Raw genomic sequence first — 72,089 nt, forward strand, 5'->3', positions numbered from 1 at the left:
ATGCAACAAATATGCATACACACACATGCACTAGTTCCTGTTTTAGGATTGCCATCACTCAAAAACAGCTTGAGGGTAAATATCAACAACAAACAAATGTCTGAATATCCTAACTTTCTATTTATAGTTGAGGACACATACAACTGCTTACATGTTGTGCATATGCAATATTTGCATACATGCATATTTATACTTCCCTATATTATCTTTGTACTAATGAGGGGAATATTGTATTTACTTTTCCATTTAATTCTTGACAGATCATTTGTTTCTGCCTACAGTATTCCTATTCTGTCTCCAGCCTACACTGTTGCGGCTGCTTAAGTAATAATAAGACGATTGAAAGAATCTTGAAAAAAGATAGGAAAGTTAGTGAAAAATTACTAATACACTGTTTTTACTAAAATCCTAAAAAAGAGCTTGACCTGAAAAAGAGTTTTTTCACAATTAAGCTAATGTCAACTTGCTATTTAAAATTGTAGTATGCTACTATGACAAAAAAATATCTTGTCAAAAAACCTGTGACATGTTTGCCTTAGGGTTGCCATAGATTGGAAATTACTTGAGGGCACACAGTAACAACAAACAAGTCTACAAACCTCCACCTCACAGTTCCCATCACCCATAACCATGTACAAACAGGGGCAAAGCAAGAGATAATGGAGGAAACACTCACTTGACACTGGTCATGTGACTAACCCCCTTCCTCACAACTCTGATTTCTTACATATAGATATAGATATTCAAAATCAAGGGCCAAAATTGAAATCTAAAACATTTTTAGTCACAAGTATTTTGGATGGGTAGGGAATCCACCTGTATTTAGCCTTACCTAAAGCACTGGGTGGGAAGGCAATAGCATGCTCTTCTCTGTTGTCCATGCCACTGTTTTCTTTCTTTCAGCCTCTATTTTCTATTATTCTTTTTTCTACTTTCAGTAAGTACATCTACTACTTGTGTAATCCTGCTTCACAGTGCAATCCTAGAGCTGAGTCAGAAGACATTCAAGCTCTACAAAGTTCATTCCAGCCAAGGCAGAATGTAGATGTTGGAAGGTACCCATTCATTCCTTCCCTTTTAATGAAAATATAAGAAATGTTATTCTTATATTCAATACATAAATCCCTTAATTGAAAAAGAGGGGCTCAGTGCTGTTTATACCAGGGCTACAACATATAGCCAAATTAGAGATGGTGTTAGCTGTTCAATTGTTATGAATGGCTTGTAGTCTATTTCAAGAACTTGTGGTACAGCAAGGGATCAAAGTTGGTTATCTACCATAATGGTAAGAGTAATGTGCCCCAGCCCCATGGCATACATTGTTGGACTCCTGATAACATAACCAATTATGAGAATACTGGAAGTTACAGTGCAATAAAGTTCTCAGATAAAAGCAATATAAGGACATGGTTTATGCTAGGAACATGCCACATCTATTTCAGATCCATATTTAGAAGTCATGGCTGTCCTGGGACAACCTGAGACAAATGTCTTTACAAATCCAGATTTTCAGATTTCAACATTCTTGACAGAAGCCTTTCACAGTTAAAGACAAAATGGGCAAAAGTACTCCTTCCCTTTTCTACACAATCATTCCTTCCTCTCTTTAAAGGGAGTTAAAATCAAATGAAAATGTACATTAAAACAACAGTATTGGAGACTAGTAAATGTATGATATATTATTTGTGCGGACAATGAACATTTCCAATTGAATCTGCTTATGCTTCCTGTTTCTTTTCCATAGGAACATAATACTATATTTTAGTCTGGTGTGCTTTTCATTGGGTTCATCACAATGACAATATGTGCTACTTATACCTCAAAATAATTACCTACAAAGTATATATCCTATAGTGTTACACTCATTGTAAAAGCATTGTTTCTACATATCTAATGAAACTGAAGAAAATAGTAGGATAAGAGATGCTGTAGACCAGAGAAGAGATGTGTGTCACACTGTCTTCTATGCATACTATTATTCTGAGCACAGAATAATATGCCATAGTTAATAGAATAGACTACTAAGAGATTCAGGATTTACATGTCAGCAGTCTTCTGTCTTTCATTGAAATATCTGGCCCATTTTCATTGATCAGAGTAACCAAGGCTGTTCTAGCACCAAAATCTGGCCTGAAATCCAACTGAAGTAGGTCAGTCTTGTCTAGGAACATTCAAAGCTCACCAGCCATCACACACTCAAGCATTTTGCCTCAAGGGTATATTTGTGATGGCGTTTTAGTTCTCACATATCTCTGGGTCCAGGGTGATCCCCTTCATGAGAGAACAAATTAAGTGACAAGCATCCCTCCCTGGTGTACCAGGTAATTGTGATACCATAACACTGCCACCCTGACTGCTGTCTGTTGTTCGCTTGTTACACAAAGATCATAGATTCATAGAGTTAGAAGAGACCTTGTGGGCCATGCAGTCCAATCCCCTAAGGCAGTGGTTCTCAACCTGTGGGTCCCCAGATGTTTTGGTCTTCAACTCCCAGAAATCCTAACAGCTGGTAAACTGGCTGGGATTTTGGGAGTTGTAGGCCAAAACACCTGGGGACCCACAGGTTGAGAACCACTGCCCTAAGATAACTAAATTGGAATATTATGCCTTGATTTCAAATGTGTATGAACACATACTAGGACAATGAACTCTCTTTCTAAGGAAAATTGAATAATAATATGAAAAAGAAATCCGTGCTGGTTATCAATGAGTGTTATTCCCATTAAACAAGAATGTAACTACCCAGAAAGCTGCCAACATAAAGAACTGAGCATCCTGAGATTTTTTGAGAGAGAGAGTTGTCATTCTGTTGACCTTGGTCAGCTGATGTTTAACAGGTAGTTGATGATTATGTGGACTGTGTCTAAATCAAGAAGCAGTTAAGAACAAAGCTCAGTCAGACAGCATCAGTCACCTAATAAGAGAGTAGACATGCACTGCGGTCAGTAAGTGGAAACTTTCAGCTTCCACTTCATTGGCCTTGCTTTTGCCCACATATGCAGTCCTGTAATTTCTTCATGAGTCAGTGAAAGCTGTATGATTACTGCTGAAAGTAAAAAAAAAATGTGACCAAATAATGCATTTCATCTGGCAATAGGCATCTCTGGATGTCATATGCTTAGCTTGTGAAGCAGAAAGCAAACAAACTTTCTGGAGAAAGGATTAGATGAAATGGTATTAAACTACATAGCACAATAGTTCATGTACAGTTTGTGACAATAGGGAAGCAGGAGGTTGGCTGCCACATATTTCAAACTGGCGAGATTGACTTTCCCTCCCCTAATATCCATTTCTGAGTGGTGTGTGTTACTCTGACTGTTTAGCTCATGGATTCAGAAGTGATCAGGATTACATATACTTCCTTTTAAGGATGAACAAACTTCCTGATAATAAAATACATAATCCTAATCAGGGAATCTCCTATGCAAGTGTTGATTGGACCAACTTATTTTGGGATGGGTTGCGACATATTCCAGAAGAAAAACTAATGATGACTACCCACAGCACTAGGCAGCTTCATATTGCCACCCTAGTTATGAGCTGTGAATTTTCCAAGGGTACAATACTCCCCCAGTTTGGTTTCCTTTAGAAAGATGCCTTCAAGGCTCAAGACATTTTGAAGCATTTGGGTTTATAGACCACTGTACAGGATAAGCAGGGGTGGAGTCATGACTAAACACTTTGCAGACAATAAAAGTAACTACACCTCATCATATCTCCAGAAGGCGGCAGCCAGCACCCAAAAGTGTTTTATTTTACAGTGTTCCAAAACACACCTCTTTCTGTCTATTAATGCCTAGGTTCAAACTGCAGTTTATCTTGTTTGTCTTCATGTCAAGTGATACAAAGGGCATTGTCCACAGCTAGAAGTCTGTGGAAGAAAGGCATGCTTCACATGTATTCCCCAGCCATTGACTAGACTTAAATAAGAATGATAAACTTAAAAATCCTGGACCATTAACATCCATTTTTCAAGAGATCACCCAAAATTGCTATTTCATGTCATTCACATAATCAGAGATAGTGGCAGCTTACCAGGATGGTGAGCTTAGGATGGTCGAGATCATGTATCCATATGTTACACAACTACAAGATACTCAAAAATCCATGGTCTCACAGCCATATTTCCAATTAGTGATGTAACTGCACTCTCCCACAGTTTAGCTGATTTGAAATACTTTTGAAATAATTTTAATAAAAACAACTTTACAGTTTCAGTCAAGGTTACCCTCTCCTCAAAACAAACAAACAGTGGAAGCAGAGGACAATCTCATTCCCAACCACTTCAGTACCCACATGCCAGTACAGAAGCAGATTGGACTCATCACATGAGGTATGTGATGAGACTGTGACCTAATCTGGAGTTTGTATTGTTGAAGGCTTTCATGGCTGGAATCACTGGGTTGTTGACTGCTCTGCCTCAAAGTTCTGTCATTGGAGTATACGTCCCCCCTTATGGGAAAGTTTGATTCCACAACTCCCGCTAAAATGAGCCCTCCTCCGTAAATTACTTGCTTCTCTCTTTTATCTCGCCCAAGTTTTTAATTAGTTTTAATCAGTTTGTCTTTTAATAATTACATGTATCCCGCTCATTATTACTGTGCCTGAGCATATTGTAATTTTTATATTGTTATTTATTTACTTTACTTATATACCGCTGTTCTCAGCCCGGGGGCGACTCACAGCGGTATTGTTATGTATTTATATGTTTTTATGTAACTATGATGTTATTGTTTATTGTTTGCATGTTTGGTTTGTGTTTTGGTTTTTCTTTATTGTAATTGTTATTTGGGCTTGGCCTCATGTAAAAATATATATAACAGTAAAATAACACTCAAACACAGGGGAACTCCAGACAGGAAACAATCATGGACAGCCAATCACCTCTCAACAAAGGATTCACCCAGGCACTAAAAGTGAAACCTAAAAACTACCATCCCATTCATTGCTAATCAGGTGGCCAATTGCAACATTCACACTTACCTCAAGCCGACAAGAGTTCTTTCTCCCACCCTGGACATTCCACAGATATATAAAGCTCATTTGCCTAGTTTCCAACAGACCTCACAACCTCTGAGGATGCCTGCCATAGATGCAGGCGAAACATCAGGAGACAATGCTTCTATAGCCAGAAAAACTTACAAAAACCCAGTAATCTGGGGTAATTGATAGGTTTTACCCATCAATTCCAAGAGAGAGGCTTATCATGGGAAGTTGGCAGATTGGCACTGGATGGCACTGGATGTCATGTGATAGGATCCTATTTCAATGCCAGTTTGCCACATTTCTGTGATAAAACCCAAGGTTAAGATTCTTGTTAGGGATGTTAATTAGATTGTCCTTCAGATATTGTTGAGCTATAATTCCAAGGATTCCTCAGCACTGGCTAGGCCTTATGGAAGCTGGAATCTAACAATAATTTCTAGCCATGTTTTAAGGCAAGCTCTATTAATAACTCAGTGTAGAGAGTTATGGTGGAAAATCCATAAAATATTTTAGGTAAAAGCTGGGTGGAGAAAACACTGTGGGTTTTAAGGGGCTATATGTGAAGAGGTGGCTGTGGTTTTCAATCTTGTTACAATGGGATCTCCACCTTTATGAAAGTTACCAGATCCCATTTCTATCCTAAACTATTTCTAAAATAAGTAAATTGCTCTGAGCTGATTTTCTGTAAAATGAATTGTGTTCCAAACAGTTTTCTGTGAACAATGAGCTCTTATCAACATAGTTTTAGAATGACTGCAAGGACAGCACTGATGAGCTGAAAATATGTTGATGTAATCTCTGTGGGAAACAAATTAGCAAGGTCAGCGCAGAGAAATGTACAGCCCCTTTGCGTGTTACAAAGTAGCAACATAATAGTAACCACCAGCAGTTTAGGACAATGTGATCCAAGAATTGGATAAGCCAAGTTATATTGGAAACATAGAAAAGTGATTTTTAAGAGACTTGAAAATCTCTTAGAAGTTCTTCACAAACTCTTAGGATTGAAATCCTATAGATATTCATTCCAAATTAAATACCAGTGAGTTTGATGGCAATGGGAAGAGAATTGCAGCCTATGTCACTGAAATGTATTTGTTAGCTTTCTCCCCATTCATAATCTTGATTGGCAAGCACAGTTGGTCCATTAAGCACAATGAGGCAGCTGCTGCTCTCTGCTCCTGCGGAGTCTCTGCAGCTGCCTCACCTCCCTCCCTTTTTCACCTCAATTCTTCTTCCCTGCTTCCCTTGCCTCATCTTGCGCTGTTGGTCTATATAACATAGCTTTGTGCCTTGCCCTCACACTTTCCTGCATCATCTTATGTTCCTCTCTTTATCTATAAAACAGTGATAACTGTACAAAAACAACTGAGGTCCCTTCCACACAGCCCTATATCCCAGAATATCAAGGCAGAAAATCCCACAATATCTGCTTTGAACTGGGTTATGTGTGTCACACTCAGATAATTTTCTGCCTTGATATTCTGGGATATAGGGCTGTGTGGACGGGCCCTGAGACTGCTTTCTATAGAAGGCAAGCAAACCAGGCAGGATAGGCATTGCCAGGCCCAGCCCCATCACAAGGGACAGAGCAAGATGGAGAAATGTTAGATGTCTATGGGTGACAGCGAGAAAAGACCCATAGCAAGAGAAACAGAGGTACTCTTGCTCCACAGGTGTCAATTTTTGCTCACTGCACTTTTTCAAATTCCCCGTGGTAAGCTATGGATGCGAGAGATGGACCATAAGGAAGGCTAAGCAAAGGAAGAACTGTGGTGCTGGAAGAAAATTCTGAGAGTGCCTTGGATTGCAAGATGATCAAACCAGTCCATACTCCAGGAAATAAAGCCCGGCTGCTCACTGGAGAGAAAGATATTAGAGACAAAGATTAAGTACTTTGCCCATATCATGAGAAGACAGGAAAACTTGGAGAAGACAATGATGCTGGGGAAAATGGAAGGAAAAAGGAAGATGGGCTGACCAAGGGCAAGATGGATGGATGGGATCCTTGAAGTGACTGGCCTGACTTTGAAGGAACTTGGGGTGGCCACGGCCAACAGGGAGCTCTGGCATGGGCTGGCACATGAGGTCACAAAGAGTCAGAAGCGAATGAACAAATAAACAACAACATTAGTGAGGTATTGGGAAGGATAGGGTTGTTTTGCGGTCATGAGTGACCTAACCTCTCCCACGAATTTAGGAAAAGAGTAAAAGGCTATCATCCCTCTATTTCTACCCCTTTCTCCACTACAATTGCTTCATTTGCACTATAATTGCTTCATTTTCCACCACATTTTGTTACATGTCTGCCTTCCATGTCATTTGCTGCTGCAAGAAAATAGCCCAGACTGACTATATTGAACATCACAATAGACTAGCAGCAATGATGTACTGCAGTGGTTCTCAACCTTCCTAATGCCGTGACCCCTTAATACAGTTCCTCATGTTGTGCTGACCCCCACCACAACATTATTTGTGTTGCTACTTCATAAATGTAATTTTGCTACTGTTATGAATCTTAATGTAAATATCTGATATGCAGGAACGATGTATTTTCCTTCACTGGACCAAATTTGGCACAAATACCCAATATGCCCAAATTTGAATACTGGTGGGATTGGGGGAGATCAATTTTGTCATTTGGGAGTTGTAATTGCTGGGATTTATAGTTCACCTACAATAAAAGAGCATTCTGAGGTCCACCAATTATGGCATTGACCCAAACGTGGCATACAGGACTCCCATGACCCACTGAAAATACTGGAAGGGTAAGTTTTGGAGTTGTAGTTCACTTACATCCAGAGAGCACTGTGGACTCAAACAATGATGGATCTGGACCAAACTTGGCACAAATACTCAGTATGTCCAAATGTGAACACTGGTGGAGTTTGGGGAAAATAGACCTTGACATTTGGAATTGTAGTTGCTGGGATTTAGAGTTAACCTACAATCAAAGAGCATACGGAACCCCACCAACAGTAGAATTGGACCAAACTTCCCACACAGAACCCCAATAACCAACAGAAAATACTGTGTTTTCTGATGGTCTTTGGAGACCCCTCTGACACCCCCTCGCGACCCACCCAGGGGTCTCGATCTCCAGGTTGAGAAACACTGATGTACTGGAACCTTTACAAGAATTATAGACTACCTTGCAATAAAACGTGGTATGAGCACAAACTGGAAAAGACAATGGAAAACAAAGAAGCAAAAATACTCTAGGATTTTTGAATCCAAACAGCTAAAAACCTGCCACATAACACACCAGATGCAACGGTCTTGGAAAATTAATATTATATTGATATTAATGAGATACCAGCATTATTTGGCAGAGAAGGCTAAAGGTCCTTCCACACAGCCATATAGCCGAGCATATCAAGGCAGATAATCCACAATATCTGGGTGTGGATTCAGATAATGCAGTTCAAAGCAGATATTGTGGGATTTTCTGCCTTGATATCCTGGATGGCTGTGTGGAGGGGCCCTAAGATTTGTTATTAAAACTATCTGAGGGCCCTTCCACACAGCCAGATAACCCTGAATATCAAGGCAGGAAATCCCACAATATCTGCTTTGAACTGGGTTATTTGAGTCCACACTCAGATAATGTGGGATTTTCTGCAGTGACATTCTGGGATATAGGGCTGTGTGGAAGGGCCCTGAGAAAGATGCACATCTGTAGAATTTGGCTCGACCCTACTTTAACTGGGCATTGTAGTTTAATGAAATACCAGGACTATTTGGCAGAGAAGGCTAAAGGTCCTTCCACAGGGGGCCCTCCCACACAGCCCTATATCCCAGAATATCAAGGCAGAAAATCCCAGATTATTTGAGTGTGGATTTAGATAACCTGTTCAAAGCAGATCTTGTGGAATTTTCTGCCGTGATATTCTGGGATATGGGGCTGTGTGGAAGGGCCCTCAGTCTACACTGCCAGTTAATCCAGTTCAATGTGGATTTTGTACAGCTGTGTGGTAAGGGCCTAAGGAATTGTCAAACTGGAACTCCCAGGATTCCATAGCATTGGGAGTGCATGTGCAAACGTTGGCCCTCCAAGTGTTTTGGACTTCAACTCACACAATTTCTTACAACACCCGGAGGGCCGAAGTTTGCCCATGCCTGATCTACAGAGAAGGGCCATGTACATGAATGTTGGTGTTCTGACACAAACTAGAGGGCTTCAGGTCAAGCAAGGGCGTCTTTCTCTTTGCCTGGCAACGATTGAATGCGATCTGGCTCCTCAGGAGGGATTCAAGGAGGCGCCTCCCCTCCCCATCGCTCTGTGTCTTCATCCAAAGTGCGGGCAGGCGCCAGGAAGGGCAGAGGCTTCTCCTCCGCAGCGCCACGTCCCATGTGCGGAGGGTTCGCGCATGCTCGCTGGCCGCCCGCTCGGACAGCTGCGCCGCACATGCGCAGTAGCAAAATGGACGCTTCTCCGATGCGGGGCTCATTTTGATCGCTGCCGAGCGAGCCGCCGCTGGTCTCCCCCCTCCCTTCCCTTCCCTTGGCTTTGGCCATGGCCCGCGGGAGGCTCCGGCGATAAGGAGGGGCCCGGGGCACCCGAGGTGGTCTCTCGTCTTGAGGTAAGTGGGGGGAGAGAGGGAATGGAGGGCTTCTCTGAGAGTGAGGGATTGGGGGGCTTCAGGGCTGTGAGGGAAGCCCTTTGGGGGGTCTGTGGGGGTTGCCAAGGCGACGCTTGGGAGCCCGACTGCGGCGGAGAAGGGCGCTCTTCCTGCCTGCCTGCCTTCCCTCCTGCCGCAGCCGCAGCCCCAGCGCCTCCTTTCAGCACCTCGGACAGCGCTCTGCAGCTCTCCTTGGCGGGATGGATGGGTGGCCCTTTTTCCCAGAACCAGAGCATCATAGAGTTGGAAGAGACACCACAAGGGCCTTCCAGACCAGGCAGGAAGGCACCACCAAAGCGGCCCTGACAGATGGCCACCCAGTCTCTACCTGACAACCTCCAGAGGAGGAGACTACATTGTCCTGCCATTGCCAAACACATCTACATAAGTTCTTCCTGATGTTTAGTTCATTCCAGAAAGACCCTATATTCCAGAATCTGATTCCAGGTTTTCTGCTATAAACTGGGTATATATGAGTCCACACTGCTGGATAATCTGGGATAAACAAAAAATCTGGTATCAGATCCTGGGATATAGGGCCTGTCTCCAAGGGTCCCAAGGCTGGCGGAGAAGGGATGGCAAGGGCTCTGCATACTGCTATTAGTGTGTATGTATATGTATGTCTCTGTGTGTGTGTGTGTGTATTTGTGTGTGAGAGAGAGGGAGGTCCAGGCTACTCCATCATCAAGTGAAAATGCTCTCTGCCTGCTTTGGGGCAGGAAAGAGGAGAATAGTTAGGACAGGTTGAGTCTGTCTTAAAGAATTTTAGGGCCCTTCCAAACAGGCCCTAAATCCCAGGATCTGATCCCAGGTTTCTGCTTTAAACTGGGTTATATGAGTCCACGCTGCCGGATAATCTGGGATAAACAAAAAAACTGGGATCAGATCCTGGGATATAGGGCCTGTCTGGAAGGGTCCCAAGGCTGGTGAAGAAGGGATGGCAAGGGATCTGCATACTGCTATTAGTGTGTATGTATATGTATATGTGTGAGGAAGGGAGGTCCATGCTACTGGAGTATCAAGTGAAAATGCTCTCTGCCTACATTGGGGCAGGAAAGAGGGGAATAGTTAGGGCAGGTTGAGTCTGTGTTATAGAATCTTAGGGCCCTTCCAAACAGGCCCTATATTCCAGGAACTGATCTCAGGTTTTCTGAGTCCACACTGCTAGATAATCTGGGATAAATAGCAACAATAATATTAATAATAATTATTTATTATCAGATCCTGGGCTATAGGGCCTGTCTGGAAGGGCCCCAAGGCTGGCGGCGAAGGGATGGCAAGGGCTCTGCATACTGCTATTAGTGTTTATGTATATGTATGTCTCTCTCTCTGTGTGTGTGTGTGTGTGTGTGAGGGAGGGAGGTCCACTCTACTGGAGCATCAAGTGAAAATGCTCTCTGCCTGCTTTGGGGCAGGAAAGAGGAGAATAGTTAGGACAGGTTGAATCTGTCTTAAATAATTTTAGGGCCCTTCCAAACCCTATATCCCAGGATCTGATCCCAGGTTTCTGCTTTAAACTGGGTTATATGAGTCCACGCTGCCAGATAATCTGGGATAAACAAAAAAACTGGGATCAGATCCTGGGATATAGGGCCTGTCTGGAAGGGTCCCAAGGCTGGTGAAGAAGGGATGGCAAGGGATCTGCATACTGCTATTAGTGTGTATGTATATGCATATGTGTGAGGAAGGGAGGTCCATGCTACTGGAGTATCAAGTGAAAATGCTCTCTGCCTACATTGGAGCAGGAAAGAGGAGAATAGTTAGGGGAGGTTGAGTCTGTGTTATAGAATCTTAGGGCCCTTCTAAACAGACCCTATATCCCAGGAACTGATCTCAGGTTTTCTGGGTCCAAACTTCCAGATAATCTGGGATAAACATAATAATACTTTATTTATATCCCACCCAATCTCCACAAGGGGACTCAGGGTGGTTTACAAGATTTCGGCAAACATTCAATGCCGTGAGAATCTGAACAAAATCAAAAATAACCCGTCTTCCAAAAACAAATCTATATATAATGTAAAATCATCATACGATTATCATATTGTACTATATTATTATACCACGTTATATATAATGCACTACCAGTACATTATACCATGAGTATCATATAATATGTTGTCCCATATTGTAAGTTGTAATATATAGAACACATTATATTACAACAATATTAATATTACATACAATATACCAGCACAGTTACATTACTAATAAGAAAACCTCAGATCAGATCCTGGGCTGTAGGGCCTGTCTGGAAAGGTCCCAAGGCTGGCGGAGAAGGGATGGCAAGGGTTCTGCACACTGCTATTAGTGTGTATGTATATGTATGTCTATGTGTGTGTGTGTGAGGGAGGTCCACTCTACTGGATCATCAAGTGAAAATGCTCTCTACCTGCTTCGGGGCAGGAAAGAGAATAGTTAGGGCAGGTTGAGTCTGTCTTATATAATCTTAGAGTAATTCCAGACAGGCCCTATAGTCCAGGATGTGATCCCAGGCTTTCTGCTTTAAACTGGGTTATATGAGTCCACAATGCCAGATAATCTGGGATAAACAAAAATCTGGGATCAGATTGTGGGATATAGGGCCTGTCTGGAAGGGCCCCAAGGCTGGTGCAGAAGGGATGGCAAGGGCTCTGCATACTGCTATTAGTATGTATGTATATGTATGTGTATGTGTGTGTGTGAGGGATGTACACGCTACTGGAGCATCAAGTGAAAATGCTCTCTGCCTGCTTTGGGGCAGGAAAGTGGAGAATAGTTAGGGCAGGTTGAGTCTGTGTTATAGAATCTTAGGGCCCTTCCAAACAGGCCCTATATCCCAGGATCTGATCCCACATTTTCTGAGTCCACACTGCCAAATAATCTGGGATAAACATAATAATAATAATAATAATAATAATAATAATACTTTATTTATATCCCACCTAATCTCCACAAGGGGACTCAGGATGGTGTACAACAGATTTCAGCAAACATTCAATACCGTGAGAATCTGAACAAAAACAAAAATAACCAGTCCTCCAAAAACAAATCTACATCTATATCAAAAATAATAACATATCATACTGCAATATTACTAGTATTATTATATGTAATATATAATGTAAAATCATCATACTATTATTATATTGTACTATATTATTATACTACGTTATATATAATACACTACCAGTACATTATACTATTGGTATCATATAATATGTTGTCCCGTATTATAAGTTGTAGTATATACAATATACAATATATTATATTGCAACATTATTAATATTACATACAATATGTCAGCACTATTATATTACTAATAAGAAAACCTCAGATCAGATCCTGGGCTATAGGACATGTCTGGAAGGACCCAAGGCTGAGAGAAAAGGGATGGCAAAAACTCTGCATACTGCTGTTAGTGTGCATCTTTATGAATGTTTCTACACATGTGTCACCTCCATGCTACTGGAGCATCAAGTGAAAATGCCCTCTGTCTGCTTTGGGGCAGAAAAGAGGGGCATAGTTAGGGCAGGTTGGGTTTGTCTTATAAAATCTTAGGGTCCTTCCAGACAGGCCCTATATTCTAGGAACTGATCCCAGGTTTTCTGCTTTGAACTGGATTATATGAGTCCACACTGCCAGATCCCATGATCTGATCCCAGGAAACCTGGGATCAGATCCTGGAATATGGGGCCTGTCTGAAAGGGCCCTTAGGGTTGGAAGAGACCACAAGGGCCATCTAGGCCAACTCCTTGCCATACAGGGACATAGAGTCTGCTCCCGATCCAAAATTACAGTATTGGGACCCAAAGGGTTTTGAAATTAGGATGCCCTCTTACAATTTTCGGAATACAGTTGGTGCTCCATATCCATTGATTTCAGCATCTATTTCACCATCCACATTGACAATTCTGTATTTATCGATTTAACGACCCATGGCATGAAAGTACTCCTCAAGAATTTCCAAAACTCCATATCCATGGATTCTTTAACCAAGGATTTCACGATCTGTGGTGTGGATATATATATATATATATATTATATATATATATATATATATATATATATATATATATCAAAAACACCAACTTTGATTTGGTCAAGGGGACCCATTTTATTATGGCATTGTACAGTATATCATGGGACTTGAGCATCCACAGATTTTGGTATCTGTGGGACATCCTGGAAGCAAACCCCAGTAGATACCTGTGTTTACCTATACACACATAATAATATATCTTGAAGATGGGACTCAAAGTGAAACACAAAGCTGATTTCAGTTCCATAGATTTCCTGTAGACATAGCCAGAAGGTCATTTTATACATAATGTTTTAAAATAATTTTGTTCATGCAACCAAGTTTGTTTACATTGAACAATCAAAAAGCAATGTAGTAGCAACCCATGTGAACATCTTGAAATTCGTGAGGATTTCAGATTTTGTCATTCTGGATAAGAATGCTTAAACTGTATTGTTGTTATTTATAATTTATTTATTTACTATTTTTATATATCGTCTTTCTAACAACCCCCCCCCGGGGGGGGGGGGGAACGGGACGGGATGGAGGGGAAGGGACTCAAGGGGGTTTACAACATACTACTGGCAAAAAATTCAATGTAGACAGAAAAAATCATAATAACTAAACACTAACATATAAAATACCTCAAACAGACAAGAGTTCTTTCTCCCACCCAGGACATTCCACAGATATACAAACCCCATTTTCCTAGTTTCCAACAGACCTCACAACCTCTGCCATAGATGCAGGCAAAACATCAAGAGAGAATACTTCTGGACCATGGCCATACAGCCCGGAAAACACACAACAACCCAGCGATTATGGCCATGAAAGCCTTTGACAATACACTATCATATAACTATAAATTAAAGCAATTAAAACCATTAAATATAAGACATATGCTATTTTGTGATGAAATGGGAAAGGAACTCTAACCCAAACCTCGTGTTTTAGAAAAATGAAGGTAGTCTGCTTAGCAGAAATGTAATGATTTCGGAAAAATCTCTCTCAGACACTCAATGTTCATTTTCTCTGTCTTTTTCTTTACCAGCCCTTTGGAAGGGTGGGTCAGAAATGGAAAGACTCTGGCAAGAAGTGTGTTGTAGCTTCAAAAGGATTTTTCACTTAGAGGGGGGCATGAGGAAGGTAGGCCTTTGAGGTAGGTAGGTCTGTCCTTTGAGAGGTTGGTGCACGAATGAAGAAGAGGAAAGGAACACCTGTTGCCAAGGTCCTTTAAAAAACAGCAGCCAACTGCTTTTGCAACATAGGTTTCATCTCTCTTTCAATAAAAAAGTCTGTGGCTATGTGTTTGTTTTCATTTTCATTTTGCAGCCTGTGTATGAGGACACTATGCTCTTTGGGATTTTTATTGCCTCTTTAAAATATCAACTGAGAGTTTCATATACTTGGAAAGGTCACAAAAGTTCCTTGTTAGTGCATGTAGAAGTGATCAGCAAGGGAGGCCTTCTTGCTACATTGCCAGAGGGACAAAAGGGAGACATCATCACCAACCTCACTGCTGCAGCAAGAGAGGAAAACACCCTTGCGATCACAGCATAGCTGAGAGAAAAGGAGAAAACTGAGATCCCCATGTCTACTCATTTGGCTGGGAGCCCCGGCTGCTGTTGCTCTGGGCATAAGACGATGCTTCTTCTGTTGCTCTTGGAAGGAAGACAAGAATGTCTTCTGTTGCTGTGACCGAAAGGATATAAATATCTTTCTCCTTTTAAGAAAAATGTAGCCAGCCTCTGCATTTTGGATAGAGGCGAGAAGGAAGGATGGAGAAGCTGAGACATGCAGCTGGTGCTGTAAGATTCAATCACCTTGCTGTAGAGAGCGAAGGCTGAAAAAATAACTGCATATGGTGCTAGGGTCATAAAATGCAGGTTTTTTTTCTCCTTCACAGTCAATGCAGCTAGAAGCAGGCAAGCAAGTTTTAGTAATGAACATAAACACTTAGATGGAAAACCATTGATACAAAACATCCGCTAAGCAAGTGCCATGCAAGAACGGTGTGATAGTAAAATATTTTTAGTTTCCCTTTGTAACTGACTAATAAAACTGGAAAAAGTAATAATGTCTTGTTCATTACAAGATACATAATGTAATGCAATGTTTTAATTGTGTGTACCTTGCTAAACATTAAAGTAACAATAATCATTGTAGAACAAGCCCCTAAATTCATATTCAGTTTCTGCTTAAGTATAACTGATTAAAAATCAAACCAACAGCTTTTTTTAACCAAGAGATTTCTTATTAAGAGAATAGCACAATAGTAACAAATATTACCAGCCAAAGACAGATACGGAGGTGTGGATTTATAGGTTTCATGTTTGGAAAGTTTGTGTAGATTGAGTTCTGTGCATGTTGCCTTTTTTGGAAAATTCATGCTTGCTTTAAAAACACATCAGCACCAGCTCTTTAAGTCATTACAGAGGATGAAATCATTCATCTTTCCATTATTAGAATGAAAATATGCACCAGGTTGAATCCAGGCACAATTATTGGTAGTGTGGGTTAACAATGTTTTTAAAAATATTTTAACTTTGTTTAAGTACTACTCTTTTAGTTGAGTTACGATATAAGATTAAAATACTGAAGACATGGCTCAATTTGGACCCAGCCCCATGCATTAGCTAGTTCTGATAATGAAGGTGTATTTCAAAGTGCGTGGAAGCAATTGCAATTAGAATATCTAGTAGATTTAGTCAGATGTATAAACCCATCCCACCTATCTTTAAAGTTTGAGGAAATCAAGTCAGTTATATCCAGTAGCTGATTAGCAATACCATACATTTCTGCACCTAATATTAACAATTTGGATTATAAGATTAAAACAAAACTGGAAGAGTTGCGTGAAAAAAGTAATTTTTCCAAGTCATGACTGAAAAACTGTTTCCCACACTCATAAGACTTCTCTTTCTCTCTTTTTCTCATCTACCACAGGTCAACTTTCCTTCTGGAATTCAACTCCCCACAATGAAGTTTTTACTGGCAATTCTTGTGTTTGTTTTTTTCTCCTTATATGTTGAAGAAGTTTGCTCCAAAGAGAAATCATCAAAGAAAGGAAAAGGGAAAAAGAAGCAATATCTCTGCCCTTCGTAGGTTACTTCCTTTTAAAATATACCTGCTGATGAAAATGTTGATCGTGCTATATTTTACAGTATACAAATAAATGGATATTGTAATTTTCCAGTAAAGTAAAACAAAATCAAAATAGGCAGTAGTTGTTCACAATAATGTATTTACTTAATTGAGGATTAATTGCAATCTGTTCTAGTATAACTTGTTATCCTGGGACATAAACATCCAAATGGAGTAAGCCCAGAGTTATACTAATGAACTTCAAAACAGAAACATGTCCATCTGCCTCATGCTGAGTTAAAATATTGGTTTGTGTATGTATGGTAATTATGATCATGATCCAGGAGCAGTTCTCCAGGATTTTCTAATCTTAACAGCAAGCACAAGGGATTGAATTTCTGTTGTTTTAATGTAAAACGTATGTTCTGTTGTATCAGATAAATGATCAAAATAAGACATCATGTTTGGATTATAAGATAATAAGTCAAGTGTGAATGTGTGATCGGAAGTCATATTTCATTTTAAATATGTTTTGGTCTTGTTTGCACCTGTGTTTCTGGTTTAAGCTTTTGTTATTATATGTATGCATGGTTATATTTTCCTGACACACGCTAAAGGTAAAGGTTTCCCCTTGACATTAAGTCTAGTTGTGTATGACTCTGGGGGGGGGGGGGGGTGATACTCATCTCCATTTCTAAGTCAAGGAGCCGGTGTTGTCTGTAGATGCCTCCCAAGGTCATGTGGCCGGCATAACTGCATGGAGCATCATTACCTTCCCACCAAAGCAGTACTTATTGATCTACTCGCATTTGCATGTTTTTGAACTGCTAGGTTGGCAGAAGCTATGGCTAATAGTGGGAGCTCACCCTGGTTCCTGGATTTGAACCACCGACCCTTTGGTCAGCAAGTTCAGCAGCTCAGTGGTTTAACCCGCTGCGCCACTGGGGGGTCAAAAAAGAGCTTAAAAAAGAAGCAAAGGCAACCCCCTTATGATCAAGTCTTGCCAAGAAAACCCAATGATAGGATTTACTTAGACTCTCCATAAAGTTGATAACAACTTGAAGACTCACAACAATAATATATTTTATATGGGAAATGCATATATTTTATTTTTGAATAATCTCTGCACACATTGGCATGTTTTTGTCCATGCAAATACAGCTGTGGACAGTAGGAATCATTATCATTAATGCTCTCAAATAGGAGCTTGTAAACATGAATGGTTGTTCTTTAATTTTGAACTGAATCCATATTTACAATGTGGCACTAGACTGGACTGGTGGACTTCTCTGTTCTCTTCTTTCCATGGCAGCATTCTCCCCATGTGATATAAAGGGTTGAGAAGCTGCTTTAATGGGATAAGTTGTGGTGCATTAAAAGGTGAGATCTCCCCATATTGCTATTCACTAGTGACCTGAACTTTATGTAACAACCTTGAGAACAAGTCATTGGAAAGTGTTGATGATAGTCATGCTAACCCTCTAGATCAAATTTAAAAAATGGAAAAAGGAGAGAAATAAGATATTTTTCTCTGTTTGAATACAAACAGCACCCAATGTGCATACCATCAGAGCTTGGCCTTTGGTATAGCCACTTGCTTATATCAACCATACCTGCATAAACTTGACACTAATTTTACTTATCTTCAGTTTTTAATTTTTTTTGCACTGAATGCAGTGGACTGAGAAAACAGTCTGCATGAGAACATAGAGCAATATTTTCTTCCACTTTTTGAATAATATCATTCTAATAAAACATTATCTCAATTACTTGATTTTCTGAAGTTTAATGATAAAGATTTTGTTACCATTTTATATTTCTGTGAAATGTGGAAATTACTGCTAAGATTATATTATACTTACACAAACATTTAATTTAGCCACCCACAAGACATAATATATAGCTAAGGTTTAAATTGCAGTGTCATATAGTGGACAATTCTGAAATTCAATATATCGTTGAATAAACATTTTTGATCTGGTAGGCTTCCCATATCTTGTAGGTAACTTTCTGTGTTTTGCAATTGATAACGTTCTCTATTTTGCAGTTGTTCCTTCAGGGTAAGTTGTGAACCATATATCAGATTCCAGTGTGGAGTTGAGTTGTAACAGTATGAAGTTGACAGATAGGACTGCAGGGATGAGAATGTGCATGGGAACATTATTATGTACTAGGCAAATATTTACTAGAATCTCTTTTCCATTTTCCAAATAAGATACATTTTTGCCTTGCTTCTCATTAGACCTAGTTATGAAATTATTGACTGGATTGAAAGTATTTTCTTCTTGTGTTTAGATCTCTGCCAACTTATTTTAAAATATATAGCAGTGACCATAAAAGGTTTATCAATCCAACCCTTAATAGTTTTTCTTTAGAGCCTGATTTTTAAAAGATAATTTCATACCATGTACTGAAGTATCAACTTTCTGCTTTTTCTTACCTCCACTTATGCCACAGGCATTGGTGAAATTTCCACTTTCATTATATATTTTTGTTTCATGATACAATTGGCCCTCTGTATTCATGGATTCTGTATCCATGGATTCAACCATTCATGGCTTGAAAATGTTTTTTAAAAATCCCCCAAACAAACCTTGATTTTTGCCATTTTCTATAATGGACATCATTGCATGTTGTTATTAAGCATCCACAGATTTTTGCACTCCTGTGGGGATCCCAGAACAAAACCCAAGAAGATGCCAAGAGTCCGCTGTATACGTTTTAGGATTAGCCCATGTTCTTCCTTACTGGAGTGGACCAAAACCACAATAGATATAAATTTTCATCAATGCAATGTGATTGCCATAGGCAACTGGTTTGTCACTGTAATTGAAAACTAAGTGTTAGTCCCAACTAGAATAGATTTTTCAAATCAATTGGTTTTATAGATTGTTGACTGAACATTCAACAACTGAATCAGTAGTGCTAACTTTAACTGGGACCAGAAATGGGTTTATTTTTGGATGAGCAGAATACTAGATTAGGTAGGCAGCTGTTGGTCTGATGCTGCGTAGCTCTTCTGGAATAGCAGAATGAATTATGACATGGTGTTAGCTCAGCAGTTGTCAGATCTACCCGTCCCAAACATTTATCTGCTAGCACAGATACTTATATAATGTTATGACAATTTTGGTTGTACAAGAGTTCATAGTTATTGCCTTGCTTACCTCTGTATATTTCTGGTTGTCCCATGCTCCGACCACTTCCAGGTGAAACATGGCTTGAATCTAGTATTTGATATGCTAATTCTGAATATATGCTGTTCAGAGTTGAATGCATAATTATGCCATCATCTCATAATTATTCACCCCTTGGACAATGCTTTAGTCTTTAACACTCTAGAAATGAGGACAGTTCATGAGGGAAGTTCATGAGGCCTTTTATATGTACTTACACAGGAAGCATGATTGAGCTGTACTACTTCTCATGTTTCTCCAGCAACATGTTGAAAAAGGAGCTTGCACATCTATCTTATGCAGTATGTTCTGCTCTAGGGACAGCACATATATGCCCCTGTAGCAAAACATGACTTCTCCTTCCAAGTATTTCTGGGGGGGGGGGGGGGGGGAGTATGGAGCTGGCTGTTGTTGGTTTATTTAAATTTGTTTGAATGGGTGAAAAGGGAATGTGAAATCGAAAGATTAAAACCAGTCACACAAAATATACTAATGAAGAGTTCTGGGACACTTTAAAGAGTTTCAGATATATTGAGGATGCTTTTCATCTTCTTAAGTAAATGGTTTGAAGATTGATGGAAATATATAGCAACTGTGTGCCATGCTGAGCCTCACCAGTGTAACTGGGGAGATGTTTTTGACAAGCATTTCTCCACAAGCTTTTGTATTCTTGAATCTTCTCATACATTTTTTTATTTATGTAATGTGTATGCAGGTGACTTCAAGTTGCCTGCTTAGGCAAGTAATACCCAGATTTTTCCTCTGATTTTTAGTCTACAGCAACTGGTATTTGTTGACAGTCAACACCAACCAGAGCAATCATTCTTATTTGTGTTAGGCATATATAACCTGTTCTAGCAATTGGCCATTGATATCTCAGGAATTAATGATTTATGAGATTAAAAATCAAACAAACATGTAATTAACAAGGGCTGTTGTCTTATTTAAAAAAACAATTGAAAGCTGCCACAAAATATAAACGTGCTTTTGTTCATGACCTGTCTTTCTGTGGACATTCTGTACTGTTCTTAGCCTGCACAGTCTGTGCCAAACACACTTAAGTGTTTGAAGTTCCCGGGTACTCATTCCATTCTGGACTGTTTTACCATTCCCCCACCCCCATTAAATTCTAATCAATGTTTTTGTGCCAGTGCATAGCCTTAAACCAGTACTTCTACCCTAGTGTTTGGGTACTCCTACTTTGATTGTGTAAGGCTCAATACTGAGAAAATAAGTTTTCTATATGGTTTCAAATCTTCTTAGTAGATTTGTTCAACATTAAAAACTCCCCACTTGCAACTATCAAACCCTAGAAGGGATGGAAGGGTTCAATGCAGTGGTTCTAAACCTGTGGATCTCCAGATGTTTTGGCCTTCAACTCCCAGAAATCCTAACAGCTGGTGAACTGGCTGAGGTGTCTGGGAGTTGTAGACCAAAACACCTGGGGACTCACAGCTTGAGAACCACTGGTTTAATGCAGCTATGAGGACATTCATTTTGTTCCTGCTTCTGAACCAGTTTCTAAATTTCTGAATAGTTTTTTTTTCATTTTCCTCACTAGTAATCTGCAGTGGCAGCTCCTCTTAGGGCTTGACAATCAAGGGAGGAGGTCTTGGATCTGGCACAAAGGAATCAATGTTAGTCCCTTGTCTTCTATTCCTGGCTCTCCCACCTCTAAAGACACATTGTATTCTGCCTGTTTGACCACTATGATTGATTTGCATGTATTTTCCAGATTGTGGAATGATTTTTACATAGACTTAATTCTTAAAGAGCAAAACAGGGTTATGGAAGGGACTTCGTAAATTAAACTTATCAGTTTTGAACAGTCTACATTGACTGATTGATTTGATTTATATCCTGGCCCTTCTTTAATACTTGACAGTTCTCTACACATTTGTCTTCATAACAGCCCTGTGAATATTAAGCTAAGAGAGAATGTGACTAGCCCAACATTACCTAGTGAGATTTATTGACTGAGATGTGATTTGAACTTGAATCCCCAGTCCTAATCCAGCACTCCAGACACTGCAAGACATCGACTCTATATACAGCAGTGGTTCTCAACCTGTGGGTCCCCAGATGTTTTTGGCCTTCAACTCCCAGAAATCCCAACAGCTGGTAAACTGACTGGGCTTTCTGGGAGTTGTAGGTCAAAAACATCTGGGGACCCCTCGTTGAGAACCACTGGTATACAGGCAAGAATTTTGTTCTTATGGTAAGTGATTCACCATATCAATTTGCAATACATATATTAAGTCCAAGTGGTAATAGCAGGGTAGCTTGTATGAAGTAAAAAAGAAATTCCTTCCTTGCACCCCCCCCCCCGCCAAAAAAAAAAGAACCTGAAACTGTTATAGGTACATAAATGTTTATAAACAGATGAATTCAGAGAGAGAGAGAGAGAGAGAAAGAAAAAAGACTATCTTTTTCTTTTGATATCCAAGCTGTAGAAGTGCAGATGAAATCTTCATTACTAAGCCTTAGGGTATTATGGGATTAATCATTATGTTTGGGTGATTAATGTTTTGGTTACAGATTAAAAACATGAGCTGAGCTGATTAAGCAGAAATATACTAGCATTTCATGATGCCTCAACTGAAACGCTACCTTATTTTTTCCTTGTAGTCCAAAGGTAGGTGTCTCCCAGGATTTGGGGAAAACACTGTACCTCTTTAAACCCACTGAGCCCTTCCTGTTGTTGTTGTTGCTGCTTCTGCAGTGACATACGCTCTCAAAGTGATTTTTCATATAAAATAAATGTATATTTCTTATGTCCCTTGTTTATGAATAAAATGCAATCCTTCTCACATCTTGTGTTACATCCTGGGAACATAGTTTAGATTCTACTGCTGAATAGAACAGGAAGACAGACCAGTAATTGAGACCAGGAGAAGAAATAGGAATATTAGAAAAATAAGTTTCTTTTTCCTGGTGTTCTCTTCGGTCATGTCTTTGAACATCAGTGGAATCTGAATTGGAATGGGGAAACTGTGTCATCCTCGTGTCAAATTTCATCTTCCTTTCCTCTTGGTCTTTGTGTGTGGGCTGGAGGGAAGGGGAGCATAGACTACCCTATTAAAATTGCACTTTTTGAGCAGAAATAAGTGATTCCCTTGGATTTATGCCAGGGAATGCTATTGCAGTGAAAATAATCTCTTAATATGGGATGGCAGCTTCCCTAAGGATATGAAGTTTTCTGCATTGGAGGAACATTTAAGCAAAAGATCCTCATGGTAACAAAGGCTATTTCACCCTCACCCCTCCTGGTGGTCTGGTAGATAGCAAGAACGAGTACATATTTTCTCTGGCATTTTTTTAAGATCACAGCATTTGGTAGATTCATTAATGCACACATGTACTTTTGTAAAGTCATGTAGCTTGATGGGACTTTTAGCATTTAAAATCTAAATGGCCATTGCTTATGTATATTTGATGATTTCAAGAAGTAGTTTTTTTTAATTACAGCATTCCGATTAAATTTTGATTATGCTGATGTGACTTTCTCTTTTAGAATCCAAACTATCATTTAAAATTTGAATTTTTGTAGCTACTATACTAATCTGTATGAATTTCACAAGGTCATCATAAGTTGATAGGCAACTTGAGGGCAAATGCACACATTAGACAGTATTGCATTAAGTTATGCCATGAATCTCAACAGAATCAGTGATAAAATACTGAGAAGATGCTGGTGAGTCTATGTGCATCTGTAATTTGTTATTTAATTATTGCTTAGCATCCTGTTTCATGTATGTGTTTGCAGCAATATGATTACCTCTCTACTAACCTTCTATCCTGTCTAGGTTCTTATTTGAATCTTGATGAATAAACAAAGGAAACACAGAGTTAGTTCCACAGACAATGTTTAGCAGTTGTTCTGCTGAAGATATTTAAACTCTTTATCTATTCTAAGCCACTCAAATCTTCTGGCCTTATGGGGTCTGCAACCTCCAAATGGATGGTCATTATAGGTCCTGCATCACTATATGATGCATAAAAAGATCAACTCATTTATGATATGGTGCTGGAGGAGACAACTGAGGATACCACAGACTGCTAAAAAAAGGTCTAATACACAGACCCTAGAATAAATCAGCCTTGAATTTCCCCTAGAAGCCAAGATGACTAAACTGAGATTATCATAGTTTGAGCATATCATGAGAAGACAGGACTTGCTAGAAAAAATGATGATGCTAGGTAAGGGGAGTGCAGTAGGAAAAGAGAACTGCTACATTTCAGATGGATGCACTCAATCAATAAAGCTACAGGCCTGAGTCTGCAAGACCTGAGCAGGACTCTTGAGGATACGGTAGAAGTCTCTCATTCATAGGGTCACATAAGTTGATGGTTGACTTGAAAACAGCAAACAACAAATCATCATGTGCTAGCTATAAAATAATGTAACAGCTATCAAAACACAAAGGAGCTGCAAGAAGCATTTTACTAGGGTGCATTATTTAAGCATAGAGCCAAATCACCAATATCAGAAAAGCTTCCTCAGAACCACCACTCCTCTTAACGTTCCCTCAGAAACAGCAAGACTATCCCGCTAAACCAGGAAATCCCAGTTGGATTGACCCCATAAGAGTCTACCACCAGGAGCAAACCAAATGGGCAACTTAGAGGTCCCTGAACAGACTCAGAAGTGGAGTTGGCAGATCAAAAGACAACCTAGCAAAATTGCACTACCTAAAAGAATCCTCCACCTTGTGTGACTGTGGAGCAGAACAGACAACTCAGCATCTGTATGCTTGTCTGCAGCGTCATGCCTCATGCTCATGTACAGAGGAAGAGTTGTTGGAGGCTATAGACAATGCAATTGCCCATTTTTAGTCAAAAGATATTTAGCCACTTGTGCTCTTTCTATATTTATCAGTTTTATACTAATTTATGCAATGATTTTGATACAAAATAAATAAATAAATAAACCAATCTCAGTTTGCATCCCATGACTCAATCAGGATTGACCGATTAAATAAGCTTGCCTCCTTTAGTTGATTAGATCTGTCCCCTTCCCTCCTGATGTTTTGGAAGTAACTCAAATCTTGGTTGTGGGATCAAGCGTTTGCAGAATAGACTGACTTGCTGGGGAAGAAAATGTTTTAAGTGGACTGCAATGGATTGATTTGGATAATGATTTGAACCAGCAAACTTTTAAAATGTATATTTATGACTGTTTTAATGTATGCTAATTGTATTTTATGATATTTTATTATATTGTATCGGCATTGAATAGTGCATGTTGTTAGCCACCCCGAGTCCCTCTTCAGAGGTTGAGAAGGATGGGATAGAAATGTTCCAAATAAAATAAAATAAAATAAAGTCCAGAATTATGCAGTTGGAAGATAAGAAAACTGTAGTCAATAGAGACTGAATTCTCAGAGGGTGTTAGGAAAAGTACTTCCTAAGGCAGGATGCTTGGATAAGAACATCCTGTATGTGCTTTCAAGTTACCTGTCAACATATGGCAGCCTCATGAATTTCATAGGGTTTTCTTAGACAACAATACTAAGTGCTAACTATAGCTGACCCTGCTTAGCTTTCAAGTAGAGATGGGATCTGTGGCCTTTTGAGTATTTAGTCCCTTTGATAAGAATTTCTAGCTTCCAAAAGGGGTTTGTCTCTAGCATTTTGGTTTTTTAAAGCAGATATGCACTAATTTTCCTGATTCTACTGATTCACCATATTCTAATAATTGTATCATATGAATACCATATGAATACCAGGGCTCTCTTGATTTTGTCTGCATTTGAGTGCTGTACTTTTATCAAGATGTTCTAAAATATCAATAACATTGTTTAGATACCCAAAGAATCAGCTGTGGTTATTGGCTTCTATTTTAGAGACACAATATATCTGCTCTGGGACTTATTGCAGATTGTAAAGATGCTTGAATATGTTCAATCAGTTAAGGGAGTTTAGCATCTTGGACAACCCTTTTAAAATCTGGAATAAAACACAGAGAGATTCAACATGGCCTCTTCCACACAGATGAATAAAATCCCACATTATCTGCTTTGAACTGGAATATATGGCAGTGTGGACTCCGATAACCCAGTCCAAAGCAGATATTGTGGGATTTTCTGTCTTGATATTCTGGGTTATATAGCTATGTGGAAGGACCCATATCCCTAACAGGGAAGCCACTCGCTATTGCTGCAAGGTTTACTAGTAAATTCAAGCCTGCCAGATTTCCCCTCTCACTGGAGTCAATACAATATGGGATAGCAATCATATCTGAACAATTCTATACCAAAGTAGATACCCTGAGATGAGTCTTCCTGTCATAGGAATGCTCCTTTCTGCAGTGTTTCTCAGCCATATGGCCCCCAAAGGGTCCCAGCACATTCCAAGAGGGGCCCAGGTGTAAAATCACATATTTACAAACAGAACATTTAAATATCTACCATTCTACTGGTAAGAGAGGTGGGAACAGGGAGGAAACAAGGTATATGTGGCATCCATAGTGAGAACATCCATAAATATATCTAAAAAGATTGATTTTAATTATGTAAAAGAGAGGGGTTAGTCTGAAGGGAGAAATTACAATCACTGTTTGTGGCCTAAGTGAAGCAGGTTGAGAATCAGCTTAAGGAAGACCGATATATGCAAGTCTTATATTTATGTATAATCTTTCTCATTCTGACAAGAGCAAAAATGGATATATGACAAATATTTTTCACTTCAGCTTTCCATGCCACATTCAGGTATTTTGAGGGGAAAATGTTATTGTTTTGTGTAAATAAATAACAAATCCTCAAAAATCTATTTTAATTTTAAATGCATGAATAAAATATAGTAGATGGGTTAACCAGTTTTATTCATTTTTAACAGGCAGCAATCGGCCGAAGACCTTGCAAGGGTACCTGTTAATTCCACCAGCAACATCTTGAATAGACTTCTGGTTAGTTATGATCCCAGGATAAGACCAAATTTCAAAGGTTAGTTTATTTATAATTAATTGACTTCATTTTTCAGTTGCTATATGATTGCATCAACAATAAAGTATATTTTATTTTGTTGTAGACAAATTTGGAGAGCCAACACAATGTAATATTTGGGTGTTGAAGTAGGACTCTGGGAGGGCAAGGTTGAATGCCCTCTGACCCATTGAAGCAATGGGTGGCCTTGGAAAAATCCCATTTTCTCAACCTAAAATGAAAGCAAAGGCAAATAACCTCTAAATAAAACTGGCCTAGAAAATATTAGGATAGGATTTTAAGAAGTCAGAGGCATATAATAAGAATCACAACAACAACATCATAATCACCAATATCAGCAGTAACAGCAACTAATTAGATAAAATTACGGTGGCTTGCCTCCACAGATTCAACCATCCATAGTTTGACTATTCCCCCTCCTTCAAAAAATTTCCAAAGCTGAAACTTGAGTTTGTCATTTTATATAAAGGATACCATTTTACTATGCCATTTATATGGTGGAATATGGATTTTGATATCCATAGGGAGTCTTGGAGCCAAACCCCAGCAACTACTGTACAAGCGACATGTTAGTGAGTGAGTAATTGAGTGGTCTTAACAGTTTGGCTATGCACTTTAGGCTGAAATAATAGAGCTACATTTTATTTGTTTATTTATTTATTTATTTCCTATATTTTTCCTTTCCATCTAATTCTATTGATGCTATTTTAGTCTTTAAACCTGTGTCTGCTGTCAGTAACTGATTCAATGAAGGTGAAAAATTTGCATCTTAATCCAGCCAGGACAGAGGTGCTCCTGATCACTTGAAAGGCAGATCAGGAAAGGAATTCAGCCTCTGCTGGATTAGAAAACTCTTCTCTAGAAATCATAAATTCATAGTTTGATGGTACTTAGCCCTGAGCCTAGATTTTCAGGTTTATGCAGTATCCAGAACTGCATTTGTATAGTTAAAACCAGTTTCTGTCTATGTCTTTTTCTGAAACTATTTTAAAAAATACACCCAAAAAAGGTTTAAAAGCAATTAAAAGTAATTCAGCATAAAACAATATGGAACTCTCTTAAAATCTAATTTTCTGTTTTAAAATCATGAAAGGGTTAATGAAAAGTCAACAAAGTGAGGTCATGCTGCTCTCTCTGAGAGGATAGTTCTAAACCCCAGGGACAGCCACAGATAAGTAGTGATATAGAAGGTGGAACTTATGAAACCAAATTCATTCCAGCTTACATTTGTTTACTTCACTTTTGTCCCATAATTTAAAAAAATACTTAGCACCTTTACAATGCTTAGTATCTTGTCTATATCAAATGATAAAAAATTCTGTTCAAATAAGTTTTAGTTCCTTGTTGCAAAACAGTAAAGTGTGGAAAGTCAAGGACTGTGTGTGAATACTTTTGCAGGGCACCATAGGTCATTGTGGGAGATTTCTGTGGTAAAAAGAATTAAATAAATGATATAAACAAGATATATGAATATAATGCATGAGCAGAAAGTAGAAAAACTGGTAAAGGTACAGAGCATGTAATTCTTCTACTTAGATAAAACAGAAGATGACTGGGCAGAATTTCTGCCCTTATGGGACATGAATGTCCAACACAGAGAACTATCTCCTTCTGCAGAAAAAAGGCAGGGATTGAAGTGGGTTAAGATTGCCGATGCTATTAGAAACCAATTTTTGCATTAAACGTTTCTGTATAAAATAATTAATTTGGTAAAAAATAATTTAACTGTTTCAACTATGTAACCATGACACAATGACATTGCACTTTTTATTTCATTTTTATGGTATTGGCACACAGCTCATCCTACATGACCACTTTCTCTATAGTAAGGAACAGTGTGGTTGGTTCCTGCTTACCTGGTTGAATCATATATGTAAATCATGTGTAGGGAACTTCCTAGGATGTGGGAGCAACATTAGACTCACACCAACTACTAGGTCCACATGCCCTTACTGCCATTCTGCCAAACACAGATAGAATTTTGTTGTGCAGTAATTATTTTGGCAATAAGAGGCAATTGAAGGGCCACAAATGAAGAGAGGGGTTATGTGAAATCATGTGCTGCCCACACTCATAAAAACCTAAGATTTGCCCAGCCTTAAATGATTCAATTAGTTTAAATTACTTCATCCATATGGGTACATTATAGAAGCTAGAGTCATATGGAGAAGCTGACAGAAGGGGAAAGGATAGGTCAAGCAGTCTTACTTTAGAAAAGGAGTAGAGAACCTTAAGCCTAGCATTGAATCAGGATTTCCTGAGGTTTTCATTTAGACTCACAGATGGCAGTTCTAGACAGCACTTTAATGTGAGTGTAATTGAGTTTTAAAAATGCAAATACACTCACACTGAAGTTCACACCCCCCCCCCTTTCATGGCATGTCATTGGTGTGACCCAGGAGAACTCTAAAGAAGAGGAAATGGCTGCTGGGTGAGCTATTTTCCTTTTTATAGGCTGTTGTAAGGGATTAGGGGAGGTGGTGGGGCTGTCTTGGGTTTCTTCAGCTCTAAGAGCCCATGAAACCCAAGACAGATTGTATAGACAGGCACCGGAAGTTGCACAGCATGATCCCTGGTCCCATCTACACAGCTCCTGCAGCTAGAAGACCCATGTCTTTCCAGCAGTCAAATAATCTCGACACAAAGCAGACTTTTTCTGCTTTGTGCCAAAACATTTGTATTTTTGTAAGGCATCATTTGGATGCCCCACGTGAAGAAGCGTGAGGGCGTATATTTTAGGGCCTGTCTGGATGGTCCCTCTTGAAATTTCCCAAAGGATAATGCCATCTTCACTATGATCCTATTATTTAGTGGTTTGAAAAAAACTAAAATAACTCATGTAAGGCTTAGTTAATGGCAGGGAGAGCTTTAAGCTAAAATATGTTGACATTTGGGATCATGCCATTTTGCTTTTGGTCCCAAATATCACATGAATGTATTCCTTGAGAATGTACCTGACACTGAATTTGGTTCTCAGGCTGAAAGAGGTTTCTCACCCTTGCTTAAGAGTTTTCTACATCTAATTTGTAATCACTGTACACCCTCCAAATAATCTCATTTTAGTACCAAATCAAACATAGTGTGAGATCTCATGTTTTTCAAAGGAATTCGAAGTAAAAGTGGTGATGTGAGAGGACACCACTTTTTAAAAGAGTGATGGTGTTGGGCAGAGGGAACTGCAACATCTTTCCCTGTGTTATTTTCCCAAATTAAAGGCTTCTCCCTCGAAGCTACTATTAGACCCTTTGATAAAAAAGACACGCATTTGTATTGTGACTGTATACTTTCCCCAGCAGGGCTAATAGCAGCATGACCTATTGGGAGAGATTTAGACTGGCGACATGCCATCACTGTTACCCCAGTCAAAATTTAAGTTCTCTGCAGCTGCTTTGAGTCAACATACCATGGAAACGACTTACATTTTCTTTCCCTTAATATTCAAATTAGGTTTGAGTCAATCTAAATTAATATGCCATACATGTTGAGGAAAAACTAATAGAGAGATTGCTTCTCCCCCATTACAATTGCATGTAAAATGAGCTCATTTCACCAATGACAATTGCCCTTTTTTGGTCATAACTGAAAAGTAACTCCAAAAAATTATTCCTAGCTCTTCAGTCTTCCATTCTGAACTACAGATTTAAAAAAATGCAATAAAGACTTGCTCTACAGGAAGAACATGAGAATAGGATTAATTGCCAACTCTGAGATTGATATTCTCTTATGTATATATTTTAGGGATACCAGTTGATGTAGCAGTCAATATTTTCATTAACAGTTTTGGATCAATACAAGAGACCACTATGGTAAGACTTATTTTTCTTTGAGATTTTATTTATTTATGAGTGATGAAAGTACCTGTTTTTGTATGGATCGGAATAGTCCTTAACTTCACATATCAACATCTTCAGCAAAGGTTACCCAGCTATTATTGTTGGCCACACTAGAACAAAACACTGGGACCCGTAGAGAGGCCTGCTGTTGTAGAACATGCATACATCTTTCTGAGGTGAAGGTCTGCCAATTACAGAGGGGCCATCTCACAATAAGGAGAGTATCAGCCTTATAGCTATGTCTCTTGGTGTATATCCCCTGGTTTGAAACTGTGTGTATGTGTATGTGTGTATATTGATAAAGGCAATGTTTGTTTTAGACTTAAACTGAATTATTATCCCCAACTATAACAGACCCACTGAATCAACAAGAACCGAGGTATATCCAAATTTGTGTTAAGTACTTTTTTAGTATCTTCACTCTAGCTGGGACTCACAATTACATTTGTGCCCTAGTAACTAAGATGGCCTCATAATCTGAGTGTTCTTCAACCCCTTAAGGACATCAAGATATAATGGCTTGCACCTGTCAGACATTCTGTCCTGGTCCCTCCAGAAATCACTAGAGTAGCAAATTCAGAAATCACTTGTATTGTCTTGATACCCTAAGCCCTATAAGCAAATGCCAGCACTGCCAACCAAACTTGAATGACTGTGGTGTTAAACCTCTACCCTTCAGATGGAGACAGAACTGCAAAATTGTGAAACAGGATTAACCAAAGAGCTTGAAGCCCCTTCCTATATCTAATCCATTCAAAGCCTTCTTAAAATTATCTCAGTACTAGGAGCTATGGAGAGGCTATTAATTCTGACAACCTTACCCCTCCAAGCCTCCAATCTGCTGGCATTGGAATCAGGTGGGTCTCTGTATCTGGAGCCATTTATTTGCAGCACTCCTTCTGTTGATAGGATAGAGCATCAGCAATCCTGTTGTCCACCCTAGTCATGTGGAACACTATCACTAGAATATTATAATGGGGACATTGCACTGTAAAGGTCTTGGCCAAAATGCATGGCTTGTATGTAACTGGAGGACAAGGAATTAATAACCTGTACTGTGGCCATATTATTAAACTAGAATTGGACAGAGAAGTTAGCCAACTCCTTAACCCAAATCTGAACAGCAACCACGATTGGGGAAAAAAAATAATCCAGGAATGTTTTTTTTCAAAAATCTGCATTGATCCTCTCTTTGAGCTACACCTATGTCCACAAAAATACACCCAAAAACCAATGGAACTTGCTGTATTTAAAGATATTTTTAAGGCATCCCAGATCCTCAGTTTGTTTCTCCATAAAGAACTCCTGTTAATGTGAGCAGGATATTCCTGCCAGACCCTCAAATTCTATGTGATCCCTTGAGTAATCCTAATCCTTTAAAAACCCTTATCAGGTGCCACAGCCCTGCATGCACATTTTAAATGGCCAATTATTTCCTGAAATTCCCAAAGTGTACCTTACCTCACCACTCCTCAAACTCAGAAACCCTCTCCCTCAAATCACTATTCTACTCTTCAGATAGTCAGTATTGTCCCACAGTATAAATCTCCTATGAAAACCAAACATTGCCTGGTCCTTTTGTTTTTTTATGGGCAAAGACTTTGCACAATTTTGATTTCAAGAAAATAAAATTCTCTCATCAAGAAGGTACATACCCCCACTTCCTGTCTGCCCAATGAACAACAGCAGCAGCAGCAGCAGCAGCAGCAACAACAACAACAACAAAGAATCCAAAGGATGAATAACCCCCTTGTGCATAAACCTAAGCTTAAGGGCACATTCAAGAAAAGCACTGAACTTTTCAAATGCTGCACATGACACCAAACAGCCTATAGGAATATACGTATTAAATGAATGAATGAAAGAGAAACAGAAATGCCTCTCTCATGGCCACATCCCTCAATATTATGCTTGCTAAAGACACCCCCCCCCCCTTTCTCAATAATGCTGACACCATGACATCTTCATCAATCAGTGAAAAGGGTTCTTGAGTTACTATGAACACTTAAAAGCACTAATTTATTTTTGAAACACTCAAGCATCCTTAGAATTTTCTTCTTTTTCTGTATCACCAGCTATGTCGCAATGTGCAACTCCTTCCCATTCTGGAAAAATGTATTCCCCTCTAAATATGTTACTAATGCTCCATTTACTCTATGCTTTGTAACTCTGTAGAATGTTTAAATATGGCTAGAACTTAATTTCTATAATGCGATTGATTGCATTCATGTATATGCCAAATATACTGTTACATTTCTATCTAAATTCTTACTTCCAGTAATTTACCACACCTTTACAATCTGGTCAGAAGCACCACCTCCATCAAGTCTCTTTAACAATCCTTTTGAGTAGGAAAACCACAATCCAGATGTTTTTTACACAGAGAGACAACATACACAAAGAGAGTGTTTGTACATTCTGCTATTTTATCTCAAAAGGATCAGGTTACCTGGTTCAATCTAATTGTGTTCCTACCTATAACTTCTTTTTTGTTTTTCTCCTGCCAGTTATCTCTCTGCTGTAGTAACATAATTGTCCCCTGTCACACTAGCTTTTGTCATTAATATATTGTTCAGTTTTCTTTTTCCATTATGCTACTCACAGTATCCCTCCCCAATGTGTGCATGTTCTATTTAAAGATGTACCTGCTAATATGCCAACTAATCATCATATATGTAATTGAACATATTTAGCAAAGCCTTTGCAACTTGAGTCCTTATGACACCAGCATTTTATTAATCTGTCTGCATCATTATAAAAAGAAAATTCAGTAATAGCTTTATCTTGCTTTATGGATTCTTTCATACTCAGGACTTTATTGCATGAGGAAAGTAAAATGGCATTGAATGAGGACCATCACGTTTGAGGACAGTCCCTAGGACACAATGCTGTGTCCATTCCGCTGCTGGTCTGCCTCCTCCCTGCGATTGACCTGTCTCCTGCTATTGACAGGCAAATCTCATTCAATAACTGCCAACCTGCCACATTCCCATTACCTAACTTGTGTAATGGGATTGTTTTGCTTCTGTCCTGGCATGCTAACACTGAAGTGCTATTAGGGGGCACCTCTCCCCCTCCCTCGCTATTCTCAAGCTGTTTATTTTTTTTTAATTTAGAGCAATATTTTGCTTTTTTCAAATTCCCATTGCTGGAGCTGCAAAATTGCTTTGAAATAATTATTTAAAAAATTACGCAGCAGAAGAAGTATAGGAAGGTGGGGTTAGGAGGGTATGCGGAAGTACAACCACAGGACCACGGATCATCGAATCGGTGCTAATGCGCAAGTGGAGAGAGGTGCGATAATGAGGGTGCTCATGCTGGTATGTAACTATTATTGGAAATTGTCTGACTGCCATGGAATAATGGCCATGCGATAAGGTCCTCAGTAATGTTTGTTTATTAAAGTCATTTTGTGAATATAATTCAGATAGAAATGATCTCAAAATGCTTTTTTCATGTTATTGCTTTTCTGACAGTCTAATGTGCATTAATAATATATTTCAAACAGGATTATCGAGTAAACATCTTCTTAAGACAAAAATGGAATGATCCTCGACTTAAACTTCCCACTGACTGGAAAGGATCAGAATCATTAACAGTGGATCCCACCATGTTTAAATGTCTGTGGAAGCCTGATCTATTCTTTGCCAATGAAAAGAATGCTAACTTCCATGATGTGACTCAAGAAAATATTCTTTTATTTATATTCCGTGATGGAGATGTTCTTGTCAGCATGAGGTACTTTTTACTTCCCACTGCAAACTATTAAGTACCAATTTAGAATAGATAAAAGTCACAGCTTGATTAACAAAGGCTGCATCTATATGGTGCAGTTTACTCTGCTGAATCTGGGCCCAGTGTCCAGACGGTCTAACCCATCCCTAAGCTGGCCCCTCCGCTTGTCCCCGTGTCGCTGCCGCCACTTCCTGCCAGCCATGTAGCTTCCTGTGAGGGCCTGGCCATCACCTTTTATGCCTGGTCAGAATGTGGCACCTGCACAATCAGCAAGGAAGGAATAGAATGAATCTCTTCCTTCTTGCTGGTCCATTCTGACACCAGCAAATGAGACCATGATGGTAAGGTGCTCAAAGTGAACTTCATGGCCAGCAATGAGCAGCCGTTGCGATACGGGAACAAACCATCCCCTTCCCCTGCACTGATCAGCACAGTGAAAGGGTGATGGCCGTGAAGTCCCAGGATACTCCAGAGTTTCCTGCAAACTCTGGAGTATTCCCCGACTTTGCCTAAAATAGGTCAAAGTCAGGTTAAGGGCAGAATACCTGTGATATTCACCAGAAGTCACCGGGCATCTTGGAGACAGCCAGCGCTGGATTCAGGGTGAGTCCAGATTTTTTTTTATTCGTGTAAATTATTCATTGTTTCTGTAGGTTTTGAAAAAACAGTAACAGCAAAGCAAATTAATGGTCAAACTATAGGATATGTCCTGGACATAATATGAAACTAAATTTTTCCTTATTATTCCAAAATCAAAAGAAATGTCAATCCAGACTGTGACCACTATTTGTAAATGTAATAGATTGAAAATGTTTTTAAAATTAAAAAGAAAATTCAGTTAAACCAGATGATTTTGTTCTGTCCTGATTTTAAAATCTCTACACAATGTCACCTATTCCAATTTTTTTACTAGAAATGGGCAAGAAACTTTGAATTTTTTGCATATGCATTCATTGATCCCAGTCTGGATTGGCTCTGTATATTTTTAGTTTATTTTAAAGTGATCATTAGGCGCATTCTATGGCTTGTATCCAATAATATTATTATGCTAATGGCTGTACACTTTCAGAGTTTGTACAAGGATTGCATTTGTACAAAACTCATTGCAAAAAACTGGTTGTTCAATACCTTAGCCAATTGCTTTGCATAGGCAGTTGAACAGATATAGGCCAGTGCATCTGCATTAGTGTAGACTTTCACTCTACTTACATTATGTTGGATTTAGGCTTATGTGTTACTTGATAGAACGTGTGTTGTGACCCTCAGATTTTCACTTTATGTGGGTTTTATGGCAAAGTGAGGATTTGAACTCTGTTCTTTCAATCCTAATCCAACACCCAAGCCAGCATACCACACTAGCAATACAGCTTTTCCAATCAAAATGTGAACTAAAAATTGAGAAGTACATACACAACAATCATATATTTGTGAAAAACACATTGTACCAGGAACAGTTTTTTGCATAATATTAAATGGCATTGCATTAAAATAGGAGACGTGCATAAAATGCATGCTAATGCTAGTACAATAGAAGCATTCTGACTTAGATGAGATATGGAACTGTTGCCATATTTTTTGCAATGGAATCTTTTGAATGAGTTCTCTTTAAGGATCTAAATGTACAATACATGTTTTTAAAAAGCACTTAAAATGTTTATGCACATAATACTTTTTTCTTCTGAAAAAATCTGAAAAAATAATTTAGATAATCTCAGTATTCATGATTTTGATTATAAAACCAGTGTTGTGAAATCATAATGGATATTATTAATTACAATGTAATTCTAAAATTGCAGCTGATGTGGCTTTTCTGTGGGAAACAGATAAATCATGATTTAGTGTTCTAAGAACATTATAGATATTTCCGTATATACAAAAAATAGTATGAGGTGTCCATCTAGCATCATTCAAAGCAGCATTAGAAAGCACATTGCCACCCCAGAGGCTGATGAACTGCAACCCACAACATCCTCACCATTGATTATGAAGCAAGAAAGAATGTAAGCTACACATCAACAACGTCTTGAGGGCAGCATTATTCCTGCCCCTGATATAAAGACCTGGGGCTTAACTACACTGTTTCCAAGCCACTAATTGAACCAGAGGTTGCTCCTGATTGTCCAAATGACCAAACTGGTCCACTGTTCACATGGTCTGGTGCTAATAATAATAATAATAATAATAATAATAATAATAATAAATTTCTTTGTTACCTGCCTCTCCTCACAGCTTAATGTGAAATACAACATGGTTAAAATACACAGATAAATATATAATACTTTAAAATGCATATGTTAAAATGATACTAATACTATTAAATGTAAGTTAACATTCACAGCTTAAAATTGCATGGGTAGATTTCTGCCAGAAGAGAGAGATCTTCAGTTGTGTCTTGAATTCTGACAGCTACCATAGTTTAGCTGTTGGATTTATTTAGCTACCATACCCTTCTCACCCCAAAGGGAATTCAAGTCAGCTTTACACATAGACAACAATTCAATGCCAAAAAACAGCATACAATTAAAATAAACATTTAAATTAAATTTTCCTTGTGCTCAGTAGTGTGGGGGAAAGGGATGGATCAGGCCCATGTCACCCTTCTGTCAATGTGGCAGATGGCTTCAGAGCTCCAGAAAGCTCCTAACTATCACCAAATGCCTCTGCTGACATCAACAAAGGTTCCTATGCCACTAGGGAAAAGGAGGAGGGATCAACAGATTTCAGTAATGATTCGGAAGCATAAATGGGAACATTCAAGGTAAAGTGAAAAGTCTAGCAGGGCCAAACCAGTTTTGTCCCCACTGGATAGTTTGGACTTTCCCTGTTATACTTTCCCAGTTATACTGTGGGATGGAGATAGGTGGGCAGCTGGAGAATTGTTACTCCATACCAAACTCAGATTAAGTGGCACGTGTCGGTGCCCTCCTGTTCCAAAGAAGAGACTTGGGATTAATCGGAGGAAGAGGGACTCACCACAAAAATTACAAATATCCTTTGGTACATTAATGAAAAAAAATTGCAGTTATAATATAATATTTTAATGAAATAATATACAATAAACTCAGTCTACGTTTACCCTCCTTCAAAGCAATAGATTACAATGTAAACAAATATTTGGGACAATTAGGCAATATGATCCCTGGGGAAAATGGAGGAATGGAAATGCATTACCCAATTCAGTATCTAATTGATGATGGATAAATATCTCTAGTTCATCATTTTATTATTCATTTGTTTAGAAAATGTGGTTCTTTGAGGCTTTGTACAAATAAGAAAAAAATGTGGTTTACTGTTCAAATGTGAGTACTGTGAAACTTGCACATATTATCAGGATAATCGGGACTAACTTTCAATAATTATGAGACAAAGTACAAAATTGAGTTTCAGAAAGATTAATTTTTAGATAGTTGGAAATGGATTTGGAAACATGTATTGTACCTTCGTAACATTGTGCCAGAATTTAAGAGAACATTTTTATAAACAACAGTATGGAAGATATCTATTTCACCTAAAGTTGAATAATTTTTTCATAAGTTACTGATAATTGTTGGAAAAGTGTGGCAGCAGATACATATATTTGTTATGCATTTTGGTCATGTTTGTTGCCAAGAAAATATGGGCTTTCTATTGAAAGTTGGAAGAAATTGAAAATATGACGTTATTTTTTGCTATTGGTTCCTTAATAATATTATTTTGTTTGGAAAATGGATAGTGGGACCAGCAAATGTAAAAAATAACAACTCTTCAAATGTGCATTTCTAATAGGTGGACAATATTATTCTCTATGCAGAAGTTATGGAACATGGCTTATATGGTAAAACCGATTAATTTAATTAGAAAGTAAACAAAACCATCATTTAATGTTGTCCTATTTATACATAATTGGAACAGTAATGGGTAATTATAAAATCAATCCATAAATGATTTTGTGTATAATATACCTATTAAAATATTGATTAAAACTAGCTATCAGTTTGTCTACTACAATAAAAAGGAAAAAAAGAAATGTGTACGTAGTTTTACACTGGTTTTTAAAATTAAAATTCCCAAACTATCAAAACAAATATGAAGGGAATATAAACTTAAAATGAGAAATGAAGATAAATAGACCTGTTTCTGCATTTGATATTATTTATTTTTAACTACTGTTATGTGTCCAGTGTTTTGTTCTTTAATCTGTTGTTCACTGCCTCGATCCGTAGGAAGAAGCAGGTAAAGAATTATCATCACAATTATGATCATCTAACAAGTTATAAATATTCATTATTAAAAGTAATAGTAATGCACAAAATTTCAGTAGAGTGATCTAATGAGCAATGGATTTCTATGTCTTACAATGCTGAAATCAAACTGCGATTTTCCTGCTTCTTGGCAGGGGGTTGGACTGGATGGCCCAAGAGGTCTCTTTCAACTCTATGATTCTATGACTCTACTCAATCCTTACTGTGAATCAGAACTTTATACAGATCTAGATTATACGAAATTAATGGCTTTACATGCTTTTGGTTTATATTTCCAGATTGTCCATTACTCTGTCATGCCCATTGGACCTGACCTTGTTTCCTATGGATACACAACGCTGCAAGATGCAGTTGGAGAGTTGTATGTAAATCAGAATGTGCTTAAAAATAGTTACTATTTGTTGTGGCTGGAAATAGGTCAAGAGAATGTAGTACGCCCTACTATGGAATTCATAAAATCACTTTCATTGGTCTCTCTTTTATAGTTCTCTATGTTAATACCTCCCCCTCCAACATTCTCATGTTATGGTTTCTCATTTGTAGTGTGCAACTTCCATCTTTTTATTAACTTTCAAGTCGACATATAATATGTCTGTTGAGAATGAAACCATTACACTTAATGAGGAAAAGTTCAACCCCCCCCCCCTATTGTTCACACATTTATTCTACTTTGAAAATTTGTCACCAGAACACAATTGGAGGTTTTTCAAAAGAAACCATGAAAACTCTGTTAATCCTCATGCAGGAAACTGGAAGAGTTTTGGAGGAGAAGAAATTGGGACGGCAGGGTGGACTCCTCCCTATATGGAGGAGTCACAATTCATTTCAGACATAACTTATTTACTCATAATGAAAAGAAGGGCAGTTGTACACTACATATTTATTATAAGAAGTGTTTTGAACCTAAGAGTGTGATCCTCTTATACTTACCCAGGTGTAGTGGGTTGCCCTTGCTCTCGAGGAGCTCTCTGGAGCAACACTTCAGAGGATAGCCTTAAGGAACAGGGACATTTATATGGAAAAAGGTGGCATTTGAGCTACCATGTAGATCCTGTGCTCTGAAACAAATTGTAGGTCTGTGGAGAGATTTCTACATCAGTGAAATATGACAGGGAAACTAGTAAGCACCCAAGAAGCAAGACACCAAGTTTTCAGATAAACAGTAAAAAAGGAAACTCTATGTTTGGTTATTGCATTTTTATTTCTGTCTCTCACCCTTCCACCTCCCACACATAGTTGGTTACACTACTGATGATTTACGATTTATCTGGCAATCTGGTGATCCTGTTCAGCTAGAGAAAATTGCTCTACCCCAGTTTGACATCAAGAAAGAAGATATTGAATATGGCAACTGTACAAAGTACTACCAAGGGACTGGTATGTCATTTCATTCATTTTTATGAGTTTGGCTACATGGTCAAACTGTGTGATCGTCAGTCATGTACTAGCTTTTAGACTTTGGAAAGATTCTGGTTCACACACTGATTTTTAAATCATAATTTTTAGGGTAATGACAGAGTGGTGGAAAAGATGAACACACTATAATGAGATTGATTTGAAGGAAAAAGCTTGGTTTTTATGTTTTTGAAACTGTGTTTCATATTTAAAAGATTTTTTGGGGGCTACATCCAGTTTTTGGTATCAACTAGAGTAGACCTAGTGAATCAATGAGACTTACATAAATGATAAATTAACACTTCAATGGTCCTAACCTAGTTAGAACTAACAATTGGATTTAAAACATAGTATTTTTAGTAGGCAGTTCCTATAATGTTTATTTATGTCTCAGATTGTTTGTGACTAGATTATTAAATGTGTTTACTGGAACTGGGATTATCTTTGCTTACTTACTTACTCAGGCGATCCCTCATTGTCAGGGTATGATGACCTTCCAAGTGTAGTGTCTTGGTGGTGGATATGTAGGTGACTGTAGAGCCCTATTCTTGACAGTGAGGACATTGGTTTCCATGTGGAAGGCAGTCCTTCCTCTTGGCATGTTTCTCCCTTCGTGCCTCTTTATTGTGTATACCATTGGCAGTTTGGTTTTGAGAATTTATCCTATAGGAATAAAGAAGGAGTTAATCCAGCTTTCATAGAATAGTGCAACTACAGTTTTGAGTTTAAGTTTTGTGAATTTGATTATTTATGGATTTGATCCAGTGGATGTTGGCCACAGATTTGCATAGGAGGATTTAGACATACCTAAAGGATTTAGACATCACATTAGCTTTGGGATCTGTCATAGGACACTTCCAGGATGGCATCTGATTGAGCCTATCACATGGTGGGGCTTTCATAGAACAGAGCCCAGACAACACAGGAGGATTCCTATGTTGTCATTTGTTAGAATGGGGCCAGCATGGGGGGAAGCTGGGTGGCAATGTTTTCCTCCGTGTGATTCAGAAGGTGACAATGTGGGTGATGGTCTTCCCCTCTGCCCACAGATTTGCCATGCTGCCCAGTGAATCCCCCCATTGTTGCCTGCATTAGGGACTTCCATGTGATGAGGTCCTTAGAGAGCTGTAATCTCAGGTTTAAAAAAATCTACATTTTCTATTTTCATTTTTTCCATTTTTGTTGGGGTGATAAGGCTATCAAATGTGGTGTGGGTTTATTGAACCAAAATAGAGTTAAATAGAGTTAAATGCCTGTTCACACAAAGGGCAATTAAAAAACAGCGTATGTAAGATCTGTAAGAAAAAGGACATTTGGGATAGTGAGACCACCTTTGTGTTGTATTCTCCATAGAGCTGTGCCAACACTCAAGATTAGTCTCTAGTTAAATAAATTGTGCTAATAAGGATACTGCAGGCTAATTTTAATATGGTTGTGATATTTTTTTCAATTATGCATTTTGTGTAGTTCTAATTGGTTTGCAGATACACTGTTTGATCCAACTATAGTAGACTCTCTGAATGAATAGAGTACGTTAAGTCAAAACCTGTGTAAGTCCTGATTATTCCTTGGGTTTTAGTACTAAATTTAGCCCTTTATGTATTGTTATTTGTACATGTGAGGAATTGTGTTTGTCATGGATAAAAATGGTCTATATACACACACATACCATATTTCCTTCCACTAGAAACACACACACACACATTGTTATTATTGAAAGAAAAAACTTGATATATGTGCCCACTCTGAATGCTCTGCTTAGAGAGAAAATTGCAAATAAATGTGGGTTGTAACACATTTATTTGATCACATTTTCTTTCACCATCCATTCTATGCCTGATAGTGTGCTCTACTTAAAATTACATGCCAAGAAAATACAAAATACCACACTCAAACAAATATGGTACAGCTTATCCTAGACTGTTACTAGACTGCTGTAGATATTTCTGAAGTTCACTGTTATTACAGGATTAGCTTAATGAACCATAGAGGTGGACGTCACAATCATCATGGACGGATCATGATGGGATATGTGAGAGGGGGCAAAGTAGTAAGTGTCTCATCACAGCATCTGGAAGAGACAGTTTATGACTCAAGCTCACTGTAACACGTCATTAGTTTACGCATTAGTTAATTGCAAGGATTCATCATCAGTTAATGGTCTCTGTACAACTGATTTGCACAAATAGCAGAATCCAGACTATCACAGGAGTATCCTGAATATACATGGAGTAACAAATTATTATTATTATTTTGAATATATGTAAAATGGCATTAAGTTATTTTCTTTAGCTACCTCAGGTTCTGAGCACTCAAGAAACAAAGGTATGGTTTAATTCATTTAAATATTCCAGTTGCAATGTTTTGTTTTTTAATATATATTTTATTGAACTTTTACTACAAGAGTGGGGGGCAGGGGGGAAAGGGAAGGAGAAAAAAAATTAAAAATGGGGATAGTTATTTTATTATTGACTAGTTACACCTTTACCAAAAATCTAATATGTCACAAGGAGAAGACCAAAAAGGTGAGGATGGGGAATTCTTTTACAAAGTTGTCATTGTTACAACTGAGTATTCATCTGCATTTCTTTAACATACATTCTGTATAATATTGAGGATTCTAACAATTTTAATTTTCAGTCCATTGACTGTGTCTTCTTGTATATTCTCACTTTGTCTCCTGGTCTTAATATATTCTTTTCCAGTTCTTCTTCAGTGAAAGTTGATATTATTTTTTCATAACAGGTTATTTCACATTATTTTTTTTACTTATATTAAGAAAATTCTACAATTTTCATTTAAATTGTTAGTAGATTAGTATTTATATTATTTTATCATTGATATGTTTTCTCTCCTTTTATATTACATTAAATCCATATAATTCTACATAACCAAGTCATTTTATAGCCCATCTCAATCTTGTTAGTTAATGTTGTTTCACAAAATTTCTTGAATTTTGGGTAGGGGTACTAAGCACAAGCATATACATACAACACTAATAGTAGCAATATTTTCCATCTACAACTCTTGAAGTCTTGTTTTTGATTTAACTGTGATCCTTCCGTTTAGTTTATGCCATTTCACAAAATTACTTAAATGTGGGGTGGGTACTGAGTACAAAATTCAGTTTATATATATATAGTATTCTAATTGCAATGTTAATTCAATTGAACTAGTATTCTCTGTTGCATGATGCTGCTGCTTTTGACAGTGAAACCTTTCATCTTGGTTGGATTATAAATCAGATATGAAAGTCTGGAATACAATGAATATTGGCAGTTGTAAATAAGTGTTCATCTTTTCCCTACTTCTGATCTTAAATTTAACAGAATTATTACCCAGGTATTCAGTGGTATTCATTTGATACCACTGAAAATATGCCTATGTCCGAGAGAAAACCTGGATAAAGACCATACTAATAGTAGAGTGTATGAGAGTGACGTTGTATTCTGTTTTTCCCTGGCTAGCTTTGTATTTAACAGGGAAAGAAGTGGGAAATGAAAGAGAGGGGGGAGGGGGGAGGGATGTAGTTATAATGAAACAGCCAGCTGGCCTCCCTTAATGTAAAATTTACATTCTTTATGTTGTGACTAGGAATGCTATGCTTTCTATTTGGGAGATAATCTGAAGACATTTAGTCAGAGCAGGAGTGAATTTCTGACCTAACACAAACAGCTGAACACATAAAAGTAATATATAGAATGGAAAATGAAATAAGAATTTTACAATCTGTGGAATCCGTTTATAAATGGCATAGAAAGTATTCCACTGGCTAAAGATCATAAAAAGAGGAGAATCAAATAACCAGAATGTGAATGTCTTTAGTAAATTAATTGCATAATTACTTGCTTTTTATTGGGTTGCATTTTACATTTGGTCTTTATAGTACTTCTTTCATTTAAAATCATAAGCTATCAAATTTATTCAGGTTTTATTCTACTTTTATGAGTTACATACTGTGTTGTGCAGGGAGGCTGATTAAAGAGCACTCATATGCTCACTGTATGCAGTGACATAAGAAATCTTAGATCTTAAGCAATTGCACTTGTACGTGAGTCAAAATCTTACAGGTGCATTGTGGGAAACACAGTAGCTATAGTTTCATATGAACCATTTTTTCTTTTTAAAAATTGAGATTTATGTGTTTCTATTCTTTCTCTCTAAAACACAGTTTAGAAATCATTCCATAGATATCAATAACACAAAATTGCAAAAGAGCCAGTTTGTTATGTTGGCTACAATACATCAGAGCTGAGAAAAACTTAGTTTTTGGACTACAATCCTCAGAATCTCCAACCGATGCAGAAGTAACTTTTTCAAGTTCCAAGTATCAATATTATGCCTTACATGCATACTATTCAACATCTAATGAGAGGTATCCATATATGGAAATAGATCTAGGATGGATCCAGACAGCCTTTTATACCACAAGCATCCACGTTATAAAAAAACACAGATGTTTGTGGGAGGCAGTCTGCACCCATCCCAGAAAGCGCGCACTTCAAAGAAATGTGTTCAGGAATAAATCCACTCTCTTCAATTGGACTTATTTCTGGGAAAGTTTGTATAAAATTGGGCCTAAAGTTTTTATATCTGAGATGCGGTGACTTGTTAAAACTTAAGTACTTAAACATGTTTATTTCTCCAAAGGTTATTACACATGTGTAGAAGTGATCTTCACTTTAAGAAGACAAGTTGGCTTTTACATGATGGGGGTCTATGCTCCCACACTGCTAATTGTCGTGCTTTCATGGTTGTCATTTTGGATCAATCCTGATGCAAGTGCTGCAAGAGTGCCTCTTGGTAACCTATATTTCCACATGCTGTCAGAACCACTGAATGCCACTTGTCCTTTTGGAATTACTTCAGTAGCAAGACATTTCATTGGTTACTGAAGGCAACTACACTATCATGGCATGCTCTTCATTCTCATCCCAGTCTTCTCTTTTTCAGTCCCATACATGTCTCCACTTTTAAAAAGACAAGAACTGTAGCCTATAAGCAGGTTGTTCCTGTATCTGTTTACTAAATCATCACTGACCTGTGTGAGTGCAACTGTGAGTAGAAGTTTAGAAGAGATATAAAATATGGCATGGTGGTTAGATTAAATCATTAGTTATCCATGGAAAGAAGAAAATAAGTCTCCAAAAGTTGCTGGTATGAAGTGCTCGGATGATGAAATGCTGTGTTATGCCATCCATTTTGGGAATACAGGTAAGACACTTCCTAGACTCTACCAAGGCAGTAATCAGATTTTAGCCTGGTCCTGAAATTACGTGCATATCAGCACAGCTGGACCTCCAAGGGGGTCCTATACCAGGGCACTATGGCCAAGAAATGGGGGAACATCTAAGGGGAAGGAGGTGCACAATCTTTGAATAAAATGTTGACATATCCATGGGCTCCCAAGCTACCACACCAGATGAAACATCAGGCAGCATAGCACATACTTCTTTTAGAAAAGGACCGGCCCAAGAAACCTCATTATCTAAAGTGGATAACAAGTTGATGAACTGGCAGCTGCACCTCTCTTCCTTCTGGAAGGACAACATTTGCCACACCAGAAAGCATTAGGTTAAATAAAGGAGCATTCAGGGCCATACAAAGCAGTGGAAATTATGCGTTTGCCTGGGGTGTCCAAACAATACACACAGGGTAATGTAGAGTAACCAGGGATAAACCCTTTAATCTGTTTTATACCTATGTACCTGTAAAGATCTGGGTGTTTCTTGAATTTTCAGGTATGTGGTCCACAATCCCAGGTGGCATCTCTACAGCCATCCCACACTCCCCAGGCTCAGGAAGTCAAAGGAGGTGGGATGGCAGTGCCACCCTTCTCTCCCTGCCTCCTGTTTCATCCTCAAACTGAGCAGTGATGATGCAACAGAACTTGGAGAGGAGGGGAAAGCTTCCATCTCCAAGCTCTGTTGAATGAGGCGGAGTTTTTCTCTTTTTTTTCCATGCCAGGAGCGACTTGAGAAACGGCAAGTCACTTCTGGTGTGAGAGAACTGGCCATCTGCAAGGACATTGCCCAGGGGCTGCCTGGATGTTTTGATGTTTTCCCATCCTTGTGGGAGGCTTCTCTCATGTTCCGACAAGGGGAGCTGGAGCTGACAGAGGGAGCTTATCCACGCTCTCCCTGGATTCGAACCTCCGACCTGTTAGTCTTCAATCCTGTCAGCACAAGGGTTTAGCCCATTGTGGCCTCATAACGCAGCATGAGCTAGCATTTTTATTGACAGTTTGTGCCACATTTTGTCCTGAGTGGAAACAGCCACAATTTTCCCTTCCATGACATTGTATCCAAGTGTCTGCTGCCTGAAGTGACTGATTACATTGCCCAATGGGAGGACCGGCTCTATCTGCAGTGAGCAGCAAGGCAGGTCCTGATCTTTTACATGGTTGCAGCCAAAGGAGCCATGTGATTATCACCTGTTAATCATTGGCAATGCCATGAATTTCATAGGATTTTCTTAGAAAAATAATATGTGAAGACATTTTGTCAGTTCCTTCCTGGGAAATACAGTGTACAATGCCTGTTAGTTTTTGTGATCTGTCATTCAAGTGCTAATCAGATCTGTCCTTGCTTGTCTTTCAGGATCAGAAAAGTTCTGGCAATTTTAGGGTATTTAGTCAATTACATACCACCCCTTTAATTCCAATACGATCAGTCTTTAATTCCAATACGATCAGTAGCATGTAGGCTTCTTCTGATGCCATCATGCTGTTCGTTTTTGAGCATCCTTTTGAAACTTGTTTCCCATAACTTTCAGTCTGATTATGCATTTCCTTTCAAATATTGGTTATTTTCTATCACTCTGAGGCTGAACCTTTTGCCCTGTGTTCAAGATAAATAGAAGCTAGCAATAGCTTAAATGACCTTCATTGCCCTATTGAACAAAGCACTGAAAGCCAAGTCACACTCTTTTCAGTGAGAGGATTTTAGATGTTCAGAGTTAGCTTTCAAGTTTGAATAGCTACAAAGTTGAACATATATAAAGGCAAGGATCATGAAATGTTGACAAAAGGATCACAAATATTCTTATCTTAAAATAATTTTTTGAAAAAAATAGAATGGTTTAACTTATACTGATAGACCCTTCAGGCCCTTTTGTGATGTATAGAATTAGTAGAGCACATTCAGAATGATTTTATCCCTGTACTCACTATTACAGAACACAGTGATCCACCCATCTAGCACTTCATTGTCTCAGGCTCTTTCTTTGATACATAAAACTCCACTGAAGGTTTAAAAATTGTGGTGAGAACTGAGAGTAATCAACAAAAGGATAATGATGATGATGATGATGATCATGATCATGATGATCATGATGATTCAGGAACAATACAGCTATTTGTTGCTATAATTGCTGTCAGAAATATTATTATCAGTGGCAATAACCAGTTTCATATTTCATCTTGTATATCCATATTCATATCCTGGAAAATATATATGGTTTACCATCACATCCTGTTCCCTTTGAAAAAATACTGTCATTTAGAGTTTGGCTGCATAAATGCTTTGGGGATAGCAAAGGACAAAAAAAAGCAATGCAGAAAGATTCCCCTTGATTTCTCCATTTCCTTTTTCTTGTAGGCATCTTTTCTGTGCTCAGCTTGGCATCAGAATGCACTACCCTTGCAGCTGAACTCCCCAAAGTGTCTTATGTGAAGGCCTTAGATGTATGGCTGATTGCGTGCCTTCTCTTTGGGTTTGCTTCGCTGGTTGAGTATGCCGTGGTTCAAGTCATGCTGAACAATCCAAAGCAAATTGAATTAGAAAAGGCAAAGATTGCTAAAGCAGAGCAAGCAGAAGGGAAAGGTGGAAATGCAGCTAAAAAGAATACAGTGAATGGCACAGGTACCCCTGTGCACATCAGTACTTTACAGGTATGCACCTTTCTTGTGTTGTTGTTGTTATGATGCTGTGTCACTCTGTTTTCAGTCATTTCATGTCAAGTATGGGAGTATTGTTAAATATATGCTACATGAAGAGTTTTCCACAAACCATCCTTATCCAGACTCTCCAGATGTGCTACACTTTAGTTGCCAATGGCCATGCTGTCTAAAGGTAATGGAGATCAAAGTCCGACCGAAGCACCCACTGGCATCAATGAATGACTCTCAACCCTCCAAATTGAACTTGCCAAAAACCAACAGGCAACCATCATAAGTGCCTATGCACCAACACTAGATGCTGATGAAGACATCAAGGAAAAAATTTACTGTCTGCTGGACACCATTCTATCAGAGATACCTAAGGAGAACAAAATCATCCTCCTGGGAGACTTTAATGCAAGAGTTGGACAAGGCTTTGACCTGTGGTCAAGGACCATAGGAAAAGACGGGGTTGGAAACAGCAACTTGAGTGGCATCCTGCTTCTCACCAAATGTGCAGAACACAACCTTGTCATCACCAACACACTCTTCTGCCAGAAAAACAAGTTCAAGACATCATGGAAGCACCCCCGATCAAAGGATTGGCACCTCTTAGACTATGTAACCACACGTGCCAGAGACTGCCGTGATGTGCTTCTCACATGACAAGTGCTGACGACTGCTGGACAGACCACAGGCTAATCTGATCCATGATGGCTACCAAGATTGCCCCCAAGCACAGACTCCAAGGAAGAAAGACAAGGCACAAAATTAACACCCAAGCTCTTCAGGAGCCCTCCAAACCAGATCAAGAATAGGGCTCCACAGTCACCTATTGACCCACCACTAGTACACTGATCTTGTAATACTATCCTACTCGGACAACGAGGCTTCGCCTAACTAAGTAAGTACTTGGATACAGATGGTTCAAAATACATAAATATTCTCTTGTGATCCTGCAGTGAATTATTTCCAAACAAACAGTTGCAAGTTAAGGCTATTTGCTGAAAGCCCCTCCAAAACACATGCAAATACCAGAGGGAAAAGGAAAATGTGCCTTTGCAAAAACTCATAAAGTGCAACCATTAAAAATAGCCTTCTTCTCCCAAAATCAACAGCAGTATCAATGATACATATAGTGTAGGGTTAAGTAAAGGGTGGACAACTTAGGTGGGTGCAGAGGATAATTCTGTGCCCCTGGATCCTGGCACATCCCATATACCAGTGCTGCTTCTGCCACACTTTCATTAAAATTCTGTGACGCACAGGCAGATTTACTTCCAGATTCCCTGAAGTGGTTTTTCTTTCTAAAATAAGATTATTAGAGTGTTCCTTATTTTAGAAAAGAATGTCACTCTCAGAATCCTTCAATTTTCTTAAAGGAGGTAGCTGCTTCCGAATTGCTTTCAGTGCAAAAACATATCTTTTTGTACTACCATGCACCTGCAAATCAGTGGTATCCCTCAAACTTCATTGGTAACTCTTCTAGTAGCTGAAGTATGGTAGCTGGAAAGATGGCCTTATGGAGCTTGGAATTAAACTCTTTCATGCACTGGTTTCATTTTCACTTACTACTGAGACCTGCAATAAGATGGCTGAACCAGCAATATATTATACACATTGGGTACTATGCTGGGGGAAAGTTGAAATATAAATCAAATATCCCAAGCTATGAGCAGAACGCAACCCACCAAGCAGTCAATTGCCTCATTTGACTATAAATATTTCTAAGTCCCTGGTGGAACAGCTTGCTGACTGAAAGGTTGGTGGTTTGCATCCAGGGAGTAGGGTGAGCTCCCACTGTTAGCCCCAACTTCTGCCAAACTAGCAGTTCGAAAACATGCAAATCTGGTTAGATCAATAGGCACCACTTCGGTGGGAAGGTAATGGTGCTCCATGCAGTCATGCTGGCCACATGTCCTTGGAGGCGTCTACAGACAATGCTGGCTCTTCAGCTTAGAAATGGAGATGAGCACCACCCCCCAGGGTTGGACACAACTAGACTTACTGTCAATGGGAAACCATTGCCTTTACTTATTTCTAAGTCTAGACTGATCAGTAGCCAGATTATGATCTTATCCATATATCTCCATAGGCATCTCCAAATATCTGCACTTCTGAGCTTTCATATTATCTGGCTGTCTTCTCAGCGCCACTTTGGCTTGCTACTTTCTAGATCCTACCAAGAAACAAATTACTGTCTTGCACCCTCTAGTGATTCTTTGTGGCATCATCAGCATCTCCTACAAATAGTTGTAATCCTGAAAAGCATGGGCACAAGATGTGTTTCTCAATGGAAAAAAGCACTATATGTTTAACTGTTCAACTTGAATTAAGAATTAAATATGTCACATAAATGTGACAACTGCTGAAAACCATTCTGTTGTTTAAAATGAGGTGAACTCTTGCTGTCTGCTCGAGTTCATCCTCACAGCTCTAACAACTACATGGTTTTATTGCTACTACTGAAAATGTTCTTTTCTAGTTTGTCTAGCACACAGGAAAACAATGATTACATTGCTTTCAATGAAGGAATCTTTTTACATTTCTCTTAAATATGTAAGATCATTCAGAATTATGACTCTGTTTGAAGATATATGAACGTGAGAATTACTATACACACATATTCAACTAGTCTACAGATGTTTGATGCAAGATAATTGACTTTTGGGAGAACAAATTTTATCTTTACGCGCAACTGAGGATTGAGGCCAAATAATAAATCTCCCCTCCAATTTTACACATACCATGTATGTCTTCCCTTGATGCTCATCTGTTTAGTGGCCACCTTTGTAAAGAAAAGGCCGTTGCAAATATGAACATAGTAGATTCTATACAAGCTGGAACTGCAAAAGAAGATTAGTCCAGTTATACAGCTCAATAATAATGATATAAATATCTGTGATTGGCCACAACTCCCTTACTTCATTGACTCATTGCCTTTTTTTTCACCCAAGGAAAAACAATCCAAGCAATGATCGGGACTAGGGATGACCATAACTTCTCACAAAGACAACCATGCTCTTCCTTTGATCCCACAATTTCAGTTTAAATTATGGATTCCTCCTGGGATGCCTATGGAATCTGTTGTGTTCTGTTCTAGCACAACACCTAGGCTCACAAGAACACATGCACACAAAGTATATCTGAATATATCTGAAGGTCTTCTTCTGTAATTGATAAAAATATTGAGGCTTGTACCTATCATCATCTTTTTTCACAGTGAATTCTATACATTCCACAAATCAGTTGCAGTGTCCTGATGAATATTGCAGGAAAGAGTAATCATCACTGTGATAATACATCCAAAATGTTTTTACTGTTATATAAATTCTGTACTAGTGTTTCTTTCTATCATTACTTATTTTTGTTAACACGATGATAATATCTCAGTGGGGACAATTTTCTCATTCCTTTGCAACATTTCTTTGGAATGGTTTGCTAATAAATCTTTCAGGGGATGGAGAATATGTGGTTTTCCAGAATGTTCTGAGCTGCATTTTTTATCATTCATCACCATTGACTATGTAGTCCAACAACATCAGGAGGGCTATACCTTCTACACACTATATATGCCATATGCAAACTCTTCTTATACGGGTTGTTGTAGGTTTTTCAGGCTATATGGCCATGTTCTAGAAGCATTATCTCCTGATGTTTCACCTGCATCTATGGCAGGCATCCTCACAGGTTGTTAAGACCTCACAACCTCTGCCTGCCATAGATGCAGGTGAAACGTCAGGAGAGAATGCTTCTAGAACATGGTCATACAACCCGCAAAACCTACAACAACCCCAGTGATTCCAGCCATGAAAGCCTTCGACAATACTTCTCCTTATATGATCAGAAATATTACAATTTGAATTTTTGATTGATAAACTGCTTTCCCCCGGACATTTTAGTTTAGTCATTATATAGCATAAACAAAAATGTAATATATCCCTGAGAGCCAATCTGATGTTGGAATGTTGGAATGTTGGACGATGACTGTGGAGATCAGAGCTCAATTCCCTAATCAGTTATGGAAAGCCCCTGGGTGATCTTGTGCGAGTCATATGCACTTGGACCCGGAAAACCCTGTGATAGCTTTGCAATAGGGTCACCATAAGTCAGAAATGATTTGAAAAAAACACAACAATAACAACAAAAAATAAAAATAAAAAAGCATCCTAACAGGTTGAAAAGAAGCCTAGATATTAAGCACACATCTTAACTAATAAGTAGCAGTTACACAAAACTCAGTGGGTTTTAAAAAAATAAGAACAACCAAAAATCAGTATATGATGGGGTTCTCACTTTTTAATCTGCGAGTCCAGAAGCTACCAATCCAGACCTTTAGACTACTGTATCAATACAAGGAGGAAATGTATAGAAGAAAGGAAGTTCTAAACCTATTTTGAGATTATCTATATGGCTCTGTGTCTATATGTCCATCTACCCCTATTCAAAAGGGTTCAAACAACGACAAGAGCACAACAACCACCATAATGATTGCATGAAAATAGTTTCATTCAGAGCCTCTTGATGCTTTTGTTTTCAAACTCTTTTTCTATTTATTGTCAAAGGCTTTCATTTATTCATTTACTTATTTCAGACATTTATATCCCATCTTTCTCACCCCCATCTTTCTCAAATTAAAACATCCAATTAAAAAACGATAAATCCAAACCCAGAGTCATGCATGAATTCTATGCATGTATAAGGACTCTATCCCATGGTGGGGGGGGGGGGAGCATCATATTACCGTATCATTATGTCCTATAGCATTATAAAGGACATCCTTCTGTTTCTTGTTCCTCTTCACATGTGTTTTTTTTTTTGCCAGTTTTACCAAAATTATCCATTTTCAGATTTATCCCATGACTCCGTGTAGTGCCCACCCATCTCATTTATAAAAAAAAATTGGGGGGGAAAGCTTATGTGATTGTTGACTTTCCCCTCCGATCCCATTACTCTAGAATAGACCTAAGCAGCTGATCTTACATGATATTCCATTTGGAGGAAAACCTGACTTTTTCCTCCAATCCAACAACTTTGCAAGAGAGCCAAGCAGCTTATCTTACACCAGACCCCACTTGAGAGGAAACCTGACTTTAAAAATTACCATGCCAGGCTCATGAAGCAGAATTTTGGGAGAGAAATGTCAATGCTTACTACCCATCGCTGAAGTGATTCAACCTGGGCAAATTTGACAGCTCCTATCCCATGTGTTTTGGGGTGTTTTTTCCAGTTACATCCTGGTTCCCAAGTCCAAAACATGATCCCTGACTGCTCCCCCCCCCCCCCCCACCTCACTTTATTTGGATTAATTTAGACATTTCTCTGACAAAGCATGACAGGTGCTGAAGGAAGTTCCCCTGCATCATGGGAAGGGCTCTATCATAATTCATGTCCTTGATGGGTTCTAAGTATTTAGAAATGGGCAGGGACAGTGTGCGATAAAGTCCTACACTTGTCTTTCTGTTTGTCAGTCTGTTAATCGAAACCTTTAAAATGGTCTTGGAATAGCTACATAGGTTACCCAACCAAGGCAACACTTAATCAATACCCATATATTTCATCAATAGAAGTTGCTACACAATTTTCAGTCCCATGCCCACATTATGCGCAAGTTTGTCTATGGGTTTGCCAAAACATGAATAATTATGGCATGCTTCCTTCTCTCCAGATGGTCACCAATGGTCTTTCAGGTTTCATAATTGCAAGAAAGCAATGTTGACTGTCACTTCCATTTGGTCCTTTGCATTCTGAGTGTTGTAATAGATTTAAGGCTTTTTGTTTGTTTATTTGAATACAAGGATGGTTCTTTGGGTGCTTTTGAAGAAAAAGGTCACTTTTTTCAGAAACTGAATGAAGTTCCCACAACTATCTCCTCAGTCCTAGAGAAACAGTTCTGTAATTTACCAAGCTGGGATTTTGTGGTTATCTGATGCCTATTAAAATGTATAAATGACAATTATGGCATGTTTAAATCTTTTAGTCATATTTTTGTGCAAAAAAAAGTCCCAGCCAAGAGTAATGTTGCACAATAAATTAAAAGGAGGAAATATACTGCTAACCAGGAGATAATTACGGGCAGATTATACTGCTAACTTTAGTAAAATACACAGGATTTTGAGGTCACTGTCTCATCCATCTCATCTGATTATTTGTTGATGACTGAACTGTGTTTGCTGAAATAATAATGGCTTTGGCAGATGATAAATTGCCATCTGAAAATTATCACTCCTCTGTATACAACCAGTATAAAGGGAAATATCTATATTTTCAAACAATGGCTTTTGCTTCTAATATTGATTAGAAAGTGGTTATTTACATTGTTCATCATTGCTGTCCATACATATGGGTGTTTCTTTACTGTTTTTGATGTAGTCTGCAATTCAACATCTTTGACTTTTGCCCTACAACCATTTGTATTGTTAACAGTAATTGGCAGTTGAGCAGAGAGCTTGTGACTTCATTAGCATATCATTTTAATTACCTTTGCACTTTTAGAACTCTGGCTGTCCAATAATAATGAGTTAGGACAAACAAGCATGCTGTATTCAGCATGAAGGCCATGATGAATGAAATCTCTATCAAGTTGGGTGTATTTATTTCTTTATTTAAAGAGCTTATATAATGCCTTTCACCATATCCATCCTATAATGATTGATACTAAAAATTTGAAATAAAACAAGATATAAAGATATCTAATGCCAATAAATCAACGACACACTTAAATCTGGATTATAATATTGACTAAATATGTGACAGATTGGCATAGTTTGCTTTCTACCCAAAGAATAGAGCAAAAAAAAAAGTTGGGGTAACTAGGTTTCTGCTGTCATCAGTCTATGATGCAGTTCTAGCCATCAAATTATGTTATGTTTTGTCGAATGCTTTCATGGCCAGAATCACTGGGTTGTTTTAGGTTTTTTCGGGCTATATGGCCATGTTCTAGAGGCATTCTCTCCTGACATTTCGCCTGCATCTATGGCAAGCATCCTCACTATCTCTGATGATGCTTGCCATAGATGCAGGTGAAACGTCAGGAGAGAATGCCTCTAGAATATGGCCATATAGCCTGAAAAAACATACAACAAACCTTTGTTATGTTACTCTAAAAAGAAAAGTGCATTATATTAAAATAGCTCGGTAACTTGTGACTTCTAAAATATCTTCTTCTTTTTTTTGAAAAAAAAACCCAAGGTTGGAGAGACTCGATGTAAAAAAGTGTGTACGTCGAAATCTGACTTGAGATCCAACGATTTCAGCATTGTCGGAAGCTTGCCAAGAGATTTTGAACTGTCAAACTATGACTGTTATGGAAAGCCCATTGAAGTTAACAATGGGCTTGGGAAATCTCAGGCAAAGAACAATAAGAAGCCTCCTCCACCAAAACCTGTCATCCCATCAGCAGCAAAGCGGATTGATCTTTATGCAAGGGCACTGTTTCCATTTTGCTTCCTGTTCTTCAATGTCATATACTGGTCTGTATATTTATGATAAATCTTTTTTTTAAAAAAAAAAAGAGAGAAAAGAAGAAAATGTGTGCAATATATGCCATACCATTCCATCACGAAGGCCAGTCTGCAACAATTACTTGCATTTGCAAAGCAATATATTGCATATTAGATGCCATAAGCGATTGTAATTGGGGTGGGGGGGAAATGGCATCATGATTTTGAATGAAAGCATGACACTGCAATGTCTGTGCTTGAACCAACTGTTGTATATAAGTGTACAGCATACATCCTGCTTTAGGAATATATGAAGGATAACGCATACTACATTACTGAAGCTGGACAACACTCCCTATGAACATAACCAAGAGTCAAAGTGTTTCTGATAACGAAACTGATGTGCACGCCGAGTATCAGTAAGATCAATATTCTAGTGTATGTAGTATTTAAAAGTTCTCCTTATGACTTTCTAAGCCAAAACCCATCTTGTTCTTGTATAAAGTTAAATGGCACTGTGGAAGAACAAGCTGATGTTGTAATTAAAATTATGTAGAGTTTGTAAGTGGGCAAAGTCTATATTAAGCTGATCTTGTTTATGTGAAAAAATAAAGATCAGAGAATTAGTAGTTTTGCAAAAGCAGGTCATTTATTAAAATTTGAATTGCTGTGGGAAAATGTTATCAAATGTGATTATCATATGCATTGGTCTGAGACTGAAGATTTGTCGGCAATCTGCAAAGTCATTTATAGCACAATCTTAAGACTGGAGATAAGATGTCATCATACCCTTATGTGTGCTCAGTTTGGAATCAGAGAATAAAAACATGCAATCAGAAAGTAAAAGAAGGGTGTCAAAAAGACAAATGGTATCCCAGGAAACACTGCTATATCCAGCAAGCCAATCATAGATGGTACCATATCTAGAAACACCCAAAGTATTCTGAACAGCAGTGACATACTTGCGTCATCACATATATAACAGGAGTGTCCTCATACTATCAGCTACAAAGGGACAGACGGCAGTACTCCCACTGCTTCCACTCCCCAGATATCCCTCAAGGCAGGCAATGAACTCACTTTCTGGTCCTTGCAATCAATGTTTTGTAAACATGGTACCAAAAAAGACAGAGATAAATATCAAAAGAATCAATAAGGCAGGATATTTCCAGAAAACATGGGGAAGCCTGGTCAAATATGGATTCAACTAAACCTTGGAAATAATTAGTCAAAATGTTACTTGATACACTTAATTCATTAAAACCATCGACAATGATTTTAATAGAAGCATTATTTTAATTTTAAAAACCCATCAACAAAATATTTTTGAACAATGGTTAACATTTTATGTTAATTTTTTTCTGTTACTTTTGGGGTAATTCTGAAGTTTAGCCATTTGAGAAGATTTTTAGTAATATTAATTCTTTTTAATAATGCAGTAAATACATTATTGTAATAACAATGACTATAAGAACTTCATTGTATAATTTATCATAACATTTTAATGTTCACCAATTAATATTTTTAACAGTTCAATGCTAATGAATTCATATCAGTGCTAGGTTCCAAGCTCTGTTCTACAATTGCCAGTAGAGGAAGAGTCTTTAGCCAAGAGGCTGGGTGAGGGACCAGAGTACACAAGGAGAGCCAGAAATTGTGGCTCAATTGCATAGGGCAGATGCTCCAAGCTGAAGATAGCAAGCCCAGCCTGGATGGAAAATATCTTCCCCACATTCCACTATCAAAGAATGCTATTCAGTGGCAAAGGGAGTGAAAAAGAGTTCTGTAGATGCAATAGTAGCCTTAGAATCATCCAGAATATCCATAAGATAACAGATTCCATCTGATCTGGGAAGCTGAGTGGGGTTATATCTGATTATTTATTTATTTACGGTATTTATATTTATATTTCTCAGCCTGAAGGTGACTCAAGGCGGCTTACACTTGGCAGCAATTCCCCAGTAAACATAAAATACAGTTTAAAAACATTTAGCATATAACATAAAACTGTACAAAAACCAATAAAAACCAATGGTTAGTACTTGGATGGGAGACCACCAATGAATACCAAGTGCTGTAATCTATATTTCAGAGGAAGGAAATGGCAAAACCATCTCTGCTTATTTCTTATCAAATCACATGTGATCTAGGAGATCAACATAAGATGACTGGTGACTTGGAGGCTCCTACAGACACACCACATCCAAATCCACAGTGTAGCTCCACATTAGGAAAGCTGGAGTGGACCCCACAAACTAAGCCCCATCTAAGCAATCCATGGGCATTGCTGCTTGTAACAATAAAATGACATAGGGCACAAAACTATTGATGTACTTGGTAACTCTGGCAATACCAGTAACTGACTTACCCTGATAGATAGCATCTCAACGTATAAGTATAACTTTATTTCAGCCTAGATATTACTTCCTCATCTATCTCTCTTACTCTTACTCTCTTCCAGACAGCTTTAAAATGCACATTTTAAAACTGAGGGAAATCAGGAGAGTTCAAATTAGGAGAGGTATATCCTGATCCTGAATATGGAAAGGTATATGTGTGGAATTTCTCACTAATCTTCGTAGTGGGACTTAGATAGTAGCTTTAGAGATTGCTAGGTAGCAGACATAGTGTCCTTTATGGACCTGTTAGGAATATTTCCACTTATTACATAACTTTGTCATAGAGTTTAGAAAGCTATAGGAGCCATAAGTAGAGTAATGCCTTGCATTAATCTTTGAACCTGATGTAGTCAAAGCAGATTCTAGCGTTACCAATTATATGCACAAAGCTTACACGCACATCTCAGCTGGTGATGCACTCCCACAGTACAATAAGACTTCAAAGACTTCAAAGCAATTCCTTCCAATAAAAAATGTATAAACCAGAAGAATAATAACTTCTTGGGAATGATAACTTCTTGGGAGGCAGAGGCACAGCTTCAGTTCTCAGGGGTTGACCATAAACATCCTTATCTCATGAGTGATATGGTCTATGCCACATGTTTTGTTCTGTAAACTCACTACCTCCACATTAATAATCTGTGTACTAACCCCAATACATGACCATGCAAATGAAGACAGCCAAGAGCATCCTGCTTTTAGTTGCTGGACGTAGAGTGAGCCTTCTCCTGGTCTGCAGATGTCACAATATGGGATGGATTCTATACTTTTGGAAGAAAGGGATATGCATTGCCATACAGAAAGAAGCTATTTCACTTTTATATTCACTTGTACCTTGCTTTTCTCTCATAATTGAGACCCAAAGTGTCTAAGGAGCAATGGGCATCTGCTTGAGTACACAGGAGGCAGTGGGAGACCAGAGGAGATAAAATCTCCTGAATGCTCAGCCAGTGCTTCAGCTTGCCCACACATGCACTCTATTCCAAAAAGGAAAGTACACTGACTTAAATATTTCTGTTTTTCCAGTTGGTTGGTTGCAGTAGAATCTTTTAGGGGTACATGACACCTTGTTCTCCTCCATGCACCCAAGCCATGATTCTGAAAGGCAAAAAGTGTGCTTGAATGTTTGGCCAGCAACAGCAATAGTCCATGTGTTTGACAATGCTTCATCTTCATAGGAACATGAGTCTTATTCTGGGTAGGAAACATTGCCCCCTGCTGCTATTTGAGGAAAATGAAGTACAGCAATGCAGTTCAGTTGGCCTTCTGCATCCACAGATTCTGCATCCATGGATTGGATTCCGTGGATGAAAACCTTTATTTTTCCATTTTAAATAAAGAAACCACATTTTATTTTACCATTGCATATAATGAAACGTGAGTATCCATTAATTTTGCTAAAAAAAAATTGCAGTGGGGGGGGGGGTGTCCTGGAACTAAAAACCAACTGATATAGTATTCACATACTGAAAGACAAGATTGCAATCACAGCAATCACAGCAATTGTACTTTGCAGCAAGTATTCTCCTTTCTGTTCTTACATGTGTTTCTTAGACTATCAGCATCATCACTAGCACTGTCATCAGCACCCACATCTTTATTTATACCACACCTTCTCACTGCCAAATTGGACTCAAAGTAGCTACTCCCCTGGAGTTTAATGTTGGATATGGAGTCTCAATGCAAAGTACTTCTTAGCTGGGAAACTGTCAGAGATGTGCTCAAATGTTGCAGTGAGCTGTAAGGTACATCATAGGATAATGCCTTTACAACATCCATCTAGGGCTGGCTCTACCATTAGACAGGTGGCAGTCATTCAGATACCAAATTTGGATGGAGCTGTAGCAACTTCCCAGCTACTTCTTTTGGCAATCCATATGTTTTCCCTCTCTGCCACATCCATGGACTAGGGCAAGCCTTCTGGTGTTTTAGAGTACTCTCCCATTGTTACTTTTGAAGTAAGATTGAGCTGCCACTGTAACCATAGCATGGAGATGAGGTCTTGTGCCTTACCTCAAAAAGTTTGGACCAACTCTAATAGGCTTCACTCAAATATGTACACTTCTGGAGCATAAATATAAATATGTGTGAACATATGTAACTATTGTGATTGGGAGAGGGATAAGATGCTGCACCTTCATTCTCAGCCCTTCCCCAATTGTACAGGGTGAGGCAGCATAACTTCTTTTTTTTAAATGTTCAGTCGGTTGAAGTCAGTTGAAGTGGAGTGCTAGTGGTCTCATTCGAGAGGCAGGAGTATAAAGTTTTGTCCTGACACAGTTCAATCGCCATCATGCATTGGGACAGTGAGGAGCGTGCTTTTGCCATTGAGACCTACTTTTCAAGTGGATTTGGAGTGGCTGGCACGCTCTTCAGATTTGGCCCCTTGTGATTTTTTTTCTATAGGTTTTTTTGAAATACCGTGTTTATGTGAACCATCCAAGGACCCTACAAGATTTGAAGACCAACATCCAGGAAGAAATTGCCAACATAACACCTGCTATGCTGGCAAGAGTCATGACAAACGCCAGAAATTGGTTTATTCAGTTATGGAGATGGGGGACATCACCTACCTAATTTGATCTTCAAAACTACATAAAGCAAAACTTTAGGTATGCGCCTACATTATGAAAAAAAATTCTGATTCATACAATGGGTTTTATTAAGTTTTGGAAAAAGGAAGTTATGCTGCCTCAACCTGTACAATTGCTGCTGGTGCTTTCTGTTAGTAGCTCCATCGCCTGGTCTGTGCCCCCCACTCCACCCCTTTTGCTCACCCAAAGAATACGGAAAAGCCTGTGACACAGCATTAAGCTTGTTTCATGGATGAACAAGGACAGCTTTAATGCACCCCACATTGAAGTCATGGTCAAAGAACATAACCGCAGTGAAGAACCCCTGGCTGCTCTTATGCACACACAGCAAGAAGCATTGGGTGCACCAGAAAAGTAGGTCATTTATCGTTTCAGAAGTGAACCGAGGGTACAGTTGTAATGTATTTAAAAAACACAAAGCTTTTTTAAAAGATAACTTGGCATTATGCTAAATGTTCCTTGACCAGTAGCTGGCCACTTGGAGTGCCTCTGGCATTTCTATAAGAAGGTCCTTCATTGTGCATATGACAGGGCTCAGACTGCATTGTAATAGGTGTTCCGTGGTTTGCTCTTTTCCACACTTGCTTGTCATGGTCTCCACTTTGTGGCCCCATTTCTTAAGGTTGGCTCTGCATCTCATGGTGCCAGAGTGCAATCTGTTCAGTGCCTCCCAAGTTGCCCAGTCTTCTGTGTGCCCCCCCCCCCCGGGGGGGGGTCTCATTCAGTATCAGCCATGGGTTGAGGTTCCAGGTTTTAGCCTGTCACTTTTGGACTTTCACTTGCTGAGGTGTTCCTGCAAGTATCTCTGTAGATCTTAGAAAACTATTTCTTGATTCAAGGCATTGACTTGCTGGCTGATATCCAAACAGAGGATGAAAAGTAGGCACAACAGTGTAATTGGGGGTCACAATGGCATATATCACCATGAAGTACTGATCACTATTAATTTATAACAGTAAACCATCTGTAATCTCAATTATATGTCTCTTAATGTCTCTGTATGGTGATAAAAAACAAAGAGGACCAGTAACTCCCAACAGAAGGGCATCTCAAAGTGTTGAATAAAATAATTAGCCCTAGTAATATTTAATGAGCTTCTTCAAGGGTTTTAAAAGGTAAAGGAAAGAAAGGCGATATAAACAACAAAGATTATAACAGGAGGGAAGTTACAATTTGCAATATATCCTGCATCAAGATGCATGTACGTAAAATGTATTAATTTTTAAATGTCTGTTGAAGTTAATAGATGGTCTCTTCTCAGCATCCCCTGTATAATCTGAAAGTCTATAATCTGAAACACAATATCCTCCTCATGCTCCACATTCACAGAAATACATTTTTGAGGGAGCATCATGACAATTAAAATAACTAAAGTAATCAGTCCATATTGTTATCCTTTCTTCAGTTCGCCACATCAAAGTGTGCTACAGAGAGTAAAGGAAACAGTCAAGAGAAAACTCTGAACTGTGCAGACTTCTTGAGGCCTGTAATTTCAACCAAATAACACAATGAATTACATAGTTGAGATGAAACAGCTAGTTCAAACTGCTGTGTTGAGAACAATGACAACAGACAAATGAACATTCTGTATACAATATATTAATTATAGTACAGATATCTGAAATTTGTGGAAAGCAACCAAGGCTTGTTACTAAACACTGATTGGACTCACTGATTTAGTAAATCCAGCATTGATGCTAAAGAATGCATATGTGCTATATATTGTTTTGTTTTTGTTTTTTTTTAAAGGGAAACACATATTTCCTAGTGATGAAAGATATGCATCATAATCGGTCGAAGCTTGAAAGGAACTAGTTCTAGTAATCACAATCAAAATTTGACTCTTGTCTGTTTTAAAAATCAATTTATTGAAGTATTTTATTAATTAACATAAAATTTCAAGGAATAAACAAAAAATGAATGAAAAATAAAAAATAAAAGAGAGAACAAATAAAAAGAAAAAAGAGGTTTAAGGAATGTTTGGTTGATTTCCAATCCTCTTCATCATGTTTTTGAGTCTATAATTCTCCTTTTTTCTTACTTCTTTCCTCCCATTCTTTTTTCATTTCCAATGAAAATGAATTTACTTCTAAATTCTACTTTAATAATATCTTCATCTTTTCTTTTTTCATATAATTTATCCACAGAGTTCAATCCGTTACCCTTTTGAGGTTACCTTGCTGATGTGCCAAATGATGGGTTAATTTGTCCATGCTCATTATTTCTATGACTTTAATCTTCCATTTATTTAGTGTAGGAATTTCTTTTGCTCTCCAATGTCACACTGTCTTGCTGTAGTTACCAAGTAATTAAAAATAATTTCTTTATTTTTTTTCTAAATTTATGTCTATAATATTCAGCAAGAAATATTCTGGTTTCATCTGTAATTTGATCTCTAATATCCTCTGAACCACTCCATGTATTATTCTCCAATAACTCTTGGCTTTCTTACAGCTCCACCACATGTGGAAAAAGTATCTGTTTCAGTTTCATACTTCCAACAATTTGCGTTAATATTTTTATAGCATTTTGCTAATCTGTATGGGATGATGTACCATTGGTGCATCATCTTATACCAATTTTCTTTCATAGTTGTTTCTTGTGCATGCACAGATGGGACTCACCCTAACTTTCCAGTAGCTCCCTGGTGAAAGTAGAAAAGGATGATAGAAACTGACATTCTCTAAAATGTGATGGTACACTTCCCTTCAGATATTTGGACCAGTCAAGGCAATGTATACAACACAACAAGGAGAAACCCAATGTTATCACTCACTTTTTGGAATCCGAAGAATCTGACATAGAAGTTTGATTGCAAGAAGTTTCTAGCTTCAGATGATGTCTCCCTCCAAGTATGAGCAGTTGGTGACTGATGCAATCTGGGAACTCTCTTTTTGGCAAGGTAACATAGATGTTGAAAAGACTCCTCTATCCTCTGAAGTCTGGCAGAGAAGGAAAGAGAAGCTTTGTCAGAATTACTGACTCATCAAGCACCTGACCCCCTGTAAATCTCCCAGCTGCTGCTGGACATCGTTGTTTCTCACAGTCATTCAACCTCTAGCACTAATCTCAGTTTTTAGGTAATTTCCAGAATTCTTGATCTCTGGACTGGCTATATGTCATGTCTCCTGGTCTTGTGCCTTTTTTTTACTTTAGTTAGATGAACTACTGGTTCTGCGTAATGATTTTTGCACCTAAGGTCTTGCACCTGAACTACTCTTCAACTTGACTGTACTGACATCCCTGTAGCTACCTCTCCTAAAATAGTCTGTTTCTTTGGACATCTAGTGTCTTTAGGCATAGGACACCTGGGGTGACATTACCTAGCAGTATTGACACTGTGAAAACTAGCAGCATATAGGCTCTTCTTCAAATTGAGATCTGCTCCCAATTTATGAATAACATGAAGGTGACTCTTAACCACATGCTGGAAAGCAGCTTATGATTTATTACAGTCTTACTTACTTTACTTAGGTGATCCATTGTTGTCTGAGTAGGATGATTTTCCCAGAGTGCGGTGGGTCCATAGGTGACAGTGGAGCCCTATTCTTGATCTGCATCTTCTCCCACAGTGAGGGCATTGGTTTCCAGATGGAAGGCGGTCCCGGTTGGGGTTGGCTTGATCCGCCTCCCTCTTGGCACATTTCTCTCTTTCGCCCTCCATTCGTGCCTCTTCAAATTCTGCAGCACTGCTGATCACAGCTGACCTCCAGCTGAAGTGCTCAAGGGCCAGGTCTTCCCAGTTCTCAGTGTCTATGCCAGAGATTTTAAGGTTGGCTTTGAGCCCGTCTTTAAATCTCTTTTTCTGTCCTCCAACATTCCGTTTTCCATTCTTGAGTTCAGAATAGAGCAATTGCTTTGGGAGATGGTGGTCAGGCATCTGGACAACAGGCTGGTCCAAATGCTGCACTCGCAGAGCTCATTCAGTGTTGTATTTCAGTGTCAATGTTGACTTTGGTGGAGAGGTGGCTGCCAAGGTAGTGGAAATGGTCAACATTTTCTAAGCTGTATTTCTGGCATTGGAGAGGGATTGGCTGGTGATTGCTGGAAGAGGACTTTGGTTTTCTCGATGTTCAATGACAGGCCGAGCTTCTCGTATGCTTATGCAGAGTTGTTTAGAGTAGCTTGTAGGTCTTCTTCTGAATGCACACAGATGACATTGTCATCAGCATACTGCAGTTCTATAACAGATGTTGTTGTGACCTTGGTTTTGGCTTTCAGTCTGCTGAGGTTAAATAGCTTGCCATCTGTCCGATAGATGATTTCCACTCTGGTGGGAAGCTTCCCGTCAACAAGATGAAGTATCATAGTGATGAAGATGGAGAATAAGGTTGGGACAATAACACATCCCTGTTTGACACCTGATTCCACCTTAAATGGGTCACTTTGGAAGCCATTGCTGTCCAAGACTGTTGCCATCATGTCATCGAGGAGGAGCTACAGGATGTTTACAAATTTGTTGGGGCACCCAATTTTTTGGAGCATGGTCCAAAGAGCGCTGTGATTCACTGTGTCGAATGCCTTTGCAAGGTTAATGAATGCCATGTACAGAAGTTGATTTTGTTCCCTGCATTTTTCTTGGAGCTGCCATGTTGTGAAGATTATTACAGTCAGCAACATGCAAAAGAATATGTTGAAGACATTTCACACAGATGAGCTTGTAAGCATTGGCTGCATTGCTCACAAACCTTATTTCATGTAGGATGCTCTTGTTTGCCGGGAACAAGAATTGCACTGTAGTGCATTGCCATCAGCAAGCAGGTTGATCCATGACAAAATATTTGTGTGACATCTTCCACATCAACACAAAGTCACTCAGATACTGTGGAAAAAATGGTAGAATAGGAGCTTCCTCTGCACATATGATCCAGTACATATGAAGACAATGTAGAACTCCATTTACCTAATGTCAAGGTGCATGTCAGAGCATTCAAAGAACAGCAAGCACCTTAGAATAACAAGTTAATATTAATGTGAAGGGCAACTTTGTGCCATTAGTGCAATGTGATTTTGGGGCTGTCCATGGTCCTAAAGTGCTTTCAATATGCTCCTTTTAAAGGTGTCAGACAAAGGTTAACTTGACCATTTTCTGAACTATCAAACCATTGTCCAAAACTAATCTTGTAGTTAGTTAGCATTCCTATTAATGAGTAAACATGCACAAACAGAATTATTTCAACTTACCAATTTTCTTAGTTCAATAGTACCATACTGAATCATGTTCATTGAAATACAATTATGAAGCCCCGTCTGCTGCTAATGCAGCACTATCCTAAGTAACCACCATTTTCCTGCCTGCAATGCCCTAATGAACTATAATTCAAAATTAAAAGTAAGTGTTGCTACTGATTTTATTGACATAGGGGACATGTCACGTCTATTTTGTTGTAGCTGTGATTCTTAGTCAAATTTAAAGCATCCTGACAGCAACATGAAGGCCATGTATACCAAAGGTGAGAAAGCTCCTGATGCATTTAAAGTGAGAAAGCTCCTGATGCGTTTCAAGCCATTGTCATCCATTATCAAGGATATGGATGAAGTGATGAATTGCATGATGAACTGCTTGAATAGCATGCCACAGGGATAGAGCCACCCTCAGGTAAACTGAATTACATGTCATTATCAGCCCCTCTTTCATACATAAACAAGACATTACCTTGTTCCACTATATTTAAAATTAGACTATGAAGATACTTGTGGAACAGCAGTCTATGTGTTTCCCTTACAGAAGTTTTTTTCCCCAAACTTTGGTCTTCTAGGAGTTGGAACTTCTGGGAGTTTGAATCTAAAACACCCAGAGGATTAGGGGGGATCATTGCCTTACAGGAACTTAAAATTAAGAAAATTTGTGATAGGTTTGCCTTAAGGTCTCAATAAATTGGAAATGACCTGAAGACATACAACAGTAGCAACAGCAACAGAAACAACAACAACATAGATTGAAGGACAATACAGCTGCAAGTAAGGTATTAAGTAATATAGGTTATGTATCCTTTCTCTGGAACCCAGGGCCTTTTCAGACATGCCCTATGTCCCAGGATCTGATCCCAGTTTTCTGCTTTAAACTGGATTATATGACCCCACACTGCCAGATAATCTGGGATAAACAGAAAACCTGGGATTACATTTTGGGATATATGATCTGTCTGGAAGGGTCCTCAGAAATCCAAAATACTCCAAATTGTCCACATGGCTGTCTGGGATAATGACACTTTTGCTTTTTGATAGTTCAGTGTATACACATTTTCTTTCATACACAAAATTATTAAAATATTGTTTTTACAATTGCCTTCAGAGTTTGTGCCTACGGTGTTCATGAGACATACCTTAATTTTTTTTTGTTTTGACTTGGGTCCCATTTCCAACATTGCTTATTATGTATATACATATTCCAAAATCTGGGAGGGAAAACCAAAATATTTCATATTTCTGGTCTCAAGCATTTTGGAAAAGATTGATCCAATTCATGATTCAGGGCTGGGATGAGAAGTTGTTTTGTTTCCTCTCTGTATTTCCAGGTGAATGGGGAATACATTGGATGGCTCTCTTCCAGTGCAAATGCTTTTCTACAGTTTTAAACATGCATAACACTTCCTTATGTGAGACTATATCTGGATCAAGGTCAGGAAAAGTAAGACATGCGATATAATGTCATACTAGAATCATAGAATCATAGAATCAAAGAGTTGGAAGAGATCTCATGGGCCATCCAGTCCAACCCCCTGCCAAGAAGCAGGAATATTGCATTCAAATCACCCCTGACAAATGGCCATCCAGCCTCTGTTTAAAAGCTTCCAAAGAAGGAGCCTACTACTTTATATATATTATACTATATATTCATCTTCAAAGGCATATACAAATACATTCGTATTTATTCTCTCCCCTTTATCTTTAGCACCTTGCAAGTTTTAGAAGGAAAATAATTACCTTGTCTGAGAAACTACTTTGAAGTTCATTTTCCTTGTTAGTAATCTTACAAAATGGATTTCCTGTAATTAAAATCTACATTTCATCATTACAGCTTTCAGTATTGATTATATTTTTTTTCAAAAATAACATTCTATTTTTCCTTCTTGTGCCCTCCCGATGACCACAAAGTATTGAATCAATAATGTAATAATTACTATTTTCTACCAAAGTCATACAAGAGGAAATCATGAAAACTCTACTGTATTGTGACTTGTATGGCATAATGATGGGCCTAAAGTCCCCTTGGGGAGGTAGGGCAGGTTACAAATAAAGAAGAAGAAGATGATGATGATGATTACAGTACATGACAATTGTGCTTATTTTTTCAGGGCTGCAAACATTACAACTGTCTTAAACCACGATCCAGAATTTGCAAGTTGCCATGGTACAGATATGTAGGCAACAGGCATTGGCTTGCACATTCGTTTCAATGGAAAACACTATAGAATACATGCACACCAACCTTTAAAACCAGCAGATTGCATATTGTCCTAACAATGATACAGTTAACCTATTGCCCTCCAATTGCTTTCGGCTACATTTTTTATCCTCCCTTACCATTGGCTATGCTGGCTGTGGCTCATGGAGATTGCAATTTAAAACATCTTGAAGTCTCCAGATTCTCTCCATTGATCAATCTTCAACTATAGACAAAATAAATGGTGTTAGATATTTTTAAATCTACTGATTGCAATATTTAACACTTTTTCTGTTTCAACTTTCTCATACTTTACAGATATCTTCAGAATGAAAATAAGCTGGTGCTTATCTTCAACAGCAGTAGGATAAAAATAATCTTTTAATCTGCTCTGTGTCTTAGTCTTTCTAAGATTTTTGTCCACAGGCATTTGGCATGATAGCATTTATAAAACAATAAAACAGAATAGCAACAACCAGAGGTATATGGAACCTTCAACTACACTACTACAAATTTCCAGTTTCTTCAAAATGGAGCCACAATATGTAAATAAAAGCCGTGCTTAGGGCATTGTCACATGGAGACTGAGAAGTGGGGGACAGCAAGGGAAAGTCTGGGACAGTGTACTACTTCATCCCCTTACCATGGTTGGTCTTGAGACAATGTTTCTCCACTGTTCTTGGCTTCCTCCCACATCTGCTCCAGATTCTTCTATGAAGAATCATGTGTACACCCAACTCCACAGGTCTCTGTATCTCTGAAGTCTCATTGGGAGTAGCCCTGCATCATCTGATGGGCTCTACCTCATCTGAGGACAAGTTAATTTGGAGATGCAGGATCCTCCAAGACAGGTAAATGACAAAGAAACATTTCAAACGATCATGGTACCATGATTCCACTTTACTTGCCATGGCTAGGTCCTGAGAAATACTGATGGGGCCTTAAAGTCTTCTGATTGAGAACTCTAAATATTCTTTCCTTAAGAGTCAATCAGAGGGTCCCACAAGATGTTTTCATATGTGTTTAAGTGGAATAATAGTGTTATAATCATTCAACTTTGAAAGGTTATCTGGGATATCAGAAGGTACAGCTGAGAATTGCTACTGCTACTTTCTTATGACACCTGAGGAATTGCTCAATTGTAGAACTAACCCAGAGTTGCTTGCAACCAGCTGCCTTAAGTTTAGATTTACCAATAGTGTAGAACTGGCCCAATATGCCACCTAATTTTGGTTCCAGTTGTGCTCTGTGTTACACTTCAACCGCTTGCACTTTAAGATGTTTTCAGTTCTAATGAATTCAAGGAACAAATACTGCCATATCTTTATGGATATTTCTTTGGACAATGGCATATAAACAACCTTGTGAGATTATAAAAATGCATTCACACACGTAACATTTTAAAGTTCTTTCACTGGCACAATCACTTACACCCCTTAAATAGTGCACACACAATATATATAGTACATTATCAGAAGAGAGATATATATGTATTGCCTCCTGTAAATCGGAAGGCTATTCCTAGTAATATAACATCCAGGAAAGGCAACAGAAGGGCCAAAAGAGGAACATATCTTTTCAGCAATGTCAGGTCAGGGCAGAGTGTTTCACTTCTGTCTCTGCAGGATCCAAATTGTAACATTTCCTCAGCTTACTTTTAAATCAGCCTATGGACATTCTGCCTTCTCTATGGCTCTGGTCTTGACACTCACTATTTCCCTGTACCCTTCAGCATGCCATTCCCATTTTATACCCATGCACATTCTTTTGTCTATTAATCTGAATGCAGGCAATCTAGAAACCTACATGCCTTTGAAGGAGCAGCTCCATTACACTCACAATGTAATGGTTCTGCCCATGGCAAGAGCCTTGGGAAAAACTTGATTGTAAACAAATGGTGGGGTTTTGAGCCAGTGCCCTCAAACACTGCAGTTTATAGTAAGGCAGGCACAGTGTTCTGCACCATTATGATGATCTAATCCCAATAAACCATCTAATCCTATTTTATCCTATAGAATACCATGAAGAAATCTTAGGAGATTATTAACTGGAACACAAAATACTCATCACAGTCAGAAGGTACATGGGCACAATTTTTTCCTCTCTTGCTCTCATATTATTGCTTTTTTCACTGAATCATGCAATAAGATGCCATAATTTCTCTGACACTAAATCTTCATTGAAGACTAAGCCATTTTAGTCTCATTTGCTTTAAAGAATATCTTCAAAAAGCAGACCCTCTTAGCTAATCATATATACATATATTTATGCAGTGCTATTACAAAGAGAAACTTTTCATGATGCAAAATAGATGGGCAAAATAGATGGGCTTCTACACACACACACTACAATAAAAATAGCCAGAATACTATTAATTTATGCAAGAGCCTTCCTGCTGTGAACCCTATGAGACTTGATAACTGGGCTACACTATTCTGGCTTAAAAGAGAGATAATATGAAATTCTGTCAACAGTTAGAATTAAATCATCCACATTAAAGCAATTTAATGGAAGAATTAAGCTTCTCCTAGCCACATCCCTGTTTTGTTGAGGGTGAGGGGTGCACAGATATTTCCTCTCATATTTATTAACGAAGAAGATAATGGCACTTAATGTTTTATTTATCTACGAGGGTGGGTCAAAAAGTAATTCTTCCATTACCCTGACTTTCATTTCTTTCACAGCTACTGAACTATCTATGCATAACATGATAGAAGTAACCTTACTTAGATATAGTCTTTTCTTTTTCTGATTAACTGATTAAAACCATGGATCTGAAGCTAAAAGAAATAGTTATCATTGAATTTCTGGCAAATTCAGTATCTAAGAAAATCCATAATTGCTTGAGGAATGTTTATGATTTGCCCCCTTCTGACTTTTACCTGTTTGGAGTTCTGAAAGACAACCTATGCGATTTCAGAGTCAATGACTTGAATGGCATTAAAACAGCTTTAAAACCATGGATCACAAAGCAAGACCCTGATTTTTTCCAAAATGATACCTGGGTTAAACGATGGCACAAATGTGTGTACACATTGATGGTGACTATGTTGAATGGTAGTTTTGTGTAGAGGACAGTTCACGCTATGATCTATACCAACTTCTGATGTTATATGTTAATTCATAATATTTTTATAACACAGGAGGCAAAACTTTTTGACCCACCCACATACATCAAACAGATACAATTCTATCTTGGAAAGGACTGTGGTTTATGGAGGAGGGCCATATACGTAAGTACACAGGAGTGGCCCTGTTGTTAGGCAAAGTGACCACTCAGCTATTTCTCCTGAGTCCCTTGGCCATTTGCCACTCTATGCCTCATAGTCTATCTTGTATTGCTCAAAGTACCCTGCTGTTCTTAGAATGATGGAGGAATGATCATGGCCAGAGATGGTAAAGAATGCTTGAAATAAGATTCACTGGTCTGCCTACTATTCCACAGTCCACAAACTGGAAGATGGTTGGGTGAAATCTTCTGCCTCAAGTATCTTGACTAGGCCAACCCTAAATGACCATTACGTTTTCACTTTTCAACTTATTTTTAAAAATAGGATACTAAAAGTCATTCCTAATCTTGAGACCCAATTCTCCTCCTGCTTTAGAAATGAGACGCATTCACCAATTACTGTCCTAAATGTTAGCTGGGCTCCCGATTCCCTGAGCAATTATTTTTGTGGGTTAGTGCTACAGCAATCATCTCCCATTTTAATGAGCTCTACTTAGTGGGTCTAGAAATAGTTCCTCTCACATCCAAGAAGTTGGACTTGGAGTATTTTATTCATATTTTAGAATAAATATTCCAAATAATTATTGTCTGCTTACTACTATGAATATAAATGTGCAACAAAATCTGAGGGCACAGATATTAGTGAAATTCTTGTAGTTATGTTGAGCATATCACATGTATCACATGTAAAACTCAAGACAGGTTAGAACAGGTAAAAAATAGCTAAAAAATCACAGCAAATAAAAGTTAATATAATTATATTGTTGAAAAAATAGGAAAATATTTTTTTAAAAATCAACCTTTGAAAGGAAACAGCAAACAGAAAAGGCAACTCTCTATTTTCTTTCTGTAAAGACTCATTTCATAATAATTGTATATTACGATTGTTGTGTTGGAGCTACATGACCTAGCAAGTATTTAGTTTAGAGGTAAGAATTATGTGGCCTTCTGGATCTTGTTAGACTGCAGAGACCAGCAGCCATAGCCAGCTCAGCCAGAAATGAAGAATGTTGGGAGCTACAGTTCAACAACAGCAACAAATAAATCAATGGCGATCAATTCGCTCAACTACCTCTAACAGAGGGGCAAAAGAAATCCCTCACCAGCAGAGAAGCCTGGCCAACCTCAAGCACCTTGATGTATCGA

The 72,089-nt window shown here is 38.4% G+C and overlaps 1 protein-coding gene across 2 annotated transcripts; it reads left to right on the forward strand.

Moving 5' to 3' along the window:
- The first annotated feature begins 9,377 nt into the window (after positions 1 to 9,377).
- Positions 9,378 to 55,960, forward strand: GLRB (glycine receptor beta). Of its 2 annotated transcripts, XM_060778790.2 has the most exons (10): positions 9,378 to 9,566; positions 16,552 to 16,706; positions 26,703 to 26,809; positions 30,548 to 30,615; positions 34,151 to 34,380; positions 38,897 to 38,979; positions 39,855 to 39,995; positions 44,664 to 44,816; positions 47,612 to 47,904; positions 55,084 to 55,960. In XM_060778790.2, exons 2-10 carry the CDS (start codon positions 16,585 to 16,587, stop codon positions 55,378 to 55,380), a joined length of 1,494 nt encoding a protein of 497 aa, XP_060634773.2. In that variant the 5' UTR covers positions 9,378 to 9,566; positions 16,552 to 16,584; the 3' UTR covers positions 55,381 to 55,960. The 2 variants fall into 2 exon arrangements, with proteins under 2 accessions (XP_060634773.2, XP_060634774.2); XM_060778791.2 differs by lacking the exon at positions 44,664 to 44,816.
- Positions 55,961 to 72,089: the final 16,129 nt, after the last annotated feature.

This window comes from Anolis sagrei, chromosome 5 (genome assembly GCF_037176765.1).
Source record: "Anolis sagrei isolate rAnoSag1 chromosome 5, rAnoSag1.mat, whole genome shotgun sequence".
NCBI lineage: Eukaryota > Metazoa > Chordata > Lepidosauria > Squamata > Dactyloidae > Anolis > Anolis sagrei.

Excerpts from the sequence above, each read along its gene's own strand:
- GLRB (XM_060778790.2), top strand. The coding sequence starts at position 16,585 with ATGAAGTTTTTACTGGCAATTCTTGTGTTTGTTTTTTTCTCCTTATAT. Across the intron at positions 38,980-39,854 it reads CAAGATGCAGTTGGAGAGTT|TTGGTTACACTACTGATGAT; the intron begins GTATGTAAATCA and ends TCCCACACATAG. Across the intron at positions 39,996-44,663 it reads AAAGTACTACCAAGGGACTG|GTTATTACACATGTGTAGAA; the intron begins GTATGTCATTTC and ends ATTTCTCCAAAG.